The 67,564-nt window shown below is 33.3% G+C and overlaps 5 protein-coding genes across 10 annotated transcripts in view; 3 read left to right on the top strand and 2 right to left on the bottom strand.

The window, feature by feature from the left end:
• The first annotated feature begins 8,203 nt into the window (after nt 1–8,203).
• LOC142643630 (PI-PLC X domain-containing protein At5g67130-like) lies at nt 8,204–11,496 on the top strand. 2 transcript variants are annotated; one of them, XM_075818324.1, is made up of 9 exons: nt 8,204–8,321; nt 8,403–8,468; nt 8,570–8,689; nt 8,803–8,940; nt 9,630–9,719; nt 10,191–10,494; nt 10,654–10,877; nt 11,031–11,123; nt 11,261–11,496. In XM_075818324.1, the coding sequence occupies exons 1-9, from the start codon at nt 8,316–8,318 to the stop codon at nt 11,321–11,323; spliced, it is 1,104 nt and encodes a 367-aa protein (XP_075674439.1). In that variant the 5' UTR covers nt 8,204–8,315; the 3' UTR covers nt 11,324–11,496. The 2 variants fall into 2 exon arrangements, with proteins under 2 accessions (XP_075674439.1, XP_075674441.1); XM_075818326.1 differs by having other exon boundaries at nt 8,242–8,321; nt 8,437–8,468.
• Nucleotides 11,497–27,965: 16,469 nt separating this feature from the next.
• On the top strand, nt 27,966–32,312 carry LOC142642221 (PI-PLC X domain-containing protein At5g67130-like). 2 transcript variants are annotated; one of them, XM_075816560.1, is made up of 9 exons: nt 27,966–28,103; nt 28,200–28,268; nt 28,361–28,483; nt 28,597–28,734; nt 30,475–30,573; nt 30,709–31,012; nt 31,289–31,512; nt 31,605–31,691; nt 31,905–32,312. In XM_075816560.1, exons 1-9 carry the CDS (start codon nt 28,098–28,100, stop codon nt 32,070–32,072), a joined length of 1,218 nt encoding a protein of 405 aa, XP_075672675.1. In that variant the 5' UTR covers nt 27,966–28,097; the 3' UTR covers nt 32,073–32,312. The 2 variants fall into 2 exon arrangements, with proteins under 2 accessions (XP_075672675.1, XP_075672674.1); XM_075816559.1 differs by lacking the exon at nt 27,966–28,103 and having other exon boundaries at nt 28,117–28,268.
• A 17,896-nt stretch (nt 32,313–50,208) lies between these two features.
• Nucleotides 50,209–51,905, top strand: LOC142644767 (U-box domain-containing protein 26-like). The gene has a single exon (XM_075819339.1). It carries the CDS (start codon nt 50,435–50,437, stop codon nt 51,686–51,688), a length of 1,254 nt encoding a protein of 417 aa, XP_075675454.1. The 5' UTR covers nt 50,209–50,434; the 3' UTR covers nt 51,689–51,905.
• A 6,602-nt stretch (nt 51,906–58,507) lies between these two features.
• Nucleotides 58,508–62,409, bottom strand: LOC142642126 (uncharacterized). Of its 4 annotated transcripts, none has more exons than XM_075816480.1 (8): nt 62,183–62,409; nt 61,778–61,832; nt 61,312–61,445; nt 60,766–60,826; nt 60,523–60,658; nt 60,053–60,383; nt 59,415–59,543; nt 58,508–59,314 (listed from the first exon to the last, which is right to left on the bottom strand). In XM_075816480.1, the coding sequence occupies exons 2-8, from the start codon at nt 61,783–61,785 to the stop codon at nt 58,854–58,856; spliced, it is 1,260 nt and encodes a 419-aa protein (XP_075672595.1). In that variant the 5' UTR covers nt 61,786–61,832; nt 62,183–62,409; the 3' UTR covers nt 58,508–58,853. The 4 variants fall into 4 exon arrangements, with proteins under 4 accessions (XP_075672595.1, XP_075672593.1, XP_075672596.1 ...); XM_075816478.1 differs by having other exon boundaries at nt 61,312–61,448; nt 62,183–62,321; XM_075816481.1 differs by having other exon boundaries at nt 60,766–60,878; nt 62,183–62,321.
• A 3,848-nt stretch (nt 62,410–66,257) lies between these two features.
• LOC142644298 (zinc finger BED domain-containing protein RICESLEEPER 2-like) overlaps nt 66,258–67,564 on the bottom strand; it is an 11,003-nt gene continuing 9,696 nt past the window's right edge. Inside the window, exon 2 of the mRNA XM_075818942.1 lies at nt 66,258–66,846. Within this exon, the coding sequence (XP_075675057.1) occupies nt 66,258–66,846 (589 nt within the window). The remainder of the gene's footprint in view (nt 66,847–67,564) is intronic.

Raw genomic sequence — 67,564 nt, 5'->3', positions numbered from 1 at the left:
GGCATTTGACGAATCCTCGTAGCTTGTGTAGGAAGGCACACAACCCAGGATCAGGTGGGAAGCCCTCAACTGCCCATTGTAATGCACAAAGATCTCAGATCGGAGGACGAAGTTAAGCTCCAGTTGAAATTTCTTGCAAACTGCACCGAGAAAAATCACAATTAGAAAGAGTCTATCTTTCTTCAAAAGCGAAAAGACATGCAAATCAAAATGCCAACAATTAGTCGGTGATAGACAAGTAAAGACCTATTTAGCGTGGTAAGGTCGGGCAAGTCAACTCTCCGTTCAGCCAATTTCCGCTCACCTTCACAAATTCCCCTACCGAGTTCCTATTGGAATCAAGGAGGCAGGATATCAACCGAACCATGGTACTTCAGGTTTGAAGATAGTACCTGAGGTCTAAACTCCCCCAGATGGAGTACATGAAGTTGATATCATGATGGGTAAGGCTTAAGTTGTACAAATGGTTGAGGCGCCCCACACAACTCATTACCCTATAAAAGTTAGGCAAACACTGGTCGGGGCTTAAACCGTAGAAACTAAGGGTCTTAAGAAGTAAGAGGTCTATTGGGAACTTAACCCCGCTCTCTAAAATGGACATCAGTGGGATAAACATTACGTGTGGACGCCTTTGGTCTTTTATAACACCCTCATCACAATACGAGATTTCAACATCTCGTGGGATGTTAAATCTAGCTTTGAATGATGCCACATTCTCTTTAGTTTTTAAAAGATAAGTAGAAGGCATGATGTCTAAATTTAAGTTGAGAGGGGAGAAGGAAGAGAGACTTGCAGGATTTTTTTCTTATGGAAGAGGGAGTGAGGTCTCCTAAAGAAGATGAAGGCTCGGGAATGGAGGGAGGAGTAACAGCTCTAGAATAAACAGGAAATAAAGGAAAAGAGGCAAACACAATGATTGTGGTGGGTATTTATGGAAACAAGGATGCCATTAATGGTAACTGTCACATGGAAATAAATGCGCGCCATCATTACACATCATGCGTTCATTAGTTAGTGAAGCATTAGGTCATCTGAGCCGTTGAATGCATCAAGCTCTACCACGTCCATTCCAGAAAGGGCAGGCTGTCCAATCTGTCATGTTAAAAGGCGGCCTGTTGGTCTACCCGAGGTGCACACGCTCCATCCTTGGGGACTAAGCGGGAAAAAGTGCACCGACCATGTGCTTGCTTGAAAGCTCACTTAGTGTGTAAAACACTTGTGAATGTTTAGAACCCCAATTACAAAATTACAAAGCAAGCTTATATTCAAACAATATATGTGCAGAAAATGAACTATAAGCAATACCCAAATAATCAAACTACTCTAAGCCATATTTTAATCACAACATAACAATAATTAAAAGCAAAGAGTGAGGGAAAGGGATATGCAAACACAAGATAACATCGGCACGTGTTATCGAAGAGGAAACCGAAGAATTCGACGAAAAACCTCTCTGCCACCTTCTAAGCGGTAAATGATCCATTAGAAAATCATTTGGGATACATGAATAGCAATAGACCCTCCAAGCCTAATCTACTCGATGCACCTAAGCCCTTCAAACTTCTTGCTCTAATAAGGTTACGCTGGACCTTATCTTCTTTAGCTTACCGGATCCCGTAATTAGCCCATTGCGTCAACCAATATGAATTGGTTCTCTCTTGAACTGCTTCCCAAACACCAATAACCTTCTCACTGCTTTGAATTGGGTGAGGTAAGGATTTGGTTTATAATCCTTTCATGGGTATGATAATGGAGAGGATGAGAGTAGAGGAATTTGGAGAATCAAATGTATAATATTGTGGATGAATCAATCTTGTTTGTCTCTAGGGTTTTTCTCTTAAAATTCTCTCTGGAAGCTCTTTACATTTCGTGGGAATAAGGGTATATATAGTAGGGTATGAGATGGAATGTGAAAAGTCAGTTTTTAGCAAAATAAGGTGCACTGCTGAGTCACTTACGACTGTGATGAGTTATGAGTTCCAGTCGCCAGTTAACAGAAAGGCCAGACTGTACTTTTTGTCATGTAGTGATCCAGCTGTCGTGACCCTTCAACTTCCTACATGTTTCACATGTGTGCCACGTTTTGGCGGGTCACCACTCGCGAGTTCTAGTCGCTAGATTTTCCTTTTTGCACACACTTGATCAATTCTTCACACTCTCTCACACACAACTTTTACATTATTCCTACTTAAATACAGGGTTTCTAAATGCTGAATTACAAGTAAATTTGGCAAGAAATAAAGCCAACATATGGTTGAATAAATTCAACCTTACATAGCAAAACCCCGATCCTATCCTTACTACGTAAGAATAGGATCATGGGGGACTATTGTGGGAGAATGGGGCTCGGTGAACCAAGCCGGGCCGCACGGGCAAAGCCCAGCACAAAGCCCAAGGTCCACAAGGAACTGAGGGCCCAACGCATAAGTGCAAGGGAACCCTGGGCTTCATTATGCTGGGCTCAAACTTGAGACAGGTGTCGGGAACCGGGAAGACCGTTCCCCGAGGGTTCCCTAAGAGGTCGGTGTCTTAACCGACCATAAAGAAAACCTATGTGTGGTCACTACGGGTTGGTCATCGAGGACTACTGATTCTGAAGAGAAATCCACTCCTGAACACTGTCCGACGTTTGGAACAAGTTCTAAGAGAATCCTCTGAATTTGTGAGGATCCCTTGGGATTCTAATAGGTGTGGGAATGCGTGAGTGAGTGGGGATGAAAATGATGAGCATCCCACTCACGAAGGGCTATAAAAGGAGGATGAAGCAAAGATAGTAGGGGTTGGATTCTGGGGAGAGAAAAGAAGTAAGGCATACACTGAGAGAAATAGAGGGAGGTGCAACTAGAAGTAATTGAGGGGAATCAAGGGAGAGAAGTGTCATTGGTTTGGGGCCTCACTTAGTAGGATTGTGCATGATACCCACTTACAAATAAATTGTGAGCCCATAGTTGCCTCAAAGTTGAATTTGGGCACACACAAGTTTTTTTTCCCTTACTTTACATAATCATTTTACAATTCACCCTATAGCCAATTTTTCATTTTACAATACAATATATTAAGAAAATCAAATAACTCTTTATATGTAATTTTTTTTTTCACCCAAAAAAAGCAACAAAAAAGAAAAACAAAAAACCCTTCTACCCAAGACCAATGCCCTCGTTGGCCTTCAACCCATTATCAATCTTAATTAGACCAATGCCATTAATGGCATTCATGTACCTAAACCTAGCACCACTTTTATTCACCAACACCGTCATTATTTACTTTTTCGTCTTGCAGTCGTGTCGTGGTGCCTCCAAACCCTATCACTGCCCGATCCACAGTGACCAGCCCAAATTGCCCACCCACTTCCTAAGAGAGAGAAAATTCCTGTATTTATTTGGTAATATTAGGGCTGTCCATGGATCGAGCGGGTTGGGTTTGTGCTCAACCCACCACCGACCCGACCTGATCAGGTGGAGCCTGCCATCAACCCGTCGCCGACCGAGAAACTGATCAGATCGGGCGGTTCAGACAACCAGTTGGTTTCGGGCGGGTCGGTCGGCGTCAAGATTTGAGATCCTGGTGAGAAAATGGCGAAAAGTCAGTGAGATTTCGCCAGATCTGGAAGATGAGATTTCATTAGATTTGGATGAAATATCACTAGATCTACTTGATAAGTCCCTGAAATATGAAAATTTGAAGTCGGAATCTGGAAATTTGAGGCCAAAATCTGAAAAATCTTGCTAGATTATGGAAAACTCGCCGGAATTTGGGAAAAACTCACCAGATTCTGGATATTTCCGGCGGAATCTGGAAATTTTGGCTGAAAATTCTTAAACATCGGTCAGATTGGGTTTTTCGGGTTTTGGGGGAGGAAAACCGAGACCAACCACCGGAGTCGGTTTTTTGGAACGAATGACCTGCCGCCGACCGGCGACTTAATCGGGTCGGCCGGTTTCGGATCGGTTGCCGGTCGGATCCTCCGGGTGGGTCGGGTCTCGAATGGGTTTGGACAGGCCTAGGTAATATGGTGCACCTTCATACATACAAAAATCTTATTTGCTAGATGGTGTTGCTTTATAGAAGTTGTATTGATTCGGTGAGTTGTGACTCTTGGGTAAGACTATTAACTCTAAACATAAAGATGTATCTATTCACCAACAGATATGTGTCCTTTGCCAGAGGGTATTTAGTAGTCTAAAAATACTTGGGCAATCATTTAAATCATTACACAAACGTTTTATCTATTCTACTTCAAAAATAAAAGATATATTCCACTTTCAGTTTTTATATATATATATATCGTTTCTCCTTCCATTGACAGCTGAAAAATGAAAAGAAATTCAAATATCCTTTCAACTCCATAATTTTTATTCTCTTTTGGAATCACTTTCCGTTATTCTTATCCAGAAGGATTTATATATATATATATATATATATATATATATATATATTTTTTTTTTTTTTTTTTTTTAATATACTATTCAATTCTTCTTTCACTTCCTATTCCTTTTTTATTTTTACAATAATTTTTTTATACCTTTTATTGATTTAAATAAAAAATAGATCTAAGTTAATTTGTTTATTAAGTATAAAAAACCTAGTCCAAGTAGGATTAAGAAAATATAGTTAGAATCTATTTCAAGCAAGGGTTAGCCAAGCTTAATGATTAGCGTTAGCAAGTTTCTTTCACGCCACAACTAAACCTTGCTTGAGCTAACTTCTAAATTTAGCACTTTGAGCACAAACTTCAAATACCGACTTTGACTAGATTTTCCAATGTCTGAATTACATTTTAAACTTGAAATTTATTACAGACAAAATGCTAAGGAGTAAGCCAACACTCAAATTCTAATAAAGAGATTAGTGTTTTCCATTTGAGACCTCGTTTGGTAATAGTGTTTAAACAACGAAAATTGTTGTTTAAATACCACAACATGTATTTTTACGTATTTTTTCACCTATATGTACATATTTCTATAAAATTTAAACAACATTACTAGAAATCTCTTATCAAACGGGTCCAAGTTTTTAGTAGTATGGATACAAAAATATGGAATTAATATGGAGCAATGGCCCATAGCTAAATAGATTAATGATAAAAAAAATTGTACAGTTTTACTCGGACGTACGCGGTATGTTGAAATCACACTAAAACCGCTTTGGATATCGCTTATTTTGTTAAAAACTGAAAACACTGTAGCAAAATAATTTTTGAATGTGTGAATAGTGCCGCGAGATCCATTTTTAATGAAAGTTTTGGTGAAAAAAGAAGTTTGTGGGTCTTGTGAATAGTGCACAGGACCCATTGAAAGTGCTGAAATGCGTTTAAAAAAAAAAAAATGTAGACGCGCAATACTCAATATCCAAACGGATACTAAAAACCTTGTTTTTGTTTGTTTACTTTTTGTTTTCCTCGAGCATTTTTTTCACTTGTTTTGAAATTGACATTTCAAAATTCTTATATCAATATTTGACTTTAAATACTTTTATATTTCCCATTTAATTGCCCCTTACGTTCATCATCTATTTTCAGCAATGAAAGAATTATTTCACTTTCATTAATTTTATTATTAATTAAATTACAATGCACTATTTGGATCAAGAAATTAAATACTCCCTATCAAAAAAAAAAAAAAATACTAATCTTGCTCTCGGCTTGGGTCAAGTGACAATTTCTTTAGGGTAATATTATGTTCACAACATATTTGTGTCAGTTTGAGAAGTGATTATAAGCTAACTTTTTACTTATTTTATGTATAGTTTGTGGGTCTCACGTGACTTTTTGTTTCAATTTTATTTCAAATAATTTAACTTTCAACTTTTAGAAAATAAACTAGTTTTTATCTCATATTATGCAAATATACTTTCGAAAATAAGCAATTTTAAAATGAACATTTTATAACAAATCATAGTTAGCAAGTTATTACTGGTAGATAAAAAAGTGATGTCAATAGTGAGCAAAGATTATATATAACTAGTAACAATTTGTGCTACCTAGGTTTTATTGTAAAAATGTTAAGGTCATAGTATTACTCATTTCTTTAAGTTGTTTAACATTGCTCTAGAATCTAGCTTAAAAGAAACAAAGGGAAAAAATTAGAAAAAGGAGAAAAGTACTAACAAAAAGATCACCTATTTCTTCTTGTTACTCCTTTAAAAGTGGGAAATGTTGAAGAGTGTAATTTAATTGTGTAAGCGTAAAACAACTAAAATGCTGATATTTATGAAAGGAACAAACTAAACTAACTTTGGTTAGATGTACCAAAATTAGTTAGAAAACCTTAGAACAAAACAAGCAGGGCTCGGATAACATCAGACATGGGTCATTGGCTTATACTTCTAACAAAAGTTAATAAATGCTAAAATTTTAAGGTTCTTTTTATAAATTAAAAAAAAGTTAATATTCAAATTTGTGGTGTCTGTTAGGTTGAAATTAATCACAATTCAATGAATCAATTACTCAAGTTGATTAATTAAGTTTAATCAGTGGCAACTTTATGAATTCAGGGGCCTAAGGCGAAAAATAAAATGAGGCCTTTTATATACTTAAAACTGACTTTTAAAAAAAAAAAATCTAAATATTGCTTAAACTCTATTCTCTTATTAGATGCAAAATTACTAATTAATATGAACCACCTAGAATTTTTTTTTTTTTTTTAGAATGTCTATAGATGCAAAAAAATTGACAAAACATTTCACATCTGTTGATGTGATAGATTAATAATGGTAAGTCAAAAAGTGACATTAGTGGTGGATCTAGACGAGAATTAGTAAAATTTTGTCAACTCAATTGTTGTGAAAAATATTATGAAATTTTTTGTGTATTGCTTTTTTTTTTTAGAAGTGCTAAATTCATAACATTTTCACAACAAATTCTAGGTGTTAAGTTGTTACTAGTTTTAATTTAAACCCGCCATTGAAATAATTTTTTTAACTACCAATAACAAACAGTAATATCCTGCTGCTTAGAATTTATTGTGAAAGTATTGTGAAAAATATTGTGAATGTAAAATTCTTTTTCATAAAAAAATACTATTTTATTTATTGACTAATATTTGGGCTTAATTAATAATATTAAAATGAAAGAAATAGCTCTATTAATTAAAATTAGAGGGCCTTTTTTTTACCCGGGTCTTAAGTGACGGCCTCTCTTGCTTATATGTTAGAGCCGGCTGTGAGTTCAATTATATAATGGTTCAATTCCATTAATCGACAATCTCAAGTTTTAAAAATAAATTTGAACACAAAAATATGGTCACGATAGGGAAAATCTGGATGGAAAAACCCCAACTAGTGGTTTTAAGGTAATCACCAATCTTGAAGATTTCACTATGAAGAACTTTTTGAATTATCCTAGCGCAGCTCCAACCTGGTAGGACTACTTTTCATATGAATCTCGAAATACCTACTCCTTGGTACACGGTAATCCAATATGTGACTTCACTTCACACAATTACACTTTGATTATTGAAGGTAGTAGGTGTAGCAATCTTGATTGAAACACTCTAAACTTTGCAGTTCTGGAAACTCAACTTGATGCAAAATCCTAGGCGTACAACGTCACAGTCGATTCTCCAGTATAGAGTGCCCTGAATTTGAAAATCTCTCTCTATGATGTCACAAAGTAGTTCTCCCAGATCTCTAATGAGGACGACTGTGAAAAGTACCATTTAAGTTGTTCCAGTACCCTAGTGCATGAATTCTGAGGTTGCCACTTCATCTGACGTAAAACATAAAAGTCAAGATTCATGAAACTTGATTGATCAGCTGGTGTCGAGCTAGTGTCAAGGTTCAAGTAACCTTGATTAATCGGCTAGTGTCGGGACATCAAAGATGACACTATTTAGAATAGATTCTTTAGTTATTTTTTGTGTCTTAAAATGTAGTTCTTTAACTACTTATAGACACTAAAAATTAAGACCCAAATACATTAAAAGTGCGTTTTAACTCAGATTTGCCATCATATAAAATTTGACCCTAACAGTGACTGCTTTATAGCGATTTTTTGTTGTTGATAATTCGTTAATTACAACAAGAGGAATGGGAATTTGATCCTAAGTTACCTGATGTAGGCAGGGTTGGATCCCAATTATTATTATTATTATTTAAAATTTTTGTGTAGGGGGGTTCCATCCCAGGTTATTTATTCGACCGTAAAAATCTTTACCTCAAGTTATTATTGGGGAAGCCTAGTTTTAATCACTTTTATCTAATAACTATACATTATAAAATTTTGGGGAGGCCGTCTTGGCTCCAAACATAGGTCCATCCATGATAATATAGTGATTCAAAACACTTATTTTTCTCTGTAATCCAACCCCACACCAGAGATGGAGGTATATTACCTTTCTACTCAGCATCCTTTTCTTGCTTTCAATGCTTAATCAAGTCCTCAATACTTTTGTATTCAACTGCAGAGAATAATCTTAGCTGCTACTGTGTGTGTGGCAGCTCTTCTCTTTGGCTGTACCATTGCGGGCAAGGTATTCAATATCATAAAAGAATCAATCAGAATCATCATTAGCTAGGATTGAACTCTCTCTTCTTTGTACCAATTTATTGTTTATCAATGGTCTTTTAACAGGAGGGACAAACATGTTTCCAAAGCCAAAACTGCGACCCGGGTTTGCACTGTGAGATTTGCCTCTCAGCTGGCATGAGGCCACGCTGTACTCGAACACAACCCATCAGTCCCACTTCTAAGGTCTTCCATACTCATTGTTTTTGCGTGTCTTATTGGGTTTTCCGGTTTTTCTTGTTTAGGAATAGGATGAGAACTAATATTTGTGATCGTGTTTGTGAATTTATGTTGGCTAGGTGAAGGGTTTGCCGTTTAACAGGTACTCATGGCTTACCACGCACAATGCATATGCGAGGATAGGAGTGAAGTCAGGGACAGGCTCTATAATTCTGGCCCCTACAAACCAGGAGGACTCCATTACTTCTCAGCTCCAAGTATGTTAATTAATTTGTTTTTTGTTTTGTTCTATTGCCAGAAGATTTTAGATTACTTTTTCTGTATGGTTTAAGAGAAAAGAGAAAACAATGCAAGATAAGAGACTATTTAGAAAATATGAAAAATAAAAGAAAATTGCAGACAGAAAGATTTATAGAGGTCAATTTAAGCATATTCGGTTGAATAAAGAGATTCTATAATAATTTAGCGGTTTGAATATCCTTGTCAGTAACAGTAAAAGCTCTCTTTTTCTTTATTTATTTTAAATGTTATTATTATTATTATTATTATTAATTTTTGAAGCCATAATTATAATAGCTTTAAGTTTTAAACTTTTGGAAATAGTATATATATATATATATATATATATATAAATGATAATTATAATGGGAGAAGGGAATTTGAATAAAGTACAAATTGAGGTATAAGGCAAAATTTTATTTAAATTTGACGTCAACCAATGTTTTTTTTTCGAAAGGAAAATAGAAAGGTCACCCTTTGTCAGTGTATATATTTTTATTTTATTTTATTTTTTGGTGTGGATAATTTGGAATTAGAGACACTCCTGTGTTAACATGGCTTCGTTATTGCTTCTAGGAAAGGAGAAGTACAATCTAATTTCAATCCAATTTGATTTCAATATCTTTGTCCTGTTTGGGAATGAACTATTTTATTTTATTTTTCCTAGAATGGAGTTCGAGGGCTGATGCTCGATACTTACGACTTCAAGGACGATATTTGGTTGTGTCATGGCCAATGTAGCGACTTTACAGCTTTTGTAAGTGTACAATATTAATGATAACTACGCATACCATTAGATAGAATAGAGTTTATATCCAAATAGATTTGGAGGAAAACTTGTCCTACTCACTACAAGGTTATTAAAATGATTGTACACATGTACTTTTAGTCACATATGGATGGTCTTATGAATCACCCGTAATGGATTGAAAGAAACTTCCCCGAACCAATTTGGACTAGGGATAAAAATTGTCCATTTAGAGATATGAGTTAAGCTAGCTTGAATCATCATAATTCTTAAGAACTTTGTATAAGTTGAGGTAGCTTGCATCATCGTAATGCTTAGTTTCCAAGATTTTCTGTAGTCCATATGGCAATGAACTTTCAATGGATTAAAAATTGAATCTGAAATTTTCTTTTCTAGTTTCAGAAAAATCTATTAATTTTTATTTATCATTAATTACACATAATTTAAAACAAGTCATTGTTATAAAATCTGATTTACCAGCAACCAGCCATTAATGTTCTGCAAGAGATTAAAATATTTCTTGAAGCAAACCCATCGGAGATAATCACCATTATCCTTGAAGACCATGTTACATCAACAAATGGCTTAACTAAAGTGTTTGATGCCGCTGGCCTAAGGAAATTCTGGTTTCCATCACGTCAAATGCCAAGACATGGTGAAGATTGGCCAACAGTTGATAATATGGTGAATAAAAATCAGCGCTTAGTAGTTTTCACTTCAAACCAAACTAAGGAGGCATCTGAAGGGATTGCCTATCAGTGGAAATATACAGTAGAAAACCAATGTAAGTCTTGTTATTCTCCTCCTATTTTAAAGTTTATATATTGGACTAAGAATAGTTTACATCATGTATAGTTTTATGGTTTAATGAACATTGTTCGATTCTCTCATAGTCGAGAATTTTGGTTTAAATCTCCCTCTCTCCATTTATTGTGCACTATAGACGGGGATGGTGGTATGATAGATGGCTTGTGCCCAAACCGCTCCGAATCGCCTCCCATGAACACAACCTCGAGGTCACTAGTTGTAGTGAACTATTTCCGGAGTGCTCCAAATATAATTGAAGCTTGCAGAGATAATTCAGCTCCGCTACTTAGCATGCTGGATACGTGTTATAAAACAGGGGGTGATCGGTGGCCTAATTTCATTGCTGTTGATTTCTACAAGGTATGGTATTTGGCATGACAAAGCCAATAGCCTAAGAACATGATTTTATTTTTTTGTTTTCTTTTTCCTTCTCTTTGAATAACTTTTTGGGGGTGTTAAGAATGAGAAAAAAACTCAGCAGATATATAATAGTATTGTATATGAATATTTCAGAGGAGTGCTGGTGGTGGAGCCTCAGCCCCAGAAGCTGTAGATGTAGCAAATGGTCATTTAGTTTGTGGGCATGGAAATATAGCCGATTGCAAGGTATGAAATAAGAACAAATCAGTTTACTTTTGTTTTTCTCTTTTTTAATATTCATGAAACTAATTAGAAAGTTAGAAATCAGCAAAGATTTAAGTCCAAACACTTGAAGGTTATTAAAATATGACAATTGTGTGCAGGAAAATACAACTACTGCTGGAGCACCTAGCCCCTCTATAGGCCCCAACAGCCAATATATGTAATTATGTATCAGTAGCACATGAATCCAGCTTTTTGCATATTTGCAGCAGAAAGTGTTCAAAGGCCCTGCACCCAATATATGTATTAGTTAACTTTTGGTGGCTATCATTGTCAATATGGTTTATCAAACAAAAATCATTGTCAATATGAATATAGAAATTACACTCTTCATTTATGTTTGTAATTCTCCATTGAAAGCTGGAAAAAAGTATTATTTGATGAACCTTCCCACGGTAGTGTTAGTGGGTACACGACTACACGGTAGCACAAGTGCACACCCTAGATTTGGAGTTCAGTCAATTGGTTTCGACAATTGAAACCCCCTAAACCTAAATAAAAAATAATTGGGTTCCAAAATGTAGAATCTGCCATCAAAGTTAAGTCTATGGATTTGGATTGGCTGCAATATTTAGGGTACTGCCAATTATCCTTCACTACTCACAAAATATTTTTACCACATTTACTTTTTAACTTTTATTTTTTATTTAACTTTTTTTTATTCAATAGTTGAGATTAAAAGTTGCTTATTTCAACTCCCAATCTCAACTGTTGAGAGCTATTGCATCAGGTGCAGGTTTTGCACTTAATCTCAATTCATAAGTCCAAACACTTGAAGGTTTAGCATTTGTTAAATACGCATGAATATTTGTATGAAAATGTAAGGAAAAAATAAAACAAAAAGAATTGTGAGATACAAAGCACTACTTGTAGCACAAAGTTTCTTGTAAAGATTTGGTATTGATTTTCAAGATAAAATTTTTTCATGTAATGAATGCAATTACACTCATATTTTATATTAGCATTGTTGTGGGGGGACGAGGATCCAAAACAACTAATAAGATAGGTAAGGGCATTTTCGAGGAGGTGAACTTTGTGAAATATTAGTGGTGTGTCCTTGGAAAGACCTCACCTAACTTATGAAGAGGTTGAACTACTACAGTTGATAAGGGCATCAATGACTCCTACTTAACCTGGAAAAGTCGAGAATCAGGGGTAAAGGGGGAGCATGCTACAACCCGAGGGAGGAAAAGGGTAACTTGGCATTAAATAAGAAAGAGAAGAAAAAGGAAGGACAAAGCAGTCATCCCCTCCATATTAAATGCATTGCAATCACTTAGTTGACTGCATTAATGGGAAAATGATTATAAATAGTGCTCACACAGCTCACACCTTGGTGTAAAACCTACTAGCAAGGCCTTGATAAGACAAGTATCAAGAAAGTGTGATCCTAACCCTTCAAATGTAGAGTTCAGATGCATTTTCGCTAACTATATAAAGCCAAGAAGTACCTGGATCAAGGGGAGGGATTCTTTTCAAAAAAAAAGAGAGAAAGAGAGAGGTGATCCAATTGTAACCACTTCCTCGAATTGAACCAAACCCGATGATAAACACTTAGCCATTCCAAAGCTCTTTTTAATTCAATACATTCACATCTATATGGATAATGATTATAGATGAGAATCCCTAGAAGAAGATAAAATTCTTGAAAAATAATTCAAAATTCTTAAGCGTGTATTCCATCAAGTTACAAACATTGGTGTATATGAGTTAAATCAATTCAAACACACGGTACAGTTCTCTGTAAATATTTATTAAAAGAAAGATTTGTGAATAATACGATTTCTTCATGTGTTTTTAGTACAAAGTCAAATTTTAGATCTGCTATTGTAAAGTATATGTTGACAATTTAAATCATGTAAGGAGTTCAAAAGAGCTTACAAAAACTACAACTTAGTACAAGGAATGAGTTTGAGATGAAAGATCTTTTAACAAAAAAATTGTTTCAAGTTGGAACTTGAACATTTTCCAAATGGGATTCTTATTCATTAGTCAACATACAAAAAAAAAAAGGGTCTTGAATTACTTTCAAATAGCTAAGGCTCCTCCTTTGAATACTCTAACGGTAATCCAGTCATTTTAAGTAGAGAAGGACCCTCTTCACCCTAAAGAAGATGAATAAAAAACTTTTGGTCTTGAAGTACCACACCTCTTAGTACAATCAGTTAATTGATATATATATATATATATATATATATATATATATATATATATATATATATATATATATTGCGAATTGCCCATGACTTTGAAATTATATTTTCAATCAACTTACTAGCAAGTATAGTTTTGCATGAACTCAAAGACAAAAAAATGTGGTAAAACATGTATTATTTTACCTTCTTGGAATAACTAATATGAGATTATTTTATTTTATTTTTGTAATATGTCAAATCCGTCATTAGTTGGAATATGTAGATATAGGTTATCTTTCTATTCCACACAAAGGCCAATTATAAAGAAGATATCTTTTTAACTATGGTAGCACTGCTATTCCCTAAGCAATTCATGAATGCATTTGGTTGAGACTAAATACTAATAAAACAATTTACCAAATCGAAAGGTCATCTATTTTCTTCTCTTTTCTTTCAAGAACATGGAAGATCAAAACAAAAATAAATATATTTTTTCAAAGATTAAACATGCAAAATCTAATGTAAGGGTTAATTATATCTAACTTCTAGTTTGGATTAAGTTTGATTTGTCAACATTTGGTTTTAAAATAGTAGTTTATCCGCTAAAGTAACATCATATAGTATTTTTTTTTTCTCAAAAAAATCATTAAATTTGTATGTGTAAATTGTAATTCGCATTCAAAGAAAGTTTTTTAAAAATAGTACATATCAATTAACCTTTTAGTTGGTAGAGTAAAAATTTTTTTTTTTTGAGACTTAAAGTGCAATTAGTTGGGAATTCAAAAGCCTAGATGATAGGAGTAAAATGTAATAGTTAATCCTAATGGATAATTAGAATATATATGTTTTTTCATTTTTACTTTAGTTTAATATAAATTGGAAGAAGATAAATTTTGCTCATTGGCGACAAAAGCAACAGCAAGCTATGGAGGTACGTATAATCGAATATGCCTATGCTTACCCTTCTGTTTCTTACTCTTGTATTACATAGACCTAACAAACAACCCTGTATCCAAATTGCAGGAATTCATTTTCACTGGGATTTTGTTTGTTGCAACCCTTCTCTTTGGTTGTTCTTCTGCTATTTCGGTATTTGCTATCACATGGAAATCCAACAAATTTATACTGTACTTCCTATATATATATATATATATATATAACCTTTCCCTTCTTTTTATAATTTTTTTTTTCTTCTTATAATCCAACAGCAGGGACAATTATGCTTTATCCTTTTTGGAGGAAGCTGTGACCCAGGCTTGGAGTGTGGGTCGTGCTTCTCAGGCCCAGCCTTAAATAAATTGCCACGATGCACCCGAGACAAACCTATTAGTCCCACTTTAGTGTTCGTATTTCACATATTTTATTATCTATACTACTATTTAAGAAACATTCCCTATTTTGGAATAGACTTCTTTGTGCTCAAAATCAAGAAACTCAACCGATTGTTTTATGGAAAACAATTTCTCTTTAAACTAGTTTGAAAAAAAAAAAAAAAAAACTCTTTAAACTCTGCCGATTTTTTTTTATTTTTATTGTATATGAATTTTGAAAATCTAATCGTTGGATTGCATTTCATGCTTGTAAAATTTCGAGAAAATCAAAGATCAATAGCTATATTATCAATCAAATGTTTAAATTTCAAATTGTTGTGATCAACAATTACGCATAAAAAATAAGTTTATTGATTGAATAGTAAATAATATTTAATTTTAATGAAATTTAACAAGTGTATTACGAACATAAAGAATATGCAATCTAATAATTATATTTTCAAAATTCACATCGAATAAAAAAAAATATAAGAGGGGATTTTGGAGAGAAACATTGTTTAGGTGTTTTGGTATAATTATTTAATTATGTAATTGCATTAAATTAATAAAAAAATTTGTAGTGTATTTTTTATTTTTTTTTTTAGAAAAATTGTTTGCAGTGTAATATAACCATTTATAAAATTTAATTAGTACAACATTTTAAAAACTGTAACTAAATTTTATCCTTTTAGTATTAATTGCTATCCTTTATATCATATCATTCATAACTTTGTACTAATTTTCTTGTCAAAGATTTTTTTTTTTTTGGGTTTGTTTGTGAGATGAGTTCTTCCACGGGCACAACAAAATTCATAAGAATTTTACAACATTTAATTTCCAAATCAGCATACCATCTCACGTATGGTGACAAGCTAATTTAAAAACGTTGTAAAATTATTATCAATTTTGTTGTGTCTTTAGTTTTATTGTTGTGAGATACTATTGTAGAATTTTTTGGGCAGGTAAAGGGATTGCCGTTTAATAGGTACTCGTGGCTGGTGACACACAACGCATTTCCTAAGCTAGAAATGAACTCGAGAACAGGCAATGTGCTTTTGGGTCTCCTGAATCAAGGGAAAAAACTTAGGTGCTTCGGGAACAATACTCCCTTCTCTCACATGAGGGTGGGCCCCACGCGTGGGTCCCACCATGGATGGTAGTGGCTCAGCAAAAGGAGAGAGGGTTAGGGTTCAAAAGGGAGTGAAGTGGGAGGGGGGAGTGGGAGGCGGCACAAAGAAAAGGTTCTAGGGTTTGTGTGAACTAATTGGCTTTTATATAGAATAGGAAGAGCTTGTTTTAAAAAATTTATTAATTATATAATATATTTTAAATATATGGGCGGGTCGGGTCAGGTCGGGTTTGGCGGGTTTGGAATTTTATGACCCGAATCCAACCCGACCCGCTATCAAAAAAATTTTTTGTAACCCAACTCAACCCAACCCACAAAGCCCTAAAAATTGACCTAACACAGCGGGTTGGTTGCACACCCTACTGAACACAACTACAAGGTCACTAGTGCTAGTGAACTATTTCCGTACTCAACCAAACGTATTTATAGCTTGCAATGATAATTCGGCTCCGATACTCAGCTTGGTAAACTCTTGTTCTCTAACTGCTGGTAATCGATGGCCTAATTTCATTGCTGTTGATTTTTAATTACGAGGTATATATGATATGATATATCCTTACATCTCTTCATTACACAGCATATCTATTTACGGATTCACATGATCAATTATGTATCATTGTAATTTACATAAATATATGTACCATGAAATTGTATTTGTATGCATGTGAACATTTCAGAGTGATGGTGGTGGAGCCCCCGGAAGCTGTAGATGAAGCAAATGGTCATTTAGTTTGCGGGTGTGAACACATTTCCAAATGCAAGGCTTGAAAGAACTAACAACTTTAACCTCGGTTCCGATCTATCTCCATTTAAAAAACTATTTATTTAGTTCAGATTTTATTAATGGGATTTAACAGCGTAATTTTAAAAGATGTAACAGGTTGTATGATTGTAAAACTTAATTTGGGCTATAAAATGGACCAACGGACAAAGATTTGAAATGGAAATAATTGTTTCCCCTTTCAACTTTGCATATATATAGAGCTCAAGAATACAGGTCTATTCGAATTTCTAAAGTAACTAATTATTAAAAGTTGATTATTGTATTGAGTGCAGCAAAATATGAAATTTGGAGCGTGCCAGTAGGCTGTTGTTACCCTTGCATCTGTAGAAGTAGGACATGAATGCCGCTAAATTTGCTTGCTCGAGAGACAGTCTTTGTATATGGCTATATGCAATATCATATGTACTAAAAATTTGTGATGAAAATCATGTTTGTCTTTGTTAGGGATATTATTGATGTAATTAGCTAATTTTTTGACAAAACACACTTTACTTGTAATTAGGTAGATCTAGGACGGTTTAAGACTTCAAGAAACATGTTTAAGTCAAGTGTTAAAACCATGCAAGTCTTTTTAAGAAACAAATGAAGAAGTATTGTTCATTAAAACTTGACAGATGTCTCGATAGAAACCTATCTATCGAGATTTAATGTTGAAGCTTGACAGCAGCTCGATAGCAGCTTGACAGAAGCTGTATCTATTGAAAATTACGAAATCAAACTTTTTAGATTTGATTACACGTATATCCCAGTATATTTGTGTAGGGTTTCTTTTCTTACAACGCTAGACATATATAAGGATTATTTTAAGGGCTGTCTTAGTGTTGCAAAAAGGTTTTGTTGTATCCATATACACATATTGTGATCGGAGACAGAAATTTCTCTAGTTCATCATTCTCTCTGTAGAAGCTAATTCGTCTTTGTACCAAGGGTTTTGTAACCTAGGAGTTTCTTGATCTTCATGTTGATGAACTGAAGAACTTTGCAGCCAATATCTTCCTCAAGTTGGTGTGTTAGTCATGTACTGAGATCCATGCATCATTAGTTAGTCACGTACTGGGATTCGTGCATTGAAAGGAGAGATGGCTGCTACATTGCAAGTCCAATTGGGTATTAGGGTAAGGGTTCAATTGTAGGTTGGTATTAGGTACTGAGATTCATTTTACTTGTAATCGCTTGTTTTGATAATAGTGGATTATCAAGAGTAGTGACCTTTAATTCACCCGGTGGGATTTTGCCTCGGTAGTTTTCCTCATTCGTAAACAAATCACCTCTGTCAAATTTATTTTTCACTGCATTTAACTTAATTGGTGATTTGTTTGTGCTACCACACTATTGCATGTTAAATTGACTTAATTAATTAACTTTGATAATTAATTAATTAATTAACTTGGATAATTAATTAATTAATTTGTCAAATGAGTCAATATATTTTTGGCCTATCAAGTGGTATCAGAGCAGACATACTCTGATTAGGGTTAATCTTTGTTGTGTGATCTATTGACCCCTGTTTGTCATGGATAGAGGACAATCTTTTATTATACCTTATTTATTTGATTGCATTAACTATACATACTAGAAAGTACGCATGAGAGTCTTCTTACAGTTTTTAAATGAAAAGGTGTGGCAAGCTGTGGAGATTGGCTGGACTAAGCTAAAGGAAGCGTCAGTTGATTAAGATGATGCCAAGATCAAAGCGGCAAATTTCAACAGCAGAGTATTGAATGTTTTATTCAGTGCAGTCACCAATAAGGAGTTCAAGAAGATATCCTCTACTGAAACTGCTAAGGAAGCATGAACTAATCTCTAGACAACCTATAAAGGGACTAAAGTTGTCAAGGATTCAAAACTTTAAAGGCTTACTACGAACTTTGAGGAGATTAAGATAAAGGAGGATGAATCGTTTGACGAGTTCTATGCCAAGCTGAAGGACATAGTCAACTTTGCCTTTAATCTTGGAGAAACTATTCCTGAACTCAATGTTATAAGAAAGGTGCTCAGATCTCTGCCTAAAAGATTCCATGCCAATATCACCGCTATTGAAGAATCCAAGGACATTGATAAAATTCCTTTGACGGAACTGGTTGGCAACTTGCAAACCTATGAATTAAAGCCCGTCAATCATGTATAACATCTGTGTGCTTCGGTATAGCAGAATTGTGATTTTTTGGCATACATAATTGGGTATTTTTTCTCTCTATATATATGCCCCTGCATGATCTGTTCAAAAAGAATTATATGCAAAGAAAAAATAAAAGCAAAATAATCAAAATACTTTTAAATATGGTTGCAAGCATGTTTCTAAAAGATGTGGGAGTTATAAAATCTACCTCGAATGTGATAGTCCCTATCAAGCAGTTATGATTGTGTGTGAGTGTAATTGATTTTCTCATATCTCAAATCGTTATTATATGAGACATTTATGCACTCTTGCCATGTTTTTCACACACAACACACAATTCTTTGCTACTTTTGACACATGTGCAGGTACAATGTTATTTGACCATAAGGAATACATGTGTTAATATATACTCACTAAATTGTCTTAACTTGTTTTTGAAATATAAAATTGGTTAAACTCGTTTAGTGTGTGTGTGTGTGGTTTTGGGTCTCTGAATGCTTTGCATATATGTTGAAAGATGTTTTGAGAGCTTAATATGTTGATTGGATATCTGGTTGAGTTGCTCACTTGTTGCATTCATTTTTATGTGTTTTTCTTCTCCTTGAAAAACTCTTTTTCTTCAAGCTCAATGGCTTCTCGACAGATCCTCGACAGATTCTCTTCTATCGAGCCCTTTCTTCTTCCTATCTCGACAGATCTTATTGCAATCTCGATCCATCGAGGTTTTTGAGTTTCTTCTCGATAGATTCTCGATAGCTTCTTCAATCCATCGAGCAACCTTCTGTCTGGCCGATAGATTCTCGACAGCTTCTTGAACCATAGAAGCATTTTTGCCGTCGACAGATTCTTGATAGCACCTCGACAGATTACATCTGTCGAGATTTAGTGCTTGACAGATCTCGACAGATACTTCGATCCATCGAGCTGCGGATTTCTTTATATACCTAAGGCATGAATCATATCTCACTTTTCTCTTTCTCTCTCGGATAGACTGTGTTATGGCACCCAAACGCAAATCCACTCCGACTCAGAACTCTCTTCGTGGTTCTAGGTCACTTTCTTCTTCTTTTGATCCTCTTCCCCCTCTTCACGTTTGGTTCCGTGATGAGAAGGCCCGAAAGTACTTCTTGGAGAACATTTAGCAACGTGGCGTTCATTCAAAACGCCAAGTCATTCTATCAGATTTTACTGACACTCCTTTCCCCGCCGTCATTCGAACTTGGGGCTTGGCTTCTCTATTAGAGAAACCCTTGAGGTGTCCCACTATGTTTATACAAGAGTTTTACTCCAACATACACAGTATTGATATCGATGTACCTCATTTTGTCATGACATTCCAAGGTATACGTATCGTAGTTACCCCAGAGTTTGTTTCTGAGGTACTAAATGTCCTGCAGGTAGCGCATCTTGACTACCCCGGTTATGAGCGTCTTAGGAAGGTGATGACATTCACTCTCACTTCACTGTCTCGCTATTACTCTATCATAGAGCCTCGTGCTCGTTTTCTTTTGTCCCTCTTAAAGGACCTCGCCCTAGACTTCCCTTCCCACTTCATCACATTGGTCTTCGATGTTTATCAAGATATGGCTACACATGATAAGCTCATCTTTCCTTCTGCTATAATGCGTATACTTCGACACTTTTCCGTCGAGATTCCTGATTCCCCTCATCTATTCTCTGTTATGGGTTCCATCGACGCCGTTATTATTCGACGGAGCCAGGCTCAACTTCGACCGAAGCGGCCATGTGTGGAGACTCTCGGTCTTGCAGCTTCTGCTGTCCCTTCCTCCTCTGCTCCTTCTTCTTTGGTCGGTGGTGTTACCCTGGAGGCCATCATGGCATAGCTTTAGCGCATGGATGCTCGCCTTGACACTCTTTCTGATGAGTTGTGTCAGGTGAATACCCGTGTCGGTTGTATAGCGTGACAATAGGCTTAGCTTGATGGTTTTATTCCCTTTCCATCTCCTTCTCTAGAAAGTTCGGCAGATGAGGATAGTGATGATGGTGATGAGGATGCTAGCTCTTCTAGTGATGTCGAGATGACGCCTTCTCAATGACTTGCCATTTGCCATACGTGACAAAAAGGGGGAGTAATTTTGGGATGAGAGTAGTCTTGTACTAAGGGGGAGAGTTAGTATAGGACATTTTTGTTACGGGGAGTGTCTATACATTTTTGAGGGATATAGTGAGGATTTTATGTATCTTTTCTTTATTTTAGTTACATTTACCTCATGTATATTAGTCTTGTGACCATTCATTTATTGATACACATTGTACTTATTTTCCATATATATATAATGATGTATGTTGTTCTTTACCTATCTCTCCATGTGTTGTTTCTTTTCTCTCTTTATACACATATTTCTTTATGTATGCAATCATTTATTTTTGTTTCACATATGATGCCTTGATGAGTTTTGTTTAAGTGTTTTAGAAAGACAAGTTGTGAAAGTCTATCTTGCCATGAATTCTCTTCTTGCAAATTTTTTTAAGAATTTATGTTGGGATTAGACTTATTTTGTAATTCAACAAGTGATTATGAGTTTAGTGATTTAAGACTTCTCTCATGATTCATTTGTTTGTTGTGGTTTTGTCACGGATTGACAAAAGAGGAGATTGCTAGGGACATTATTGATGTAATTGGCTAATCCTTTGACAAAACGCACTTTACTTGTAATTGGGTAAATCTAGGATAGTTTAAGACTTCAAGAAACATGTTATTCAAGTCAAATGTTAAAGCCATACAAGTTTGTTCAACAAATAAGTGAAGAAGTGTTGTTCATTAAAACTCGACAGATGTCTCGACAGAAGCCTATCTATCGAGATTTAATGTTAAAGCTCGACAACAACTCGACAGAAGTTGTATCTATCGAGAATTACGAAATCAGACTTTTCAGATATGATTACACGCATATCCAAATGTATTTGTGTAGGTTTTTTTTTCTCACAACTCTAAACATATATAAGGATTATTTTAAGGGTCATCTTAGTGTTGCAATAAGGTTTTGTTGTATCTATACACACATATTGTGATCGGAGACAAAAGTTGCCCATTCTCTCTGAAGAAGCTACTGCCTTTTTGTGCCAAGGGTTTTGTAACCAATAAGTTTCTTGATCTTCATATTGATGAACTGAAGAACTTTGTAGACAACATTTTCCTCAAGTTAGTGTGTTAGTCATGTACTGGGATTCGTGCATCATTTGTTAGTTACGTACTAGAATTTTTGCATTGAAATGAGAGATTGCCGCTACATTGCAAGTCCAATTGGAAATTGGGGTAAGAGTTCAACTATAGGTTGGTATTAAGTACTTGAATTCCTTTTTCTTGTAACCGCTTGTTTTGATAATAGTGGATTCTTGGGAGTAGTGACCTTAAATTCACCCAGTAAGGTTTTGCCTCGGTGGTTTTCCCCATTCGTAAACAAATTACCTGTATCAAATTTATTTTCCGTTGCATTTAACTTAGTTGGTTTTTTTTGTGCCACCACGCTATTGCATGTTAAATTAACTTGGATAATTAATTAATTAATTTTCTAAAGGGGTAAATAAATTTTTGGTCTATCAGTTTTAAATAAATAAATTATTTAAAACAGACCAATGCAAAGGGAGTCCCTACTCCCAACTCCAAAAGCAAGCTATTAGAGTATTAAGTAGTATTTGATACCACGTCTTTTTCTTCCTTAAATTGTTTTAAATTTCTTGTTTAATTTAATGAACATTGTGGGTTCTTAAATGTATATTGATAATCAATGCTTAAATTTTTTTTTAACCAACACCACATATTTTTGGCATGATACTCACCCTACAAGTACATATTCATGGGAAAGGGAGGAAGATTGGAGTTTAAGTCTTCAATAACGAGCTTTACACATACATACATTTATAGTCCATTTGGTTGGGTGGGTTTTAGGAAAGATGAAAAAGGGTGATTTTTTAGGGTGTTTGGTTTGCTAGATTGTTGGAAGGAAAACTGGTAGAGAAAATTGAAGAGAAAAGACGGTTAATCTGTGCATAATGCCCATGTGGACATTTCACATAGGTTTTGTCATTTTCCTTTTTCTTTTTTTTTCTTTCTTTTATTTATTTATTTTTATGTTTTCTTCTTTTTCTTCTTCGGTTTTTGGCTTCCTTAATTAAAATAAAATAAAATAAAAAATGACAACGTTTTGGTCTTAAGATATGGTGGTAGTAACTATTAACCGCCACAATAAACTTTTAATAAAATCTATTGCAGCAGTTTTAACGCGCCGCTATAACTGATTTTAATAAACTTTTTTTTTTTGTTTTGAGAAACGATTGTAATTGTTGTCTTAAGTATTTTGATTGTTTTACTTCTATCAAACCGCCGCAATTCCTATGCTATTGTGGGGGGTTTCTAAAACGCTGCAATGAATCACTTATGGTGGCAGTTTAAAAAACCGTCGTTTTAGAAGAAAAAAGATGGCCAACTAGACTTGATCTTTTGTAGTGACAACGTGCGTGTGAAGACGCTTAATAATTGTCATGATGGACAAAACCATGGCCATGATAGATAGTCCTTGGGGCTATGGCCTTGAGCTCATGGAATCCAAAACCATAGCTTTAACAAAGACTATTATTATTTAAATGTTAAGGGAGAAGAAATTTGAATCCAGGATGTTAAAATGTCAGTTAAGTTATAACTTATAAGACTGTTGACACATCATAGCTTTACTTTAACGTAACAGAATATGGTATATCACCAGTTACATAAGAATATATAAGATAGCTTAATTTAAAATGTGGAGACTCCTTTAAGTTTTAACCAAACAGAAGCATCTTCCCTAGATTGGGCTACGACAAACAATGCGTGAGCGGCACTATAACACTTCTTTTAGAAACTTTGGAAAGAAAACTCACGAAAAAGGTTCAGCAAACAACTTCAGTACTAGAAAGAAGGCCCACAGTATCATCACAGGGAGCATCAGAAGCTAGAGCAGAAGTTATTAGTTGCCCCCTCAATATTAAATGCATTTTAATATTATACATGGCTTTTAGTTTTAAATTTATATAATAATATGGTTTCTGCCCTCAATAGGTTATTAAAGGAAACTATTAATAACATTTTCGTGAAAAATTTAGAAAGTAAAAAAAAAAAAATCAGTTATTTTTTTCTTTTATTATAAATTTTTTTAAAAAAATTTCATAAATCAATATTTTTAAAGTATTTATTAAATTTTCCTTAATAGTATTCATTTATACCCTTACTTTGGCCTCCAAGAAAAAGAAAAAGAAAAAGAAAATACTCATTGATTGGCCCTACTCCTGCAATGCATGAGTTTTTTTTTTAGGAGTGAACTTGGGGATCAGTGTCTAGAGTGTGTGGGGCTGTGTTGAGCCTAGGGGCATGACTCTTTTTGTTTTTTTGGGGTAGAATTTGGGTATGACTTATTGCTTTTGAGTAAGTTTTTTTTTTTTTTTTTTTGATGCTTTTGAGTAAGTTAAACGTGCCTGCCAAAGCAGCGTTTGCTTGTGACTTGTAATTGTGAGGAAACTTCTCTCATAATTACAAAGTTTTGTTTGCTGTGTAGGAATAATAGATACGCAACATTAGGCTACTTCTGTAGATGAACTAATACAATTCTCAAAGAAAATTAGGAATGGAATTAGGATTTCAAGTTAGAGGGACCATAATATAAGGAAATTTTTTTTCAAATAAGCATCCATATAGTATTAACAAATTATAAATATACAAAATTGTTGTTTCTTAATACATTAAGATGCAACATCTACCAACAAAAACAAAAAAACAAAATAGTGTTTTTAAAAAAAAAAATCCTAGGCTAGTTAGATTTTTTTGTTGTTGTTAAAGTTAGAGCATTCGCAATAGTGGTGCTAAAAAATTTAGCTTTTAGCATCTCAAAATACTAATTTATCTGTTTTACCACTTCACTTTACAATACATCCAACATCAAATGTTCTATTTTTTTATCACTTCATTTAAAATAATATAAACAACTCATTATAATAACAAGGAAGAGAGAGAATTTGAGTTTTAAATTAAAGGTAGAGAAATAATCTTAATAAAATAAAATATTTTATTTTTAACAGCTTGCTACAATCAACTGGTATTTATACCAATTTACTGTAATTGCAAAAAAAATAGCTTTACCTTCTCCAATAACACATGTTTTTTTGGGTTTTTGTGGTAAAATATTTTTTTTTTGGCTAAAATACAATCATCATTATGAATATTTTTATTGTTTTTGTTAAGTTTTTGGCTTGAACAGATGCTAATTGGAGGGAGCCTATGGTTTTGGAAAGGGGGCTGCTAGAAAAATTATATATATAACTAGTCTCTAACCCGTGCTATGCACGGGAACCTACATATACGTGAGATAGAGAAAATAATTTCATAAAATTTTAAATTGATTAAGAAACTACATTGCATGATTTGCTCTTGTATGACTTCAATTTGTGTTACAATTTGATGAAGAAGTCATCACTTGAACATGCAATGATTTACAAAAAATTTGTCAAAAATTTTCAAATACTGCAAAAAAATAACTCAAAAATTCATATATTAAAACTTCTAAAAGACCAAAAAATATTAAAGAATCAGATGATTCATGGTTTAGAAATTATTGAAACAAAACAAAATATATATGACTAAACAATAGAGAAATATAAAAGAAAGATAGGTTACATTCAAAAGAATAATTTCAATTATTGCAAGTTTTTTTATATCTTGTAAAAAACAGCTAAAAAGAGTTCGGTGGTTTATGTATGAAAATTATTTTTTAAAGAAGTTGCGGTAGAATTTTTCTATTATCCAAAGAAGTTGAACTTTATCAATAGTTGATGATTTTTATATTTATCCAAATAAAGTCACGTTTAGGTTAATCTTAATATAAGATTTATTCAAGTTTTTTTTTTCATTAACATTTGAGTTTGAGTTTAAGTTAGACTTGTTAGAGGGATAGAGTTTCACTCGTTTTTAAGTTTGAATTAAATAAAAATAATTTTGTTTTAAAAAAAAATGATAATGATGAGTTTGGTTAAGTTTGGACTGAACAAAAAATGATTTTATTTAAAAAAATGATGAGTTTGAATTTAAGTTGGACTTGTTAGAGAAATAGAATTTCACTCCTTGTTAAATTCGGACTAAAAAATAATAATTTTATTTAAATAAAATGATAATTTTATTTAAATATTGCGTTGACATGAAAAATTGTGGGAGTTTCAGAGATTTCGGTTATATATATATATAAGTATTAAAAAAAAAATTGGACCAGGGGGCCCTACCCCCTTAGGCTCCTACCTGAGTCCGGCCCTGAAGAAAACGGAAGAGAATTATGATGATTACTCTTTATATAATATTAATATAAAGATACTAATTGGTTTTTTACGTAGATAGAGTTTGAACCAAGATCTCTCATACAACCGACTTTAATATATTAATTAGCTTTTTAAAGGTAGAATAGAAGAGATAAGGATTGAACTCAGATCTCTTATTCTGCTATCATATTAAAAGATCATGCTAACGAATGCCTTTAGGGCATTGGTTAATAATCCATGTAAGCGCACAATTGCACCTGGCCCCAAGAACAGTTATGGACTCAGGCCCAATGAGCCTTAAACAATATGAATTTGTAGAGTGTGGGCTTAAAACCCAGGTTAGAAGTGTCTGAGGATTGAATGACAAGCCAAAGATTGTAAACACTTGAAAACAACAAGGAATATTGTAAATCCACCTCCTCGGACGTAAGCCAAGAGCTGTTCTTATATTATCTCCTTCTCTTTTTTCTTTTTCTTTTAGATTACAAAAAAGGGAACCCCTATTCCTGTTCTAGCTTACTCCTTAAATACTCCTCTTTTTGATATTTTGTACACGTGTTGCCCCAACTCCCCCTTAGCCTAGATATTTCTTTTCTCAGTGCCTTTGAATAGTAACCAGAAGTTTCCCTTCCACTGTTCAGGTGTCACTTCCCCATTAATGCGGCCAGGGTGGTAGGTGCAGGGTCTTTAATGTGGAGGTGGCAGCCTTTATCTTTGGTATTTCTCTAACATCGGTGCTTCCAGGACATTCAAGGGTTCACCCCTTTTAACCATTGGTCTTGACCGTGTCATTCCCTAACCTTTACCATGAAGTCCCTGGTTCTCCGGTGTCCGTCCGAGGAGAAATTCACCCTCGGCTGGATCCTCGGATCCTCGGCGTATGGGCCAACCCGTAGTACTAACAAATTCTAAACCCAAGAGCAGGTCGGCCTTCTTTAGCATGGCCCAAAGGCCCACATTCCCATCAGGGTCTTTTTACCCCCCACAATCCATTTTAAGAAAGTTTTAATATCACTTTTATATGTAATGAAAAAAGTTGTCAAAATATTAATTACTTTATTTCATTTCGTAAAAACTTTCTTTAAATTATCGATTGTTTCAAAAATTAAGCTATTATAATATAAGAAAATGCTAATGATACTTTTAGAATAATGGTTAACCATCCATTTTAAGAAAAATTTTATAGAAAAAAAATTAATATTTTAAAAAAAATTTCTATTTCTTATAAAAATTGCGTCAAAACTTTGACAGAAAGCTCCTTAACATAATCCTAATATATATATATATATATCAAAACTTTCATTACTGCCTAGAATCAGAATCTGGACCGTCCTAGTAATTAATCGTAGGCTAGTAGCCTTTAAATCATGGTATTACAGAACAAGCTGTAAAAGGGCATCTTTGGGTGGTGCAGTACAGACAAATATATACTGTCAGCTCTCAACGTGTTCCTTTAAAATTTAAACTGATCGTGACAATTGCAAATAATTGTTGACAATAGTTATTAGTTGATGGGGATGGAACAAGTTATTGTGACCTTGTTATTGTACGTCTAAAATGGCAACAAAAAAAAAAAAAAAAAACACATAACCAATAAAAGAAAAAAACATAGATATATCTTATTTTGAATTATTAGAAAAAATAAATTACAAAAACAAAAAGATTTAACACGTGAAGAACAAGAAGGGCTCGTAAAAAAAGAAAAGAAAAAAATGTATCTATTTAATGATTTAAATTATAAAAACAAAATATTCTCCTTAATATTGGCACTATTCCCTTCGTTAACAGTAGATAATTATGGCATTGAGTATTAACATGTATTAATTGCAGATAAAAAAGACTTACATTATTACTGTGCATCTTTAATGTGACAAGTTTTCAACCAAAAAAAAAAAGAAGCTAATTAGATTATTTTAAATAATTTTTTTATCTTGTATAAAAAAATAAATTTAAAAAAAAAGCCTGGGTCCTTTATTACTTCATTTCCCAAAGAGTTACCTTAATCATACACGTCTTCTTCACTTCATTTCCTCTTGAATCTTAATTTAATACTCCTACTATTGCTAAAATCCAAGTCTCTATGTAGAGACATTCCCATTAGTTTCCCACACCACATTTCTCTGTTTCACACCAAAAAAAAAAAACAAAATCCAAAACGAAAGCAAATGAAGGCAAACATTCTTCTTCTTCTTCTTCTTCCTCATGCTTCTCTGTTTCTTGCTCCCTGATAAATCTAAGACATGTCTAAACTCTGTTTTCTCTTGCAGAAGTCCATTTTCTATACAACTCTCTTCACCTTAATTGCTCTTCTCTTTGGTTGCTCCACTGCTCTCAAGGTATTCTATTCATCCACTGATAAAGAGTGATGAATGTTTCTTTAAATTCTCTTGTTTTACATATTATTACTATTTTTTTTCATTTTAAACAGGAGGGACAAACATGCGTATCAGACAGTAACTGTGACTACGGGTTGCACTGCGAGACTTGTGTAACAAACGGCAATGTTCGACCAAGATGTACTCGGATCCAACCTATTAGTCCCACTTCTAAGGTCCATACAATATATACGTTTAACCCCATTTGTAATTTTGCATTTCTTATTGTGTTTTGGACTTTGTTTGTGCGATTTGAATGTGAAAGTGAAGTAGTGAACGTTTTGATTAGGTGAAAGGGTTACCATTTAATCGGTATTCATGGTTGACAACACACAACTCGTATGCTAGGCTGGCACAGAAGTCAGCTACAGGCTCTGTAATCCTTTCTCCTACAAACCAGCAAGACTCTATTACAAGTCAGCTCGATGTATGTCACTCTCTATTTCTTTTTCTCTTTTTCATTCTGTTTGTTTCTCGGGAAAATTGGAGGAAAAAGAAAAGAAAATGCAGCCATATTTTCATTTAACAAAGACAGCTCTTTTGGCGGTTGGCGGTGGGCGGTGGGTAGTTGTCGGTTGTCTCAGTGTGTTGGATTTTAGTTGCCGGAAATGTTAAGGTTTTAGTATGGTTGAAAGACCAAAATGTCCCCCTTAGGTAAATGTGTGATTTTCCTTTACTTAATCTTTAAGAAAAGGAAATGTCTTTTTTTTTTCCTGAAACAGGGGACACTGAAAGGTCAGGATTTGTGTTTGAATGTGTTTGTGGGGTTCTAGGAAATGTGTTGCATGTGGGAATATATTCTTTCAATTGAACTTTATTGGTTGGATTTATATTTATTAGAATAATTAATTCATCAACTAAAGGCATGGTTGGATTTTTAATATGAATTGAATAACCAGTTATGAGGTTTGTCAGGGTTAGCTTTCTTCTTCTTTTTTTTGGTAGAAAGCTTTCTTCTTTTTACCTACTCAGTTAGGGAATGCCACTGATTTTAGTTTATTAAGTTTTTGTTTACTATGATCTATGAAAGAACCCCAAAAGCACTTTTAATCATCCAAAAAGAAATTTTGTAAGGAAAAAGTTGAACTTGTTCATACAAAAAGGTCCAATTTTGCTTAGTGGAAAAACATGTGACAATTATGATGGTGAAAAACCGTTTACCTACTTTTGTAGAACAATATGGCATTCATAGTGCATTAGGTGTAATACGACTTTGATGAAATCATCAGCTTCCGTTTTTCTAGTTGAACCACGAGAATAATCTTGTCTTTTATTCACAGAAAGAAAAGCTCTACACCTTGTTTTTCTATCAATGGTGGTAAAGTATTGCTGAAGGAAGCATCCACAAATTTTTTGTCCAAGAATAGTTAGCCTGTAGAAAATGTTAAATATTGGTGTTCTGTTACCAGAAAAAAAAATAAAAAATAAAAAGGTTTAGGCTTGGTGTTTTGCTACCTAATTAATGTTTATGTTGTCCATATCATTTATAATAAGTGGAATTATTCCTTTTGATTCCAAAGCATACCTAATGCCTGCTTAGTTTATTAAGTATAACGATCACTTCTTTGACAAAAAGAAAAAAAAAATTATAGACCACATCCACTAGGGAATAATTTAGCTGCCAATAATGAAAATTTAACCTAGTGGAGAAAAGGAATTTGATTGTCTATTGCCAAAGCACAATTGCACAATAATTATTCAATCCGAGGGATGTAATCATTTCTGCTCAACACCGTTGAGTACTTTCTGCGCAACTATGCTGCACCAATTGATGTAAGATTTGAGGTTTCAAAATACAAAGAACATTATTTCCGGGTTTATTATTTTGAGTAAAGTGATTACAAGATTTAGATATGCATTGTGACTTCAAATTATTTTATAACCAAGAAAACTTCAGTGGGTACTCAATAGTGTGCCCCTGATGTTCTCTCTTTTGGTTCCTTTTTGGAGGTAATTTTGTATGATTGTGATATAGTATGATTAGTCATTTGCAATTTTCTACTATCTTCTGATTTCCTATTTTTTTTAGAATGGGTCTTTTCAGGAATTTTAAAAAGTTGACCTAAGCCTTTCTAAATCAAAGAGAAGCTGTTTGTGTAGTTTCATGCTTTTTTTGAATTGAAGTTTAGTTTGATAAGCCTTTGTTAGAAGTTGTTTTCTCTTGCAGGATGGTATTAGAGGGTTGATGCTTGATATGTATGACTTCAACAATGACATTTGGTTATGTCACTCCTATGGTGGCCAGTGCTACAACTACACAGCTTTTGTAAGTTTGCTTGTATTGGTGCCTGGGAACCACATGACTTGAGGACCATTTCCAGAAATTTCTTAAGTTTTATCCTTTAGAGTTGCATATATAGTCTTCTTAAACACATAGTTAATCTGACACCTGATTCACCAGCAACCTGCCATCAATGTACTCAAAGAGATCCAAAGTTTTCTTGATGCAAACCCATCAGAGATTGTCACCATTTTCATTGAAGACTATGTTACATCACCAAAGGGCCTGACTAAGGTGTTTGATGCTGCTGGCCTGAGGAAATACTGGTTTCCTGTATCTCAAATGCCACAAAATGGTAGAGATTGGCCTACAGTAGATGATATGGTCCAGAAAAATCAGCGTTTATTGGTTTTCACTTCAAAAGCATCTAAGGAGGCTTCTGAAGGGATTGCCTACGAGTGGAGATATGTGGTAGAAAACCAATGTGAGTTGTATAAATTCTCTTCCTCTATGACTTTAGTTGGCTGAGGACATCTAAGTTCAAATTTTGGTATAGTTCCTTGGTGTGCTAATTAAATTCAAAGCATGACTATTGAGGAATGTAGCATAATCGATGTCATTTTTTGGAGAATAACTAATTTCAATGCAGCCGTGTTTATATTTAATTGGGGAATCTAAGGTACAACATATAAGAAACTGTATCTAAGTTATGCACAATTTCCATTATGAGAACTAATTCTATTGAGGTTTGAAACTACAGATGGGAAAGGTGGAATGATAGCTGGTTCGTGTCCTAATCGGGCAGAATCACCTCCCATGAACTCAACATCGAGGTCTTTGATCCTAGTGAACTTTTTCCGAGATTTGCCAGATGTAACTCAAGCTTGTAAGGATAATTCAGCTCCATTACTTAGCATGGTGAACACCTGCTATGCAGCAGCTGGTAAACGATGGCCCAACTTCATTGCTGTTGATTTTTACAAGGTATGGCATATTAATACTATGTTTAAAATCAACTTGCTAATAAAGCAAATAGATAAAACAAAGTGTAATTCATTTGTATATGAATATTTCAGAGGAGTGATGGTGGTGGCGCACCAGAAGCAACGGATGTGGCAAATGGCCACTTAGTTTGTGGGTGTGGAAATATTGCCAATTGCAAGGTTTGCCCGGCACGGCCTACTTTTAGTTCCAATTCTTTTCAAATTCTCTTATGATTGTTTTAGTATAGAAATCATTAACATGCTTGAAGATAATGACTGACTAGGAAAAGAAAACTAATAAAGATAAAATGTCACAACTTAATAGGAGATTACTAAAATGGAAGGATATGATAAATTTCGATTTTAACATAAAAATTTGATTATTACATGCAGGCAAATGTGACATTTGGAGTATGTGACATTCCTGAGGCAAAAGTTGCCCCAGCGGCTAGACCTGCAGCAGTAGCACATGACTCTGGCTTTGGTTATGTAAATAGCAAGCCACTTCAATTGCGGTGGCTGTTAGGGACAGCTTTTTCAGCCCTGTTCTTGTCATTGTGAATATAGATGTAATACTATTACCTGTGATCTTTTTCTGCATTAATTTCATGGAAAAGAAAAGGAAACTAACCAAGACTAAGATAACCCATTTATTATACATTTTAATGGCACTCTTAATCACTAATTAAGAGAAGAAGAAAAAATTCATTATTTGTTATAACAGGTTTGTCAAATTGGACGCTTTCACACAGACCAGTGCAACTGTGGTGGTCTTGGAGAGTTTCGGTGGACTTTTCTTCATGTCATTTTGAAATGTGATTGTTCATTTTGAAGCATTATTTTCTGTTTGCTCTTAAGATCGTCTTTCAAATTAGAAAGTTGACTTATAATAAGGATTAGTTTCGATTGGTATCACATGCTTGTCATAATAAATTAAAGAATCATCATGTCTAATTAAGTTGGGCAGTTTGTTTTGTGATGGATTTATCTAAGTTGGTGGACAGAAGCCATCTTACTATCTTACTAAAAAAGAAGAAAGGTATTTGAGAACTCAATCTAGGGCTAAGGTATTTGAGAACTCAATCTCGAGCTATGAAGTATGGTGTGTAATTAGACATATAATTATCCTATTCCCAAGCAAGGAACTCCCATCGCTTTTGAGTTTGAGAGAATCACTTGAGATGGATTGGTTATCCACAAGAGAGAATGATTAATGCACTTAAAAGAAGAGTAATTTGATTTAAGTTGAGAGAACAAAAATAGGTAGAGAAAGACCTAAAATAGCTGCTTCTTTTTTCTTTTCTTTTTTTGAGAAACATCCTAAAATAGCATTATTACTAAGAATACTAAAAAATTATATTAAGTAAGAATGTAACATAGGATATAATTTTGGATACGATATAATAGTAAAGAGGAATTCATGTTGAGAATTCATAACCAGCATGTAGTTTAGGCCCTTTTGGGATGACCAAACCAAGCGTGTAGTTTAGGCCCTTTTGGGATGACCAAACCAAGCGTGTAGTTTAGGCCCTTTTGGGATAAGACTTTATAGATATTTTCAATCTTTAGCAAGTAGGAGAAACATGCTTAAAAGTCTGATTGCAACTCAGGCTTGCATTGTTTGAAGTGTTTCGCAAGCCGAAATGTAGAGCAATATTTCTAATCCAATCTATTATTCCTAGTTTAGACTTTAGAGGTCTGTGCATCACATTCCTTCATTTTTTTTTTTTCATTGAGCATTTTTTTGTTTTAACAAATAAAGAGGGGAGATTTGAAACCTGATTCTTCTTATAAGTGAGATTGAAACCTAATTCTTCTTATAAGTGAGGCTCTTGCCTCTTGGTATTCAATGAACTAGTTATGTTCACTTTAATGTGTGATTTTTTTTAATGAGTTTGTTTATCCTCGTTAATTTGAAAGTTTTGATTACATGAAAGGAAATTCATTTAATCTAAATCGTGTTATTCATGACGGAACTGGCTTGGGTCTAGTGCGCTAATGCATTGGATCCATTGAGATTTGGATACGTGTCAAATAATTGTCACGTGTCTACATCATGGCGGATCCAATGCACAAGAGCACTTGACCCAACCCTTGCCCATTCGTGATAAGAGATTAACAACTCATAATGCAAAGGCAAGATTGTTGGATACAACTTACATGCTCCTAGTCCTAGATCTTAGCATATTAGTCCAGATGACAGCTGCCACAAATTAGGATTAGGACCTTTTAAAAAAAGGACTATAAAAAGTTTGCTCTATATATGTAGATCTTCTCTTATTAAATCCTCCAATTCTCTCAAATTCTTATTTAGGTATAAGACGCGTGGCACTTAAAAATAAAATTAGTATCGCCACATCCAACTAAAAATAGGATAGCATCCAAAGATTCTAGTGGAGGGGATCCTTTCCTCCTCCAACCAATCAACCCCTCTCCATCTGCAGGTCTTGTACCGCTCAACTGTTAAATACTGAAATCAACATTATGTAATGACCCAATGAAGGTCATTTGACTTTATAACTGTTTCATGGTATTTAAGCAGAGTGAGGATGGCTTTAATTCCTAGGGTACTACTCTGTATGATATACCTACTTGCTAAGGAGTCAGGCTACTCATGAAATAAAATTTAACTACTGGAGAACAGAAAATTAATGTTGTGTTGACTTTTTGCCAGTGAACTAGTGCACTCTTATATAATTCAACTCAGTGGTGCAGTCCATACCCAAGTTTCACTAAGCCTTAATGGTTCATGATTAGAAAGGATAATATATATATATATATATATATATATATATATATATATATAATATAAATATGGGACTATCAATGATGAGAGAACCAGAAATTAAGAACTTCACTTGGACGAATATTGACTACTGATGGTAGACTTTTATCTAGTTGTGAGTTTGTGGGTGTCATGACTACCTAAGGTCATTTTTACAGAATGGTGTTGTAGTGTCATTAATGCGTGATGTGTTACATTAAGGCCAGGGCAACCACGAGAGAGAGAGATCCATTATTCCAATGAATGACTTGTTTCAGTACTATAAATTTCTTGATGATTCCATTTACCAAAACTGATTTATGAGTTCAGAATCTATAAATAAAAGGGACCGTAAGCCTTGGGCTCAAATGGAGTTGAATTCAGATAGATCTTTAAGTTCATTAATTTCTTACTAAGAAAAAATATATTCTCAGAATGCCATTTTGAATGTCTTTATTTTCAATTAATTTATTTCCTGTTTGTTGCTTTATCATAATTGAAGGCCATTTTTCATCACCAAATGGCCAAAATAAGTTCTTTGCGGAAATGATAGTGGTTTTCACTTCAAAAGCATCTAAGGAAGCTCATGATGACTATAATCTCAGTTCCCCTTACTTTTCTTCTCTTACAAAATTCTAAATATAAATAATGGTCAACCAGAACAGTGAAAGTAACTGGTGAATATCATAAGAATCAGAAGAAGATTATTACAGTGGGAGCTAGCTCGTGGTGAATTTTTAAGTTTATATACTATGATCATTATGTGCAAGAACGTGATTTGTGTAGCATGTGACCTACTTTAGATCATTGGTGCTGTCCTACCATCCAGACAAGTGGTGCACGAATCCAAGACAGTTTTCTTCCGAACTAATTTAGGGGAAACTTTTTTCAACTTACAACGTAGCAACTTAACAAAATTTATACATGTACTTTTATTCATATAACCTACTTTGATGTAGAATGAACAACACAGACTTTCCTTGAATTGAGAGATTGTCATGAATTAATATGTAAGAAGTATAGAGATCATTGAAGTTGATGACGGAAATTGCATGAAATTTGGTGAGTTAAAAGGGATTTGTTGTGAGCTTTAGAATTCATTGCCTTTTGGCAATGGCCTATGTTGCTTTTTCATGCACATTTCTTTGTTTAGGCCTATAATTAGTCATTTTTTTGCTACTTATGGTTATTTTCCTTTTTGTTAAAACGTTCAATTAAATCAGAATAATTTCTTTTCTATAATGGACATCCCTAAGAGACCGTAAGTTGTGATTTTGTAATATTCTCAATTTTGAAAATTTTTTGGTAATTTTTCCATATTTTCTAGCTTAATTTTGTGCCTAACACAAATTAGAGTTTTTAGTATCTCCTAGTTGTCTTTAGAATGCAATTGGTATTTGGTAGTCATAAAGCTTTCCTTATGGGTTCAAGGAAATCCTTTTTGAATTATGGGCTATCATCTCTCGAAGCATGTTCAGGTTCTTGTGGCTTTCCACATACATCATACTTAATAGTCATATAATTTATTTGAATAATTTAATAAATCATGCAATTTAATTTACAAGAACAGGGTAATTAATTTAACATGATTGGGAAGAAAACTTTGTACCTTTAATTAATTAGCGGTGTAGCAGACAAGTGAACTGCGGTAATTGGTTTGTGACAATTTCATGTTTATTCTCATCATATATAGTAGATATGAAAATTGAATATCCAGTGTTAGTTTTCAGCATTAATAAAACTAATAAAATAAAACGAAATTTATCTGTATTACTTTTGAAAGCCCTTTTGAAATTTAATAAAAACTAAAATCCCTTATGAAAAATAGTGACATAGAAATAAAATATTGTATATGGCGTCAAAGAAGGAGATTGGTTTTGCTTGCTTGGAGAGTGTAGACCCTGCAAACTGATGCTCACATAATCAAAAACAAAAACATTGTGAACGGTTTTTTTTTTTTTTTTAAGTGGGAATTGTGAATGTTATTAAATTATTAATTAATACTCCATAAGAAACTAATATGATAAACTATAAGACATGCCATACCCGAACAAGCTTTTCTTAATTTTATTTTTAAAAGAATCCGCACAAGCTAAATTCAATGGTGATAAGCACATTATTCCTTGGGGGAAAGGTATGTTGCATCAAGTTTGAAATTCTCAACGACATACAGTAGCCGCACAAGCTAAATTCAATGGAGATGAGCAAATTATTCCCTTGGGAAAGCTATGTTACATCAAGTTTGAAATTCTCATCAACATAAAAACTATAATATTTTGTTGATTTACCGTAAAAATGGAGAACATATTCCCTAAGCCAACAAATGTTTTTTTAAAGGCATATATATATATATATATATATATATATATATATATTAAAAAGGTTTTGATTAAACCATGTTTAAGTTCTAAGAATGATTGATATACTTAGCTATGCTGAGAAAAAACACCACATTTCGGTGTATGCATCCTCACAACTAGAAGAACCCATTCAGTTGTAAGTGGGAGGAAGCATACACCCAAAACATGGTATACTTCCTCCTAAGCTAGGATGTTACTTTTAGCCACGGAATACAAAGATGACATAAATCAGGTAATAAGATTAAAAAAATTTATTAAAAAATAAAATTCAGTTACCTCAGCTTTTTCAAAAAGTATAGCAACGGCCCAATTATTTCTGAGTTATGAAATTACTTTGTAACCTATTGTCTTTCTGCCTATTGAAAAGGCCTACTTTTAGTGGATTCAATTGGGCCTATTGAAAAGGCCTACTTTTAGATTTGACTCTCTAATCTCTAGGTCGGCTCAAACTTATTATATTTAAGGTTTGATTAGTGGGTATTTTTAAGGTTTGATTAATGGGTATTTTTAAAGCATTTGTCAATGGGTTCTTTAAAAAAATATTTTAATACTAATTTTATGATAAATATAAAATAACTGCCCAAAAAGTTAGTTGATTTTTCTATTTGCCATAAAAAAATTTTAAAAGCATTTCATAAATCAATAATCTTAAATCTTAAGGCATTTGTTAACTTTTTTCTACATGTAATGCTGCTTAGATGCTCAGCTGCAACTTTTGTTGAGGGTCAAGAGTCAAAACTCAAGAGTGAGGTGAATTTTTTTTTAGATAAATGAGAGCGTAAATCAAGGGCACTGATGCTTAAATAAGATGATGTGCACGGCTCAAGACACCTTAATTTCTTTAATTTTTAGCAATTCAAGGGTAAGTAAGGTTAGATTAAAATGTAAGCAGTTTGGGTTACACATTTCTGACCAAGCACTCTGATCAAAGACATTAATCTCATTTATTTAAGTTTACTCATGCATTAAGTAATGGAATATAGATTTATAGGTATATAGGGGGAATCACTGACCAAAAAAAATTCAACATCAGTACATTTTTTAACCTTCTAGTCCATGCATGTATCATAATTTTTCTAGTGTGGTAGATTTTGAAGTTACGTGTCTCGTGAAATAAAAAAATATTTCACCAGTTAGATAAGATTGACAAGCAAACACAAAGTTATCGTCATGGCCTTCAAAGTTATGACCTTTCTAAATTTAGTTAGACATACTGAGCCACTGGATGCCTCCTCTTTGGTTTCTTAACATGATATTTTTCATAAAAGATGACCTATTCACGTTACCAAATGCTTTTTTCTTTTTCAAAAAAGATGACCTATTCACCATGTAACAATAAGTCAATTTGATGCTCTTTATTTCTACTGCTTTTCATTTAAGTAGTTTTGTTTGATTTGGAGATCTTTTAACTCAGTTGTTCATTCTGCTGCTAAATTTTTTGTTATTCTTGAAATTAGTTCTTTTGTAATAATTAACTGCAATTTGTCTCCTACAGTTCTGGAAAATTGCAAATGTGATTGTCGTACTACTTTTTAATTCTTAATGAAATTATAATTTATCAAAAAATAAGCCAATGTTCTGAGGATAGAAGTTCGATCTTTGTTAATCTTTTGAAAGGAAATTTTCAATCAAAAAAAGGAAAACCACAAATTTTTATTGACGTAAAAATCACAAATCCATTTGAGAAACATATATAGCCCTCATAAATCCCTTTGACGACATATTGTAGTTGGATGGGATGGAATTTGGTTCTAGCTTACTTGTATCTAGTTGGGGATTTAATCTTTGGATCTAAACTCGAATGAATGGACAGAATGTCATTAAGTCATAGGGCCACATTTTCAAATAACAAGACCAAAATAAGTTTTGAGATTAATTAGATGGCATTTTTAGGGTCATCCTTGAAGTTATAGCCATAGAAATTAAAAAAAAAAAAAAAAATTTATGTATGACAATATAGTTCATGTATTTCTATAATTTATTCTTGAAAACAATTTGTGGATGAACCTTACAAACATGATAACAACATGCCAGCTATAGTGTCTCTTCTCATGAACTGCTTTCTATTCACATAGTTTTCACCCAGCTATAAGCTATATTTAGTATTATTGTATTTGTGCCATGAGCCATAAAAAGAAACATGACCGAAAAAAAATCAAAAAATTGTTAATTGGTAATGCCCATGCACAGAATACAAATCTAATAGAAAACCTAAATACCCTGAACCTTACGTACGTAAATAGTTTATATTTGGCTAGACTTCGAATATTTTCTATTAAAAATTGTTTACCAAAATTTGTGCATCTAGGTCTTCTAGAAGTCGCACATGAGTATAGTCTTTGTCCAATGGCAACTATTTATATAAATTATTATTATTATTATTTTTTTTTTTGTGGTTTGAGAAAACTATAAATTATTAGTTGGATAATGAGTTCATTTACACAAAGGGCACCGATTTCTTCCGTGATTGGAGTATAGATTTCCCACTCACTTTGAATGCACATCATTATAAGATATGACATTTGGTTAACAGTCGCCAAGTTTGAAAGCAACCCACATTTTGTAATTGGCTAGTACCTATGACCAGTCTCCCAGTCCCTTCGGGAACATCCAATTAAATGTCCAAATGGGGCCAAGAATTATTTTTAAAAAAATTCTTAAAAAAAATAAAATAGGGTAGCTTTATTTCATTATATTATAGTAAAATGCAACTAAGTTAGTGATTAGGATAACCATAGTAAACGTTTTGAGGTTGAAGAGCAAACTACACCCTAAAGTTTGGAATTTTTTGAATTTTATATCTTAAAATTTCAGATAAGTTTGGGAGTCATTTGCATTAGCAACCCTTCCGTTCATATTTTTCGTTAAATATCATATAAGTTTGTCACACGTGTTTGTTTTGTCTAATAAAATAATATTACGTCATTTTCATTATGTCATGTGGCATCATTTTATTAGAAGGACTAAACAAGCATAGCAAATTTATGTGGAACTTAACAGAAAATATGAACATTGAAGGCTGCAGATGCAAATAGATTGTAACCTTATGGGGTAAAATTTAAATTCTAAAATTTCATTATGCAAAATTTAAAGACTCCCAAACTTTAAGGTTATGATTTGCACTTTAACCAAACATTATTAGGTCAAAGAGATCAGTTAGCTTCATTGGTTGCAATTGGAAATCAAAATAGTGTTTTCCTCCCCCCCAAAAAAAGAAAAAGAAAAAGAAAAAAAGAAATCAAAATAGTGTAAAAAGAAAGAAAAATCACATAAGATCAGTCTACTTCAAATAATCCACAATTTAACAATCCTTTTTATGCTAATAATTTAACAAAATAATTGATGTCATACATGAATGTCACAAGATATGATCTTGTCAAGATATAGTCAATGTTTTCTTCTACATAAGCTAGTTCGGCTCATTCTAGCTTGTTGAGGTGGATTCCGTCCTTATCTCTTTCATGCGTGCCAACCATGCCTTGTTTGGCTCACCCATAATAAGATAGAAAATGTTCCGCCAACCATTTCAAGGTGAAAAATCTATCCAAGAGAAATAAAAAGTGATGTTTAATAGTAACAAAGATTATACGTTTGATAAGAATAGGAATGGCTAGAAATGGTCTCATATCAAATCAAAATCACTTTATATTTGGTTGAAATTTTTTATCAACGTGTACACTTTTCCTTGTATCTTAGCTTTTGGGTGGAACTCTTTAAAGGTGACATGGAGAGCCATAAACCCATATAGAAAAAATAGGCATACAATATAATTAATAATTAATAATTTGTTAAAATGAGAAGTGGTGAGTAGTGTTTTTTAAAATGATAATAAATTGTTTTGATAAACAATAATGAGTTTTTAGCGGTACAATAATATTTTCATATGGCCTCATCGCCAATAACATAATTTAAATAGTATACTAATCACAATATATCATCTTATTCTTAGCAACTATAAAAAATTTTGTGTTATTACTTATACGGTTTAGTTAACGGGTATCCTTAAAAGTGTTTATTAATGAATTAAGAAATTTTTTTATACTAATTTAATGAAAAATATATTATAAAAAAGTCCTAAAAATTCAATTACTTTTTTCTTTTTTCATAAAATGTTACTGAAAATATTTTTTAAATTAATGCGCTTAGAGTTAGCTTTATTGAAATAGAAAGTATTAGTTCCCTTTAAAAAAAAAATTGACAAAAATGTTTGGTTATGGAACACGTCAGCATCACAATGAGAATGGACACGTGCTGGATGTGTGGACCACACACGTGGAAAGTGGATTCAATTATTTGATTAAGAGGACCTCAAAGATAAAAATCTTAGGCCGAATCACAAGGCCAACTAGGTTTTTCCCCTTTACACTCTAATGGGTGCCTTGAAAATTATTAATAAAAGTAAACAATAGAATATAAATTGCAATTTCTCCTAATAAAGGTAGATTTTAGAGTTTGAGATGAGCTTCTTACTGTATGATCTATGACATGAGGAGCTCTGTCATAAATCAATTAAACCGGTAAGATATAATCTCATTAAAGTGGTTATGAAACACTTTATATATATATATATATATATATATATATATATATATATATATATATATATATATATATATATGTATGTATGTATGTATGAAAATAGTTTGCTTTTAATCGTGGCATGCCAAAACATGATTGGTGCTTCATTACAAGACATTATATATGTCATTAGAATATTGAAAATTTGCTTCAATGGGAAACGAACAATCGTATCCACACTTGAAATATAGCTCACAAAAATTTCAATCCAACAAGTCCTTTTACTATTTCTTTGCATTTCTATGAATTTCTATCGAATCAAATTATAGTTTCATTGCTATATATTGTCCAAACAACGCATGAAGTAGTAGGTATCACTCTAATAAAATCATTGCTTTATGTTTTTTTTTATTTTAATTAAAACTAAAATTCATGTACTAAAAGTCTAAAACCAAAGTAAGAAATGTGACAAGGACTCCTTAGATTATAGGGTTATTTTTCTTTCTCAGTGTGAACTTTAACAGGTAGTTGATTGTCAATTTGCAGACAAATGAAAAAGGAATATATGATGTCTGTATCATTGAGAAGCCTTATTAGACGAGATTCTTAATTTATAACATAATGGGGTACATAAAAAAAATTAAAATATACATTTGGGGATAAAATTCTCTTATTTGGATTCTGATGTGACCATTAAATAGATTATTTATCAAACGTAATGAACTTATTATATGCTTTTTAAAGGATCTATCAACTCAAATCTAAGAAAATTAGGTTGAGTAATAAAGTCTTAAAAGTATCACATTAAATAATAATAATAAGCAAAGTTGTCAAAATCGGGATCCTACGTAGAATTGTGGGAGGTAGGTGAGATCGTAGATCGTAAGATCTTATATTATTTGAGAAAAAAAATACACATTGGTATATTAAATAATCACATAAATTATACATTCATTGATATAATTACCATATATCACTACATTCATTTGTAATTAGGCATCATTTAAAGAGGTCAAAAATCTCAAAATGTGACACTCTATTGAGAAATTTTTTATTTGAGTCCAACTGACACTCCTTCTACATTGGAGTAGAAAAAACTTGGTCTATTGAGATTTTATTTTTTATTTAGGTCCAACTGAGTCTTCTGTCAAGTTAAAGAAGATTACAAGAAATCAAAGTCGTTTGAGATCGTCATAATCATATGATCCTACCGATCCTGAACAATCACAAAGATTCTTGAAAGATCCAGATCGTTTTGGGCAAGTGGGATCGTAAAATTGTAAGATTGTAAAATCGTAAAATCGTAGGATCCAAATCGAGATTTTGACAACCATGATAATAAGAGTAAGTAGCTAATATAATAAAAGTGAATTAACGGAGCTTATAGAGAAGGAAGAAAAGAAAGAAGAGGGGAAAGAGATAAGAAGAAGAAGATTTCCATTTAGATCTTTTTAAACAAAAAAAAAAAAAAATTTATTTGTTTTATATGTTGATAAAATTTAATAAATGCCTACAAATATAGATTTATGAAATATTTTTAAAAACATTTTATAAGAAAAGGAAAAAGTAATTATTTTATTTTATTTTATATTTCTTACAAAAATTTATCAAAAGTTGTAAAAAAAATGATTTATTAATATATTCACTTAGAGCAACCACATCAGTCCGTTTAAAATTTTCGTCTATTTTACACTAAAAATTTACTTTTTCTATTTTACACTACCACATTTCCAAAACAACCACATCAGTTCATTTATTTTACACATCTATTCTAATTAAATAATATTATTTATTATTATTTTATTATTATTTATTAATACTCACTCACTATCGGTTCCTCTACCTTTATACTTTTTCAGCTCTCTCAATCTCACCCGTTCCTCTCCTTCCCTCATTCTCTCCCTCATAGCCGCCTCACCTAGACCACCGTCACGCCGATCCAGCTCGCCACCTTAGCCCTCCACCGATTCGGCCTCCCTCTTTCCTTCGCCCCTCCCTCTCTCCTCCACCACCGACCCTTCGCCTCCCACCCCCAACCAATGACAGCAATGGAAGATCCAGCGGCAGCAATGGAAGACCCGACGACAGCAGATCAGGCGGTAGCAGTGGTAGCAAATCGGGCGGCAGATCCAGCTCCATTGGGCATTTCACGTGAGTTTTCCGTTAAGTATGGTTTGGGCTAGGTTTTCCGATGAGTTTGGACTGTTTTTAGATTGGGTTTACTGGTGAGTTTTGATTTAATTTGAGTTGGGTTTTTAGTGGGTTTGTTTTGATTTTAAGTTGAATTTTCTAATTGATTTTTTGTTGATTTTAGGTGAATTCTCTGTGCTAGGTTGTGGTGTTTGGTGATGGTGCTGAGTTTGGTGGTTATTCTGGTGCGCTGGGTTGTTATAATAGTTGGGGAAGATAAGTAGTCTGAGAGAAAAAAAGAATAAAAAAATCGTTAAAACGTGAACAGTAACTGTGTATATTTACACGGTTACTGTTTATTTACACAGCCGGATGTATATTTTGCACAACTTTACACCCGTTGATGTAGATATTTTTTTGATCAAAATGAGTAAAAATAATTATTTTTTAAATTTTATAAGAGTATCTATAGACTGACGTGGATACTCTAAGTGCAACAAACCATTTCTTCAAAAAGATCACAAAACCGTCCAAACTTGTCCCTTTTAAGTCGACTACTATTACATATATCATCAAACCAGCTTTCTAGGTAAATCATTATCCATTAATCTACACAATAACACACCATACGATATCTAGATTCAACAATATTAGTATCTAAATAAATTCTGATGTCATAGATGTTGTTGTTCGTGTAAAATAAATATACATAATAGAGGAGGCACACATATCTATGATATTCTCTCGACTCTCAAAACTAAAACTGGTAAACCCATTGGATAATGTTCACAGAGGGGAGACTTGGAATTCCGTACGTAGGGTGAATAGCCAGCCGAGACAACACACTTGCACACAGCACAGACAATCACAGTGGGTGTGGTCAAGACTCATGACTAAGACTAATTTAATTACAATATAAAAAAGATTGCGTTAATAGATGCTTAAAGCAATTGTTAATATATTGTAATAGGAAAAAATTTTACACCTTTTTTAAGAAAAATATAAAAAACTGTTAACAATTATTTTATCATTTTTAAAAATGATTCTTAAACTAATGTATTGACTAACATTTTCTTATAAAAAAAGGTTACAACTATTTGAACAAGAGACTAGTTGTCTGTCATTTTTGCATGTACTTATCATTTTTCTATATGTTACAGTTTATAAATCACTCTTGATCTTGCATAATGAACTAACTATTAGTCACTTTCATATGATCTCATAACTTTTTCTTTGCCTGTTGCAGTTACATATGAACATTTGTAGTAAAAGTCACAACTATCTTCTTGCACAAAAAACAAGCTTTAATTGTCACCTTCAATCTACCATTTTTTCTCTACTTGTCACAGTTTGCACGTGAACAACTTTAGTAAAAGTTGTGACTAATCCTAGTTAATTTGCAAGATATATTAGGTATTAGTCAATTTTATATGAATCCACAATTTTTTCTTTACTTGTCACAATTTACACCTAAACAATTGTAATAAAAGTTACGACTTTTGAAGCCGTTTTAAAAATTTGTTCTTGTCAAAATAAGCAAACAAAGGGGTCAAAAAAATTTCAATTTTTCTAAAAAATGTTAGAAATAGCTGGAAACACGTGCGAGGTTGGAGAAGGAGCACGTGCATTGGGGGAAGTACATAGTAAAAAAAAAAACGAAAGTAGTGAGCGAGTGGGCGAGTGAGTTGTATTGTATCGGCAGGCAAGGTTGTCGGGTTGACCAGAGACAAAGAAGGTCACAGTGAGGGGGCGTGGCTCGTGGGACGCACTGTCCCCGTCTGTTAATAATCCACGCGTGTGTGATTTGCGCCGCTAAACGACACCGCCTCCCTTCCCTTCACCCTTGCCTTTGCTGCTTCTCTCTCTCTCTCTGATCAGTACCTTGTTCTGTTCTTCTCTGACTGTCTGGATTCTGGATCTCTCTCTCTCTTTTTTATCTTTTTTTTTTTTTTTTTGGTTTTGGATAGTCTGTCAAAAGTAGGAGTAAAAGGTTACTAGGAACATTTCCCCCTTTGTTTTCCAATGGGGTTTAAACTTAAAAAACTTTAACTTTCAAACTTTAAAGCTGTCATGGTTATTGGACATTTGTACAACTGGTGGGGACTCAGCATCACATATGAAAAAAGGTCTTTATGAAAGTTTCTATTTTTACAGGTCAAGTTCAACAAAGATTAAACTCTTTTTCTTCTTCCTTTTTCTTTTTTTGCTGAATTACGAATATAAAACATAAATCCCAGCTCAACAAAGTAACATGAGTATTCATATGTATATAAAAAAAAAAAATTGTAGAATATACCCTTTTCTTATTTATTTATTTATATTTGTGTATAATTGTGTAAGTTTACAAGTTTACTATAATAACAATATAAATTTACATTGATATTATTCATTTTGTATTTAGTTAATTATTTTTTCTTTATGTAGTTTGAAGATAAAAAAAGAGAGGATAGATGGTAGTTGTTATGTGTAAAGAAATAGATAATCAATATTTTAATGAAATGTAATGTAAAATAAATAATCAAATATGGTTATTTTGAAAAGTAAATATGTAAAATAGAAATGTTATATTATTATGCTAAAATAAAAAAAAAAAATTTGCACAAGCTAATGCGAATGTTTTATGTGTAGAAGCATACAAAATTTTAAAATTACTAAAATAGCAAGTTATTGTTAATTGATAAATGAAAAAAGACATTAGGGGTTGATTTATGTAAAAACCAATAAAGAATTATCAACTTAATTATTATGAAAAATATGAAATTATAATGTTAATAATATTTATTATTCAAATTGATTGGAGGTCATATCAGACAGCTAGCTTCTTTTTAGTAAAGGCAGAAAAAAAAAATCCAAATGGGATATCACATAATATAACATTTGAGTTCCATTCCACCCAATAAGGTTGGAAAAGCTTCACTCCTACTTTGCTTCACGTTGATTCTAAAAATAAAAATAATGTGTGGTGGGGAATGGGGAATGAGTATATTATTTTTTTTCAAATCAATAATATCTTTTCATATTAAAATTACTTCAATCCAGTTCATAAATTAGGTTATCTAAATTTACCGTGTAACTCTGTCTTTTCAAATTTACCATATGGTTAATACATGGAGTTATTTCCCCCCTCTAAATTTAACATTTTAATCCTCTTCGTAGATGGAGTTTCCAAATTAATAGATGGTGTATTTTTCTAATTGTATACTAATTTGACACCGGCTTAATTTAACCCTTTTTAGACTATTGAAGAGTCTTTAATTAAGACTAATGCATTCCAATAATTTGTCAAATCCTTTATTATTTTTAATTATTAAAATTAAAAAAAAAAACAAAGCAAAACATTATCTATAATGGTTGTTAGTTGTTACATGATGGTGACTTATCAAAATGATTTAAGTCTTAAGAAATGTTAAGCAATTATTTAGAGCATAATTAACTTGACCATAGTCGTCTGTTTAGCTTATCTAATTATCTAATTACCAATCATTAGCATCTAACCAATTATATTTTATAAACTGAATCTAGAAATTCGTTTGAAAATAACTTAACAACTTAATACCATAATTGTGTAGTGTGTTGATTTTCTTGTTATTACAATATTACGTACATGTATGAAAGAAAGGGTTATACTTAAATATGGTAATAGACAGTGACATTTTCCTTAGTCCTTACCTTAATCTAGCTCTTAATCCTTCTCATCCACACAAGGTTATCATTATGATTATGATATTATCTCTTAACAACGCTGTCATTGTGGTTTTTTTTTTTTCCTTTATTTATCGATGATGTCCGATCTTGATGATTGGTCTTTCTGATCAAACTAATATACTAATAAATTTTTGGTGTAGATGAGAATTGAACCCAAATTTCTTATTTAACAATAAATTTTTTTATCAATTGAGCTAATTGAAATTCCATCGCTTTGTTTGTTTTGGCGATAATGTTTTCTAGAAAATGAGTTGTTTTTCAAAAAGTATTTTATATAAAACTATCTCATTTTTTAATATTTGGTAGCAACTTTAAATAAGTTAGAAAAAATCTCCTAACTTCCCTTATTCAGATTGCTGTGAGATAAAGTTGCTTTTTAAAAATTAAAAAAGAAAGAATGAAAAACTATCTTTAAAAATAAGTCATACTTTTTAGAATATTCTTCATTTCTCTTGAGAAAGAAATTGAATGGAATGAAAAAGAATGAAAAAAATAATTTTAGAATATTTTTCCCTTCTCTTGTTTGGGAGTTTTAATGAAAGGAATGTAAAATTCATTCCCTTGTTTAGGAGTTTAAGTGGGAGAGAATGGAATTACTTACATTCCATTTATTTTCATTCATTTATTTTAAAACATCCAATCAAGGTTACTTAATTCCATTCTATTATTTTTCATTAATTTCCATTGCTTAAATGCATTCTATTCCATTCTATTCTTTTCCATTCCCTTAGGATTATTCCATTCTATTCTCTTATGAACTCCTTAATGGAGCCTTAATTTATTTTTTTGATACTAACAAATACTAAAAAATACAAACAAAATATTTTTACAAAATATTTTTCATCGAAACAAATAAAGCAGTATGTCACCAGCTAAGTTAACTTAAATTTCTTTGTGGAATTAAATCTTATTATAATTTCCAGAAATTATTTTGGTGGGTCACACATAAATATCTAGATAAACATTGTCCACTCATGGTAGGACCCTGTAAGAGAGAGCCACTCGTCGAGAGACCACGGTGTGTTAATGTTATCGACAAGAAAAAAATTGAGCCCAAATAAAGAGGTGGAGAGACAACCTGGACCCGCACATTCCTTTGTAATCTGTTCATCTTTGACCTTTGACTACCCACTACCTAATAACAGACAATTGAAACCTAATTAAATATCATATCTACTTTGCATTCCTGTCCCTTTTATTTCACGATATCTCTTTTGTACGCCATGTTTTTCTTCATTCCCTTTTTCATTGAGGGCTTCTGTGAAGTTTCTTTTTCATTTGTGCCCTTGACTCCCAATTTAATTAAGACACAAGTTCTGAGATTTTTCTTCACTTCCTTTTCATTTTTACAGTTTTATCTGAAGTTTCTTACTGATTTGTGTCCTTAACTCAAGAAACAAGTTCTGATATGTTTCTTCACTTCTTTTTTTCTTTTTTGACAGTTTATGTGAAGTTTCATTTCATTTGTGCCCTTGACTCCTAATTTTAAAATACAACTTTTGATATTTTTCTTCACTTCCTTTTCAATTGATAGTTTATGTGAAGTTTCGTTTCACTTTGTGCTTTTGACTCCTTATTTAAGAAACAAGTTCTGATCTTTTATGCAATTTAAGCTTTTATTATCCATGACTTGATTGCAAATTAGAGTGCCAAATCTACTTTAATAGAAAATCATATTCAACCAGAGTCTTACATGGCATGAATATTTTATATTGTTTATTATCTGGGGGAAATAATGATTTCAATTGAATCCTTTAATTCCTTTACATTTTTATCCGAATTTGTGACACATACATTTATGAAAATGACTCAATGGAAAATGATTCTTTTTAATTGAATCTTCTAAATTTGTTCCCATTTTTAGCCAGATATGAGACATATTATATTAAAGGAAATGAATTAACAAGAGGAGATCTTATCCACATGTCTATACTTGATAATAAAACCTAATTTCTTATGATTTCACTTTTTAAATATTTACTTACATAATCATTATGTGGATCGATCAAAATTTTAATTAAAGTAGATTTTGGTGTATCTTATTTTACATGATATATTTTGTTTAAAAAATAAATTAAACAAAAATACAATTGTATTTTTTTTAAAATGGTTTGAAAAGTATCTACTAGCATAAGGCAAAGACAAAGTGCATGGTTTGCCTTTTAAAATACAAGAAATAACATAACAGAAACTTTTACCATTGACAAACTTTTGTTATGGATATTTCTCAAAGTTCCTTTAGTTCTTCTTCTTCTTTTAAGTTTTTTTTTTAAATAATTCTTGTAATATATTAATTATAAAAGGTACTTTAAGTATATGTATGATTACATTCTTCGAACCCACTTGTCTATCAATTTAAGGAAATGACTTTTAAATATTTTTACTTTTTATAAAGTAGTTAAAAGCACAAAGTATTTTTTTCTTTTCTTTTTATAAAATTCAATCAAGATTTTTTTTTCTTCACCCAATTAACATATTTGAAGGGTTTCAAATTGATCAAAATTTGGGAAAGAGTCTTTTGGCCTTTGGTGCTTTTATATTGGGGAACAGCCCGTTGAGAGGTTAAGAAAAGTAATTATAATTAACTGATTTTTCCTGTTGAATCACGGGTACAGATTTATTGAGAATAGTGAAAAGTTAATCTCTATTAAAAAGGATGGTCAAAGAAAATAATTAGACAAAAAAAGGTGAGTCAGTCAAGAAGAAAAAAAAAAAAAAATTGATTACAAAAGATGAAAGTAGTAAAAAAGAGTGAAAAGAAATCACAAACAATCTACACAAGCACAAGGGCACCAAAGCAAAGACCACTCTTAATGAATGATGCTCAATCAAATCTCAAAACAGTAATGACATATAAAAAGTCATAATTTTTATTGCAATTGTCTTATGTGGAAGAGTATAATTAGTTGTTTATCACTTTTGCTTAAATTTATTATCTTTATTTTACTACCACTTACCATTTACAGCGCAGACAATTGTGTGTTTTTATTAATACTAATTTTTTGTTTTTTGTTTTTGTTAATACAATGATGCAAACAGGACTTAAGTAAGATTTTCAATTTTAGGCTGAACATATGTAGGACCCACTAGTCGCACATTTCATTTGACCAACCTATTTTAATTTCCTTAACTAGGGTTAGGTCCTCAAGTTAAAATGGGCACCACACGTGTGGCTAAAAGAGTCAGATAAGGGCAGGTAAAGACAGGGTCTGGTCAGGTTAGTCCCTCCAGCTGTTGGGTATGTCCCTATGTTTTCTTCTCATTTCGTATAAGAGAAAGCAAAGCGTAACAAAGTTAAAACTTAAAAAAGAGAATTTGCAGAGCTCTCAGATTTAGCATTTCTTAGTCTCTTAACACTTTTGGTACTATCAAACACACAACACAAACAAAACTCTTCTATTCAAAAACCAACCCACAGACTCAGAGTGTTTTGTTCCCATTTCCAAATGCCTGGGAGTTTAGAGCCTTTGGATTTGGGGATTCAGATTCCTTACCATTTCAGGTGTCCTATTTCGCTCGAGCTTATGTGTGACCCGGTCACCGTCAGTACCGGTCAGACTTACGACCGAGCTAGCATCGAGTCTTGGGTCGCTACCGGTAATACTACGTGCCCAGTTACACGAGCTCCACTCACCGACTTTACTCTTATCCCCAACCATACTCTCCGTCGCCTTATCCAGGATTGGTGTGTCGCTAACCGCTCTTTTGGGGTTGAGCGTATTCCCACTCCCAAACAGCCTGCTGACCCGGCTTTGGTTCGCTCGCTACTCACTCAGGCTTCGTCCGAGTCCAACGCGACTCCCTCGCGCCTCACCGCGCTTCGTCGCCTCAGGGGACTCGCTCGTGACTCGGACAAGAATCGTTCCGTTATTTCCTCTCTCAACGCGCGGGAGATACTTCTGCAAGTTGTGTTTGCCAATATCGACTCCGAGTTGAGCCACGAGTCGCTCGCGCTACTCGTCATGTTCCCGCTCGGTGAATCGGAGTGCGTTTCGGTTGTTTCCGATTCGGACCGAATCGCTTACTTATCGCGCTTGCTTTTCCATTCCTCGATCGATGTCCGAATCAACTCGGCCGCGTTGATCGAAATCGTCGTCGCCGGGACTCGGTCGCCGGAGCTCCGAGCTCAAGTCAGCAATGTCGACGAAATCTTCGAAGGCGTGATCGAAATCATGAAGAATCCAATCTCTTCGTATCCGCGCGCCCTCAAAATCGGCGTCAAAGCTTTATTCGCTTTGTGCTTGGTGAAGCAGACTCGTACCAAAGCTGTCTCAGCCGGAGCAGCCGAGACTCTAATCGACCGTTTATCAGATTTTGAAAAATGCGACGCGGAGCGAGCGCTGGCAACAATCGAATTGCTATGTCGAGTTCCCGCAGGTTGCGCAGCGTTCGCGGCGCACGCGCTCACCGTTCCTCTACTAGTAAAGATAATACTGAAGATCTCCGACCGCGCAACGGAATACGCGGCGGGAGCTCTTCTCTCGCTCTGCTCCGAATCGGAGATGAGCCAGAGAGACGCGGTGGCCGCAGGAGTACTAACTCAGTTGCTATTGTTAGTACAAAGTGATTGTACGGACAGAGCGAAGAGAAAGGCTCAGCTGTTATTGAAGCTTCTTCGGGATTCGTGGCCCGAAGATTCTATCGGAAATTCGGACGATTTTCCTTGCAGTGAAGTTGTGATACGGTTTTGCTGTTCTTAGAATGAAAAAAAAAAATTTAAGATTATGTTTTTTTTTTTTGTTAATCCGGTCTCAATTTTTCTTTGTTGTTAGTATAAGAAAAAATTGGAAAAAAAAAAAATGATAATTGAGGTTTTGGATTGGTGTATAGTGAATTGTAATTCTGTATGTAATTTTGTATGTAAGAATTTTTGTTGGAAAGTTGGAAAGCAAATGAAAAGATAGATCTGTTCTTGTTTTTCTGCTTTTATTTTTATTTAAGTTATTTAAAAATTCTTTTATTTAGTGGGGGCCATTTTGTTTTGTTTTTGTATTGTATTGATAGACTGATAATGGTGATTAGTGTGTGGTTGGTGGTTCATTTGTTTTGTGGAATCTTTATGTTTATTGGGTGTGGGATTGATATGGAGAAAGAATGTTCATGGCCACTGCCATTGCCCATTGCCCATTGCCACTGCCACCACTTGTTGACGATAGACACTTTTACTAATAATGCAAATGGGAAGATATGGCATATGGGAAAGAAAGTCTTTTGGTAATTGAGCAATATGCAAATCTAAAATCATAGTTTTTACTTTTGAATACTTGGGTTGGGTGTGACACATATTTCATTGCTTATTGCTTTCCCTGGAAATCAGATTTTGAACGTTGGAGTGTTTGACTGGGATCCTAGATGTGAGGCTTTAAATTGGCCTAGTTGGCCTGTTTTGGAATTGCTGAAATTTTGTAGTACATAGATGAATAGATGATAGACCAGCCCTGAACCCAATTAAAGCTATGATAAGCTTAGTTGAAAGTTAGAGGAGTCAGAAACGTGGGTCAACAACCAAAAAAAAAAAGGGTTGTATTCTAAGTTAGATAACAGGAATGTTTTCTTAATAATTTTCCTACTTTGAAGTGAGTGTGAAATTTTATATGTACTATAGAGTGGTAAATGGTGGTGTGTTGAGTTGGTTTGACCTAGGACTGACAAAGATTGATACACACACAGCCCCGCGTGCAAGCCAGGGGTCTACAATAGAATTATGGCATATATGCTAACAAAGTAGTAATAAGCAGGGGTTCTCTCTCTCTCTTTTTCTCTATGAAAGGACCTACTTAAAAAGAATGGAGCAAGAGTTTTTGTGGCTTGAAAATTTAGAAGATAAAAACAGTACTAGTCACATGTTTTTGGAATAAAACCATGGATTCACATGGCTTTGTTCTTATTCTTTTTTCTTTGTTGTGTGATGGCTACTAGTGCTCACATGCCAAACCCAACTATGTTCCTACTCTAATATTAGTCACAAGAACTTCAACGTTTGTCTTTTGAAACACCCACGATATCCAGCATTTGGGACCCAACACTCTCAAACGTCTCTATTTAACCTTTTGAATTTTGGCATATTGTTGGATTCTCCATTATAAGCTATTAATTGCTACCCCAGTTAGGTTTTATCTAAACGTTTTTAGCTAGAGTTTGTAATTTGATTTTATAGGGTAAAGTGTGATGAAAGTAAAGTCTAGTTTTCTGGGTTAAAAAAGTAAAGAAAATAACAAAAAAGTGTCACCTAATTTAGGTGGTAGTGGTAAAGGAGTTGGTGTAAAGAATACAGTTTAAAAGATGCAGAAGAAAATGAAAAAGGTGATATCTTAGGTGGATTTTTTTTTTTTTTTTTTTTTATATTCTTTCTTGGTGACAATATATTCGAGGTTAGGGTTAAAAACCATCTTCATCTTAATGACAAAGAAAAACTAAGCTTTCTTTTCGTATTGCATGCTATTCTTGAAGAAATCTTTGCTTTTGTGATATACACATGAAAATGCAGAGCTTAAATTGCCACTGTCAATGGTACTCTTATCTCTCTCTAGGAGTCGGTGACAAGGTCAACTATTGTGAGCCACCGACCTCTAGTGAGAAGAATTGGAATAGCCTTGGATGACAGAGTTTACATGCGCACGTGTGCCACTTTAAATTACATGAGAAAAACTTTATTCATCACAAAAATTGTCAATAGTACTAGCTGATGAAAGAATCCCTTGATTCGTATTTTAAAAATACTTAATTCTATAAGAGAAATGGCTTAAGATCTTCAATTCAAAAGATTTCACATTTTGTTTTAGCGTGTCAATTGATCTAACTATTAAAATTTCTTGTTGTTGAATAAATAATTTGCGCGCAACAAAACCCCACCTACAATGGCAAAATAAATTTTAAGGGAAGAAAAATGATTTCCTCTTATTGTATTGCTCACAAAACCAATTTGCATTCATGAACTCATGTAAGTATATCCATTGTTTTGTTCGAATATTGGTGAACTTTTCTTGCTGTTGTGATGAACAACTTGGTTCAAACAAGTTGAAATAAACCCAGAAAAAGTGGAATAAGCAAAGAGAGGGATGGGTGAAATTGAACAGTTTCTGCTTAGGCAATTTGGGTTAGCGAGTGTGAAGGTCTATATTGGGACAGTGAAGGAAAATGGATCAAAGGATATTCTCCGTCTATAGGCTTTACTGTCAGTATTGGAGTAAAACTATGGCCTTTGAATGATAGTTTTATATTGGTAGTAGACAGAAATTTCTAATCTGCATGATGAACTTAATGCCAGAATATTCCATCAAAGGCTTCATCAAAACCATTCTAATCATCTTATTGAACCTCTCAACGATTGCAGGAACTATTCAAAGCATTCCCCAATAGCTGCATTGATCATGCTTTTATAAACAAGTGCACTAACATTTTAGCCATAACGAAAAGTCATTACCAATACTCCCTCTATTCCATTTTATTGATATACATATATCCTAGTCAATAAATAAGAAAGATAAAAAAAAAAAAAAAAAAAACACAACATTAGAAACCACAAATTTTCTTTCTTCTAAAAAATAAAAATGTAATGTCCCTATTTCTAATTCTCTAAATACAAAATAAAAAGGGGCTTTGGTTTTGTAAAAGATTATAAAACTTTTCTGAAAGAGGACTACTTTTCTAGTTTTAGAAATATATCCTTAAGTACACTCTAATTTAATGAATTATTGTGATGTCCTATAGTAATATTATATTAGTTAAGTATGTGTTGTGTGGGTATGTTGCTTAGTCTATCATTGGGTATAAACTAAGTTTACCCGGGTTTATAGACAACTGTAAAGAATTTAAATTGTGACTAGACTAATCTTTTTAAGATGTAACACAAATGTGACTAATACTTATTCTTAGATCATCACAAATATATCAAAGTGAACCAGGTAACCACCTATAGGCTTGAAAATATTGTCCTACAATGTGAACCTTAATGAGTATGCCAAAGATATAAGAAAGGAAGATTATCATTCCGCATAGTAATATTGAATTATTAGGTCGTTAAAAATATACCAAAGTCAACCATGCAAGCACTTATAGGCTCAAAGATATTATCCTACAATGTGAACCTTAACGAGGACGCTATAAATTTAAGTGAGAGAGATTATAATGTCACATACCAACATTAAATTAATTGAGAATATTTGTTGCGTGTGTATTTGCTGAGTCTCACATTGAGAATATATTAGTTCAAATTTGGGCACTCTGAACAATTAAAAGAAGTCATAATTGTGAGTTTGTGACTAAGCTAATCCTTTTGAAGCATATATCGCCCATGAGACTAGCACTTTTCCTTAAGTCGCTAAAAGTATGATGTTAGACAGTCAGAGTAATAAGAAAAAAAAAATTGATACATTAATAATTTTACATTAAAAAGCTATTAAAACTACTACAATTTAACTACAAAACATGAAAAAAAAAATTGATACATTAGTCATTTTACATAAGATAGATGTTTTTTTTTTACTGTGAAGATAGAAATATATTAAAGTAAAGGGACTGAAGCCCAACGTAATACAAAGTATGTATATGGGAAGTAACAGTCAGTACGTCAAGTTCTAGAGGGAAAAAACAAAAAAACAAAGTATTACAAGCAACATAGCACACTCAGGTGCTTAGGGTCGAGCAAGGCTTCGGTTTAGCCTTTGATAGTCCTGTAGCAGCGATGTGGCACCATGGAGAATATCACTTGGCTGGGACTGCTTCGCTTCGAAGTGGTACCTGTTCCTTGCATTCCATATAGACCAAGCCACCATTGCCCACAGCTCCAGTTCAGGTCTTGTGAGCTTAGCCACCATCTGTCTAGCAAGGAGGTGAAATTTTAGTGCCATCGCTCCACACTTCTGTAGCTTACCTCTTACCAGTGTCCATACGTTTCGAGCTAGAGGACATTTCTATAGTGCGTGAGCAACCGTTTCATTAACTTGGCCACATATTGCACAAAGTGGATCGATTGGTATCTTCCTTCGAAATAGATTAGCCCGAGTAGGTAGTATATCAGAGCAAGCCCTCCACACAAAGTTTCGGACCTTCGGTGGTACCCCTAGCTTCCATACCTTGTTCCGGAGCTTCTTGTCTTCCCAGGCCAGTGAATGTTTGACCACCTCAGCCCTGTTTAAGTGAAGAGCTACTTGATATGCTGATTTGACCGAGAACTCATGGTTTTTATTTTCCTTCCATCGAAGCCTATCTCTTGACTGTAGATTGCCAAGCTTAATGCTTAAAATTTCTTTTGCTGTGGATTGCAAAAAGGTGGAATAGATTAACTGCCTCTTCCATTGCTTAATATGCTGGTCAATAAGGTCTCCCACCTTTAGATTTGTAACTGCTCCTGGTCTGAAGAGTGGGGGGTTGGATAGCCACCTTTGTCTTTGAACATCTATATTCTGGCCATCACCAATCTGCCACACCATTCCTTCAGTGATGAGGTCCCTGGCCGCTAACAAGCTGCGCCAAACAAATGATGGGTTGCTCCCTATCTCAGCCTTCATAAAGGAGCACCGTGGGAAGTATCTCGCCTTATACACCCGATAAAAGAGAGAGTGAGTTTCAGTAACTAAGCGCTAGGCTTGCTTGGCTAGCATAAGATAGATGTTAAAACAATCAATTTTACTACAAAAAATTTACAAACTGACACTGCAATGAATGTAATTAATTTTATGTTAACAACATAAAACTTCTTTTGTGAAAGAGTGTCTCTCGAGTTCCTCACAGCTTCTCTTTGTTCCCTCCCACAGCAACCTTGCTGATATTCTTAGCAAACTAATGCATAAAACTGAGTTCAACACCGTTTGCAATAAACTGGTCATATTTCCATGAACTCCTCCCAATTTGAGGGTGAGTGTAAAATCAGTAAATCAAGACTCAGCCGTTAAACATGCAGAAAAGGAAAGACCCTTAACTACAAACTACAAAGGCAGTGTCGTGCCCATGATCCAAGCAAGCGAAATTCAATTAACCAATTCAAATACAGATAAGGAAATTGTGTGATTAGAGAGCAAATACAGATCTCTAGCTACTTTGTTTAATTCCTCGTACAACTAGCTCATTACTAGTATATAATCAAGTTATAATAGCCTGTATGAAATACACTTTCCTATACTCAAAAACTATGTTTTTTTAAATTAATAAGTGTTAATAGAGCTACAAGACTCTTAGCTTCTGCACTCAATTCATAATTTCTCCTCACAAAAAAATGGTATTAAGATTCTCTTCATTTGAAATGTATTCATTTTATAACCTAAAAAAAAATGTATTCATTTTATGGTTCAGTTTATATATCTCAATATAGAGGATATCAAATATTACATTATTAATATTTTTAAATAAGGTGATGCACTTTATACATTGTAGTGAATAAAATCTTAATAATGAAATTGCTTTGATCTATTTCAAGTGAAATAGAGAGGATGATGTCCACGAAATGAGCCATGCCTTTTTTCTTTTTCTTTTTTTAATTTTTTTTTTTACTCCCTTCCATTCTCCTTTGAGATTTCTAAGACAAGTTATGGGAATTTTGTTAAACTAACAAGCCCAAAAGACTTGGATTATGAACTTGACAATTTACTCATAACTGACTAACTGGTTGAAACCATTTTTAATGACACGTTACACTATCATTATTATGGGCCCATTAAATGAATGGACAATGAGAGGTTCAACTAGCCTTGTAGTAGTTGACTAGTTGTGCCCAGGCAAAACAGGGCCTAAATTTCAAGCTGGTTGCATAGGTTGGGCCACAATTTAGATGGTTGTATATAGTCCTTTTTCTTTTTCTTTTTTGGGTGAAAGTTGTATATAGTCCTAATGAATATAATAAAAGTCCTATTCTCTATTTCTGTGCTAGCCTGATATAATCGATTGTGCCTAGAATGAAGATTGACAATTAAACTCAACACTTGACAATCTTTTTTTTTTTTTTTATAAATAATTTTTGTAGAATTGTTTTACAGGCATCAAACTTTCCATAAAAAAAGTTCACACAACTCTCCCATGCCACTTTAACACAAAAGCTAATAGGGTGTGTGAAAATTTCGGTTTTCAAGTAACATTGTATAAAATAGCCTGCATGTTACACCCCATATCTTCTTCTTGGCCTCCATGATTAAAAGAGCACTCGATAATAGACATTACATTCTAAACTCCAAATTATTGTTCATGTCACTCTCATTTTGTAATATTTTGCTAACTCTCACCTTAGTCTCCTCCTACCCCTCCCAAGTGCCAGACTTCTGACTTCTCTTCTCAGCAACTAATCTGCATACCACTATTCCACTACTACAAGCATTAAACCTACTATTATCTGGTATAATTAAAACATTAAACAATAACACTGTACCTAATCTTGATTTTGATTTGCACATAGAAGAGTTAAAAAAATTTTAGACATGGACACATTCAGTATTAGATAAAATGAATGAGAAGGCAATGCAGATATCCTTTGTTCTTTCATCATCAATTCATGCACAAAAACTCAGGAAATGCAGAGGCAGTACAAGCAATTTAAAGACAAGCAAAATTTGACTAATTGTTCTTATCAATGTCAGTCTACACACGAAAGCATTTAACTATCATCACGCAACCTCTACAAGAATTTATATTTGTATCAATGTTTTGGAGAATCTGGGCTTTAACTCTTTGAGCACATCATGGGCAAATTAATCCATGACTAACCATGTTGTGCAGTGACAAGAGAAGCAGAGAGCAGAAAAGCAACACAGAAGAGATGCTCTGTACATAAAACAGACGGCTCATGTCCCCCCAATATATATCATGAATGACACTAAGAACAATATTCAATGAAATTAGTCAGTCCAAAGCATTGTAATTTGTAAGCCCATTCCCTGATCAAATTTCCTCATCATTATCACTTTCACCCCCAAACATAGCAGCCATTTTCATGGCTAGCTTTGCTGCCATTTCCCTCCTCTGAAAATCAGGCATCAATCTCATGTTTTCACGCACACTCCCTATCTCAGACATCAACTGTTCCAAATCCTCTAATTCAAAAGGTGCACTCTCATCCACCTCTGTGGCTTGCTCAGATGCATTTGGTATCACACCCTGGTCATTCTCATCCTGCAATGACGCCGTTGAAGTTGAAGGCTTTTCTTCATCAGATCTAGTTCCATTCTCTTGATCACGTTCAACGACAGAGCTATTTTGAGTAACAAACCCTGCCATCTCTGAGGATGGGGTAACAGCATTTGCAGAAACCCATCCTATATCTGTGTCATCAAATGGTTCAGCTGAGCCGGCAGAGAGGATTTCAAACTCAAATTCAAAATCAGATTCTCCTGAAGATAACTCTGAGAAGAGGGGATGAAAAAATTTAGCCATGTAATTAGCAAATAAAAGTTCAAACTGAATAGCAATACACTATAATTTTCTAGAATGGGAGAAGGGAACCTTCTTTTTCAGGTAATGATGGTTCAGTTATCTTATTGCCAGATTTTAGAATCATTCCAGGCCACATATGAGCAGAAAGAGCACCATAGAGGCGTTCAACTCCTTGTGAATCACCATCAACTGATAAACCTGTCAAGAACAACATCTTTATATAAGTTTGAACACAAACACATACATACATGCATGTACGTACTTACGTATGTATGAAAAAACATAATCTATACCTAATTCAGTCCCTTAATATTCTGAAAAACCATCAAGTTATGTAGAGAACACCCCATCATGCTCTTTCTTACTCCAATATAAAATACACATGTAATTCTATCTACTATGTAAACCTCATTATCAATATAAAAAATAAAAAATAAAACTTCAATCAAAATATGATGTCCATGTAACATCAAAAGTATGGTCGTCTTTCATATCATGTACAGTTTCTATAGAATTTATGGCTTTACAGTTTGAAGTAAAACTAACAGTGCAAATAACCTTTATGAGTGAAAGAAAAAATCTTTGCAATTGAGCAAGGTATCTCAAATTGCTCCTTTTTGTATACATATTGTCTAATTGCAACATATAAAGGAAATATAAGGAATGCAAAATAGCTAATTGCAACTAAAGGCAAAGAATGGATTTACACTTGTCAAAATCAGCATTGGAAGCACAAGCTTCAATAAATTCAATATTATGTTGAGTGCACCATTCCAAACAAGACCTCCTAATCTCATACGAAGGTTCTTCATCACCCAGTAGACTACTTCCTTCAGTTTCAGAAATTCCATATTCAGTAGACTCTGCATAAGGATCAGCAGAGGAATCTCCAAGCTGCTTCTGCAGGTGTCTTCTGTATTCAGCATGAACTGGATGGCCTGGAAGGAGATCCACCTTGTTGCCAATGCATAATAATATTTCAAAATTTTGAATATCGGTGCGAGCTACCCAATCCTTAAGGGCAACAAGAGATGATAACTGCACATAATGAATGAACAGAGAGATATAGCGCATCAAAAAATCACACTGGCATAAAACATCAAAGAATTTTTTTGATAAGTAAAAAAAACATCAAAGAATTTGCAATGTAAAGATGTGAAAGGGGAAAGAGTCTAACATCATTCACGTCAAAAACCATGACCAAGGCAGTCAACTGGTTAAACATTGGCAATGTCCCAATAGAGAAGGCATCATGAAGATGAGCCATCCATACAGAAACATCAGCTGTGTAGTACTTGGTGTTGATAGTCCAGCTGTTGATGAATATCTATTAAGTACCATTTATTTGTGTTCTAGCAAATCTTTTTAGATTAATAATAATAATAATAATAATACAAGTAACATAGAGTAAGAATGTTACCCATGGCCACAAAGTTGAGACGATGAATCAGAAGCTTCTTCAAAATCCGTAGAGAGTAATCCTAAAATCAGATGATGAATCAGAAGCCTCTTCAAAATCCACAGAGAGTAATCCTAAAAACAAGTAATAATATACAATTGAAATCATCCAAAATTAAGCAGGCAGTGATTAAATTAGGAGCATTTGTAGATTGGTTATTCAGTTTAAACAACAAGTGAGCTCAAGGACTACTGATTGATGCAGACAAAAAGATAGATAGGTTTAAAACTTAATTGTCAAAAATATAGATTCGAATACAAAATCAATGAGCCACTTGACTAGAATAAAGAATATCTTGCAAAAGAATTAGCAGTTAGGTTAGGTATAGGGTTTCTATTAAGTAAATCATTAATATTGATCGATTATATAAGGAAGCAGTGAGATACATAGTAAAGATAAAATACCCAGATTCGATAAATTTATATATATATATATATATATATATATATATATCATTATCATCAAAAGAAAATTTCTTTTAATTGAAAAAAGAAAAAAGGAACATACGGGAGAGGAGGGTCCGTTTGCCAACATTGGAGGATCCAAGGACGAAGATAGCGGGTCGATTCTCAATCTCAATCCCAAGAGAATTATTTTCTTCTTCCCCCATCATCACTCGCCCGTCTGTGTCTGTGGTGGCACTGCTAATTTGCAAAATGAAAATGAAATGATCAACAAACTAACTGATTCTGACTTTCACAAATATTTCTTCTTTTATTTATTTATTTATGGCATTTGTATCAATTTTTTTCAAATCAACTAAATATGTGGAGGAATGTCATATTCTAAATCAATTATTATTCTTATTATTATTCTAAATAAATATAGTTTTTTTTATATATATATATATATAAAATTTATAAAAATAGTAACCTTTTTCATACTATATAGATAACCAAAGTACCAATACATTAAACCTACAGACTTTGAAAGCAAAAATTAAAAGAAATTTCAATAAAGTGAAAAACTATACCTGGCCATACTGTTTCTTCTCAGAATTGGATTGCTTCAAGGTTTTGACTTTCCACCTAAAAACCCAGAGAAGAAAAGCAAAAGAAAAACCCTTTTAATTTGTAATTTCACATAATTGGAATTGAAATCAATCAATGATGAATGTAAACCTAAAAGACTTTGTAGACACCTAAAAAGACCCATTACCGAAAACACTTTCTGCTCTCTATGCTGATACAGTATCCCCATCACTCTTCTCGATCAATAATGAAATCTCAAACTTCCCAAGCCTTACCTCAAAATAAATAATTCAACTTTTTTTTTTTGTTTTCAAACGTTAACTTTAAATTTTTAACAAACTGAATAGAAACCAAAACCTAAAACCAATCCAACCAAAATACCAAAAAGAGAAAAGAGAAAACTTTACCGCTAGCGGCCCTCTGAAGCTCTTTATCTCCGCCTTATGGAGTCCCTCTGTGTAGCGGTTCCGGTCGTCTGACAGTGACTAGGTCTCTCTGCTTCTCACGGAATGCACAATCTCACAACTCTTTCTACTTTTATTTTTATTTTTCGATCTGACTTTAAGTTTTTTTTTTTGAGAAAAATCTGACTTTAAGTTTATTGTTGTTTTGCTTGTGTGTTTTTTCAACAGCCAAATGGTTTTAGTTTAACGCTGTGTTTTAAACCACCTTTATTTATTTTATAAAGAAATTTTTTATGCAATATTTTCACAATAAATCTTAAATGACAAATTATTATTAGATGTTATTAGTAAGTAAAAAAGTAATTTAAATTTTGAATTCAAATTAAAGCCAATAATAAGGATTCAAAAAAAAAAAATTTAAAGCCAATAATAATATACTATCTATAATTTGTTGTAAAAATACTATAGAAATAGTATTTTTTTTTTAAGAAGTAGATAACCTTAATTTTAGGAGTTTTGTTTTGGTAGATATTATTATTATTATTATTATTATAGAGTTTAAAAAAATTGTAATTATTATTAATAATCATTAAAAGAACAATAATTTACGATGGTAAATGTTGATATCAATTTGATGACTTTCGTCAAATTATGAAAGTCTAAAATTTTGAAAAAGAACAACCCTTAAGAATAATTAGGATAAACTAAAATGATTGTAGGTACTCAGAAAATAAAGGCCCAGACCCACTAAGAACAATAGTGTTTTAGCTTTTAAACCAAGCCCAAACAATAAAATTTCTTGAAAGAGAGTGAGAATTCGTAAGTGAGGTAAGGTACTTATTTCGGTTTGAAGGGGGTCGAACTTTTTTGGTTGAAGTAACATGTAGCCAATCATACGAGAGTGATAGAGAAGTGAAGTAAAAGTGAAGATTGAGTAAAATGCTCTCCTCCGGTAAGTTCGAAAATTGATTTCTTATATATGAATGTTACTAGTAATACACTATTCACTTCCTAGTTTTTTGTATTCCATAAGAAAGCCCCCTCCTTCTGGGAGGTTTCCTTTCTTTTATATCCTCTCTTCTTGCATCATAACCCTCCACATGTACACCTTTAAACATTCCTCAGGATACTTGTCTCATCACAGCTCTGCTAAAGGTGGTTTAAGGAGTTGCTAGCTGTGAAATCACTGTTCAGGTGCCATTTTCACATTAATACAGTTGATATAGTTGGCATGAAACATTCAATGCAGATGTGGGAAACATATCTTTCAAGAAACTTCCTGTCACGTCCTTTGTCCCTTCCATGGTTCCCTTTTCCCTTTTTGGGCCTTCGTAGGGTACTAACTACCTTGTCTCTACTTCCATCCTCGGGCAAGTGGACTCCATAGGTCTGACTCATCTCTTCGGTCTGGCTTACACATGCTTTTCTACGGTTTGACCCTCTTTGCTCCTCAGACCCCCCACAATTATGATATATAAAGAGGGATTCAATAATCTCCCAAAGCATAGTTCATAAAGAGATATTAAACTTTTAACATGTGGTATCCGTTTTATGATTATAACTCATTATCATTAGACTAACACACCAAATGGTTTTTTGCTTAATAATATTCTACAAATTAAAATCCACTTTCAATGCATTTTTTTCATTATTATTATTATTGCCAACAAAACCTTATTATATTCATTAGATATACTATTTAGATGAAAGTACTTACAAATGTGATCATGTCGTATGTTAGATAAGAATCTTGAAATTATGTAATAAATTTTTGTTTAGTTGTTGTTTTCCAATAAAATAATATTATTCGTAAGTTCATGTCTGCACAGAAATTCAACTAGTTTATTTTTAAAATAAACATAAAGAATCATAAATGTTAGACCAATAGCGATTTATATATGTTTTTAAAAAAAAATTATATACTTATTTATACTACTATTTAAGGGACTTCCACGCTTTGGGATGAACCTTTTTTTGAGTTAAAAATACTCCTACACCCTAAATTTAAGTATGAGCAAAACATGAGACTAATACAGTAAAAATATATTTATAAAACATTGTCTATAAAATAAAACTACCATTACATGGGTTTTTAATCCCCCGGAGTTTACACTTTTTAAAAGAGAAATAAATATCCACGTTAAAACCCCACATTGCCTTGCCATTTACTTTTTATTACATATTTAAAAAAATATTATGAGACAAGTTTTTTTTTTTTTTCCCTAAACCGTTATCTATTTTGGTTTTTCTTTTAATAAAAAAAACCCACTTACTTTTTTAGTGTTAAAAAAAAAAATACTTATCAGTTATCATGTATGGGTTATTCTCACAACGTCCCACAATCATTTGCTATAAAAATAACAACAAAAAATATTGTGATAATTTTTAAAGTACTTCTGACAAAAAGAAGAAGGTCTTATATGAGAAGAAAGTGATAAATTATGTCAAATAGAGAAAAAAAAAAAAAAAAGTAATGGGATCTAACAAATTTTGTGGGCTACTGCCTCAAATTTTATGATTATTTTACTATGTGAGTTTCAGGACTTAAAATTTCTTTTGGTTGATATATTTTTTTGGTTGGGTTTGCTTCTTCTTTCTATTTTACAATATTGATGTAATAAAAATTCATCTTCAAAGTCTTTTCAGGCTTTTTTTCTTCGGGAATTTTTCAGGCTTTTTTTATCATATATTTTTACTAGTTGAAAATCATTAATCTTTAAAAAAAAAAAAAATAGAAGAGTCTCTGAGCACACGTTCTTGATTATTTTACTATGTGAGTCAAGTAGTGCTTGAAAAGCACTATACAAATGTACAAAATGAATGTAGGACCAGAATATACAGTTGGTACATTACACAACTACATATTTTTCACAAAAAAATGGAAGTAGTTTAGTCTACTAAGACTGATAGTTTAATAATTTTCAAGTGTGTGTTCAATGCTTATGTTGTCATGTATGTATCTAGTAAACAAAAATAAAGGAGAGAGCAGCAACAAAACCATCAAGCCAGCAATCGCCAACCAGCAGTAGCCCAAGTACTCAAACACTCCTAATTTGGTCATCTTCACGATTAAGTCAGCAAAATATCCACACAAAAAGTTTCTGCAATCAGCCAACCAACAACTCCAGCTCTAAGTCATCATATACAAAAAACTCCATCCCTATAATGTCAATCTCCAAAACATAATGATAAGTAGAAAGCAGTACATCATAATTAACACCATTACAAACAACAGCTAACAAACATAAGCAAATTACATAAAATTTAAGTTATTTTAGGTAGCTAAGTCCAAAAATCAACCCTACCTTCCAAATCAATCTAGAACAGTATCTGTACCCAAAGTGGGTTTTGGTGCAATCTCTAAAAGGAAAGAAAAACTAAACAAATTGTATATAAATAATAACCCACAAATAAATAAATAAATAAAAGATAAAATACAAGAGAATTTACAAATAACAAAAGCAAAAAAAATTAGAAAAAAACCTACACACATTACCCGATTCAAGTTCACAGTTTTCCACTTCATCCATTGCCTCTAGTAGGTTAATTGGTTCAGTTGAGTCTTTGATCCTCAACCAATTTTGTGTACAAATCAAAGCTTCAACAATGTTAGGAGACAATGAGCTACAGAAAGGATCCAAAACACGACTTCCTGTGCTAAATGCAAATTCTGATGAAACGGTTGAGATGGGAATTGCCAAAACATCATGGGCAACTTGAGAAAGGATCCTATATCTTAAAGAATTCACCCTCCACCAATCAAGAATATCAAAGCCTTCTGTCTCCGGATCTACACTAGCTTCTAACAAGCATCTGTCCAATTCAGATTTGCATTCTACATTATCCTCATCTGCTAAGTGCTGTTTGTATATGTTATTATACTCCTTCATCCTCACTTCTACACTACCAAAACCATTTAGCATGGAGAATATGGTAGCAACATCACTATCACCAGACTCACTAGTCCCATTAGCACTAGCACCACATGGGGTCCCCATTGCTCCATTATAGTGCTTGTACAACCTATTCAAAGCGTCCTTAACTCTCAATCCTAACTCATCATCCTTCTGTTGTCATATCATTGCTTAAACCAAAACTTCACGTATTTCAATTTATATCTAGGATCAACCACAATAGCCATAAACAACATTAGATTTATCCTATCAACACTTCTACAATACTTATCATACTTCAATTTCATTCTTTGTGCCAAACCCTTTAACAAAGGATCACCCCTACCATTACACAATTGATTTAATTGGTCTTGAAGACTAACAGGCTCATGGAAATACACATTAGTAGTCATAAACAAAGAACCAGAAAATCTTAAAGTTGCCTCATAGAACATACCAAGAAACTTTGTAAAAAGTCTTACATTTTCCCAATCTAAAAACCGAGGGGGACCACTAGATGGATCCTCAAAGTAACGAAGAAAATGCCCATCATCATCCTCCATCCTTTCAAATGTAGCTACAAACTTTTGTGCACTTTCTAACATTAAGTAAGTTGAATTCCACCTAGTAGACACATCAAGGCACAACAAATTTTTGCTTTGAATTTTTTCTTTTTCAACACTTGCCTTAAACTTCTCAAACCTATTAGGAGAGGATTTCACATACCTCACTACATTACGAACCTTAACAATTGACTCATTAAGGTCCTTTAGCCTAGCTTGCACAATTAAATTCAAAATATGGGCACAACAATGTATATGAAGGAACTCACAACCCAAGAGGTTACCCACCCTATCCTTTGTTTTCCTCCTAAGATAGTCTATGCCCACATCATTTGAGCTTGCATTATCAATAGAAATTGTAAAAATATGATCTATCCCCCATTGAAGCAATCAAAACTCAACCACCCTACCAATGGTCTTGCCCTTATGATTAGGTACTAGGTAGAAATTTAAAATCTTTTTATGATAAACCCAATTAACATCAATATAATTTGCAGTAAAAAAAAAAAGTAATTAAGGTTTTGGATTGAAGTTCAAGTATCAATTGTCAAACACACTCTTTGACCCGTCATTAAAACCTTTCTCAAACTCTCCTTCTCCCTAATTGATGAGAATCAACAAGCATTCAAGGATCCATTGCATGTTCCAGTTGGGCCTATTACAAAAGCAAGATCCAAGAAGATCCAAGAAGCACTTAATGGGCTGATTCAAGAGATTTGGGCTGATTCTAACGCAGGATATTGCAAGCTTGGCCCAAAGGAAGATGAAAGTGTTCTAAATTTAATTCAAGCTATTTAGGGCTGATCTGACTTAATTGGGAGTGATTTATGGCATGAATTAATGGCTGATTGACTTTCCAGCTCTGTATCAGTTAAGGTAGATTTTTTCCTATTTTGGATATGCTAATTTCAGACCAAATCAGCTTTTAT

Source organism: Castanea sativa, chromosome 7, assembly GCF_040712315.1.
Source record: "Castanea sativa cultivar Marrone di Chiusa Pesio chromosome 7, ASM4071231v1".
NCBI lineage: Eukaryota > Viridiplantae > Streptophyta > Magnoliopsida > Fagales > Fagaceae > Castanea > Castanea sativa.
This window is presented reverse-complemented; position numbering and strand designations above follow the sequence as displayed.

Coding starts and splice junctions, on each gene's coding strand:
- LOC142643630 (XM_075818324.1), top strand. Junction 8,690..8,802: donor CCATCAGTCCCACTTCTAAG/GTCTTCCATACT, acceptor TATGTTGGCTAG/GTGAAGGGTTTGCCGTTTAA. Junction 11,124..11,260: donor GAAATATAGCCGATTGCAAG/GTATGAAATAAG, acceptor AATTGTGTGCAG/GAAAATACAACTACTGCTGG.
- LOC142644767 (XM_075819339.1), top strand. CDS start 50,435: ATGCCTGGGAGTTTAGAGCCTTTGGATTTGGGGATTCAGATTCCTTAC.
- LOC142642126 (XM_075816478.1), bottom strand. Junction 60,659..60,765: donor TCTCAACTTTGTGGCCATGG/GTAACATTCTTA, acceptor ATTCATCAACAG/CTGGACTATCAACACCAAGT. Junction 59,315..59,414: donor ATCATTACCTGAAAAAGAAG/GTTCCCTTCTCC, acceptor CCCTCTTCTCAG/AGTTATCTTCAGGAGAATCT.
- LOC142642221 (XM_075816559.1), top strand. CDS start 28,173: ATGTCTAAACTCTGTTTTCTCTTGCAGAAGTCCATTTTCTATACAACT. Junction 28,269..28,360: donor GTTGCTCCACTGCTCTCAAG/GTATTCTATTCA, acceptor CATTTTAAACAG/GAGGGACAAACATGCGTATC. Junction 28,484..28,596: donor CTATTAGTCCCACTTCTAAG/GTCCATACAATA, acceptor CGTTTTGATTAG/GTGAAAGGGTTACCATTTAA.